Consider the following 72,089-nt stretch of genomic DNA (forward strand, 5'->3'; position numbering starts at 1 on the left):
GTATATATCATCTCACTCTCTTGGCCTGCATTGTTTCTGGAGAGAAATCTGCCAGTAGTGTTATGGAGTTCCTTTGCCTGTAATGAGTCACTTTTCTCTTGCTGGTTTGAAAATTCTCTAGTTGTCTTTGATTTTTGACATTTTGACTATAATGTCTTGTTCTAGACCTTTTTGGATTTATTCTGTTTGGGTTTCATGAATCTGGATGTGCATTTCCATGCCCAGATTTGGGAATTATTGAGTCATTATTTTTTTAATTACAGTTTTTACCACTTTCTCTTTCTCTTCTCCTCTGGGCGTTCCATAATGTATATATTTGTTTGCTGGAGTACCATGATTCCCTTAAGATTTCTTCACTTCTCTTCATTATTTTTCCATTTTGCTGTTCTGGCTGTGTAATTTCAAATTGCCCATCCTCGAGTTTTCAAATTCTGTCTTCTGCTTGATAAAAGTTTGCTGTCAAACCTCTCTTGTGATTTTTCAAATCTAGCTATTCTTTAATAAAATCCAATTTTCTAGTATTTTTAAAATTTAATTAAATTATATTTATTTTATTTTATGTTATTTTTGAGATGAGGTCTTGCTGTGTTTGTTGCCCAGAGTTAGAGTGCAGTGGTGTGATCATAGCTCACTACAGGTTCAAACTCCGGGGCCCAAGCAGTCCTCCTGCCTCGGTCTTCTGAGTAGGTGGGACTACAGGCATACACTATCATGCCTGTCTATCAAAAAAAATTTTTTTAGACAAGGGGTCTTGCTGTATTACCCAGGCTGGTCTTAAAATCTTGGCTTCACGCAGTCTTCCCACTTCAGCCTGTTGAGTAGCTGGGATTACAGGTGTGAGCCACTGTGCCTGGTTAAAAAAAAAAAAAAATTATGTCTCTTTCTCTTTGTTGATATTCTCAGTTTGTCCATGTTTTATTTTTTGATTTAGTTTAGTTGTCTATCAACATTCTCTTTTATCTCACTGAGCTGCTTTAGGATGATTAATCTGAATTATTTTCAAGTACTTCATAAATTTCCATTTATTTTGGGTCAGTTAGTAGAGATATATTTTCTTGCTTTTTTTCAATGTTTTCTTGATTCTTCATGTTTCTTATATGATTGTATTCATGCCTGCACATTTGATGAAACAACACTTTTTCCCTGTGTTGCAGAGCAGTGTAAGCTGTAGAGAGGCACCCTCCCTTCTTCTCTTGTTCCTGGCTGGTCCAGTCATCTAGCTGTCCCAGGAATCTAGATTCTACTGTTTTTAATGCTAAGTATGAGACAAGATAGAAATCAGGCCCTTGGAAATGCACTGAAAGTTTGGGGACAAGGCTCAGTTTGCTTTTCTCAGTCCCTCCTGAAGATAAAGCCTTAGTTCTCTGACTTTTACCCATCTTGCTGAGCAGTGCTGGTGTAAAAGGATACCTGCCTCCTCTCTTTTGCTCCTAGTTGTCTCAGGCTCACAGGCTGTACCAGTCTTTCAGTGCTTCAAATGTGAGATGACAGAAATTGGCCCTTGGGGGTGCACTGAAATGGCAGTAGGCCAGGCAGCTGGCGCACTCTTCATTGTGTCCTTCCCACTCATGGGAAAAGTCATGGGCTGAGGTGATTCTCTGGCTCTAAACTAAGCCAGTTTGGGAGAGGGACTGATGTGGGAAAACTAAGTTTGCTTTTTGGATTAGGCCCTTCTTGCATTGCTATAAAGAAATACCTGAAATTAGGTAATTAATAAAGAAAAGTGGATTAATTGGCTCATGGTTCTGCAGGCTATACTAGAAGCTGCTGGCATCTGCTTGGCTTCTAGGGAGGCCTCAGGGAGTTTACTAATGGTGAAGTTAAAGTGGGAGCTTGCATGTCACATGACAAAAGCCAGGAGCAAGAAATGGAGTGGAGGGTGGCAGGTGCCACACTTTACAGCAGCCAGTTCTTGGGGAAATACACTCACTATTTCAAGGACACCATAAAGCCATAAGACATCCAATCCTGTGACTCAAACACCCCTAACAGGCTCCATCCCTAACACTGGGGATTACATTTTAACATGAATTGCAGGCAGGGACAAATGTCCAAACTATATCACTCTTCTTCCTATGTTGGCTGCAAGTTTTCTCTGATTTCTTCTTGTGTAGAGTAACACAATTTTTTAACTGGATTACAAGTTTCTCACAAAGGTATTTCAGTCCAAATATTATTTTTGTGTTTCTGAGGGTAAACCAACACCAGAGTTCCTGCTCTGCCATCTTGATGTCATCTCCACACATCTACTTTTTTTCTCCCAGAATGTCTGTCTCCCCTGCCTGCAATATAGCAAACTTCTTCCTTTGGGGAATTGTTCATTTCTGTGTACTCCAATCGTGGGTTGTAATGAGAGCTGCTAATTACCTGTCACTCTCCTTCTGGCTTCAGGGAAGGGTGTATGACTTAGACCTGGCCAAATGGGTCATCTCATTTGGTCCAGTTATGGTTATGTGACTCAAGCGTGACAATGTGTTCATTTCTGGATTTCTAAATGGTAATTGTGAGAATTCTTTTCTTCTCAGATTGCTAAGGAATATGAATCCAAAGCTGATTGAAAGTTGTCAAGTTTAATTAATGAATATCCTACTATAGGGAGTATGGTTGGGCAGACATTGAAATAGATGTAATTTAGAGAAATGACAAGCTACCAACATTGAGAATTCTTAATCAGAAACATATTTCTCCATTTATTCAGAAGTTGTGTTAGTTTGTTCTCACACTGCTATAAAGAACTACCTGAGACTGGGTAATTTATAAAGAAAGGAAGTTTAATTGACTCACAGTTCCACAGGCTTAACAGGAAGCATGACTAGGAGGCCTCAATAAACTTAACAATCATGGCAGAAGGCAAAGGCGAAGCAAGCACTTTCTTCACTTGGTGGCAGGAGACAGAAAACAAAGGGGGAAGTGCCACACACTGTTAAACCATTGATCTTGTGAGAACTCACTCACTATCATGAGAACAGCAAGGGAGGAATCCACCCTATGATCCAGTCACCTCCGACCAAGCCCCTCCTCCAACATGAGATTTCGATGGGGACACAAATCCAAACCATATTATTTCACCCCGTCCTCTCCCAAATCTCATGTCATTCTCACGTTGCAAAAATACAATTATTCCTTCTTAAAAGTCTCCCAGCCTTAACTCATTTCAGCATTAACTCAAAAGTCCACAGTCCAAAGTCTCATCTGCAACAAGGTAAATTCTTTCCATTTATGAGCCTGTAAAATTAGAAACAAGTTAGTTACTTCCAAGATACAATGGATATACATGCTCCCATTCAAAATGGGAGAAATTGGCCAACACAAAGGGGCTACAGGCCCCGTGCAAGTGTGAAACCCAACAGGGCAGTCATTAAATCTTAAAACTCCAGAATAATCTCTTTTGACATGTCTCACATTCAGGGCATGCTAATGCAAGGGATGGGCTCCCAAGGCCTTGGGCAGGTCTTCCCTATGGCTCTGCAGGGTACAGCCCTCCTCCCAGCTGCTTTTGTGGGCTGGCATTGGGTGCCTGTGGCTTCTCCATGTGCACGGTTCAAGCTGTCCATGGATCTGCCATGCTGGGGTCTGGAGGATGGTGGCCCTCTTCTCACAGTTCCACTAGGCAGTGCCCCAGTGGGGACTCTGTATGGGGGCTCCAATCCCACATTTCCCCTTTGCATTGTCCTAGTAGAGATTCTCCATGAGGGCTCTGCCCCTGCTGCAGACTTCTGCCTGGACATCCAGGCATTTCCATACATCCTCTGAAATCTAGGCAGAGGTTTTCAACCTCAACTTTTGCCTTCTGCATCCTGCAGGCCCAACACTATGTGGAAGCCGCCAAAGCATGGGGCTTGCACTCTGAAGCCATGGCCCGAGCTGTACCTTGGCCCCTTTTAGCCATGGCTAGAGCTGGAATGGCTGGGATGCAGGATGCTGTGTCCCAAGGCTGCAGAGAGCAGTTGGGCCCTGGGCCTTGCCCACAAAACCATTTTTCTCTCCTAGGCCTCCAGACTTGTGATGGGAGTGACTGCCAGGGAGGTCTTTGAAATGTCCTGCAGACATTTTCCCCATTGTCTTGGCTATTAACATTCAGCTCCTCTTTACTTATGCAAATTTCTGCCACAGGCTTGAATTTCTCCCCAGGAATTGTTTTTATTTTCTACTGTATGATCAGGCTACAAATTCTCTAAACGTTTATGCTGTGCATCTCTTTCAAATATAAGTTCCAATTTCAGACCATCTCTTTCTTCATGAATATGTGCATACACTTTTAGAAACAGCCAGGTCAAATCTTGAATGCGTTGCTGCTTAGAAATTTATTCCACCAGATACCCCAAATCATCTCTCTCAAGTTCAAAGTTACATAGATCTCTAGGGCAGGGGCAAAATACCACCAGTATCTATGCTAAAGCATAGCGAGAGTGACCTGTACTCCAGTTCCCAATAAATTCCTCATCTCCCTCTGAGACCACCTCAGCCTGGACTTCATTGTTCATATCACTATAAGCATTTAAATTTTGATAAAAACCATTCAATAAGTTTCTAGGAAGTTCCAAACTTTCCCATATCTTCCTGTCTTCTTCTGAGCCCTCCACACTGTTCCAGCCTCTGACTGTTACCTAGTTCTAAAGTCACTTCCACATTCTCAGGTATCTTTATAGCAGAGCCCTGCTCCTGGTACCAATTTTCTGTATTAGTCCATTCTCACCCTGCTATAAAGAACTACCTGAGACTGGGTAATTTATAAGGAAAAGAGGTTTAACTGACTCACAGTTCTGCAGGCTTAACAAGAAGCACGACTGGGAGGCCTCAGGAAACTTACAATTGTGGTGGAAAGTGAAGGGGAAGCAAGCGCTTTCTTTACATGGTGGTAGGAGAGAGAGAAAGTGAAGGGGAAAGTGCCACACACAGTCTTAAACCATCAGATCTCATGAGAATCACTATCATGAGAACAGCAAGAGGGAAATCCACTCCATGATCCAATCATCTCCTACCAGGTCCTTCCTCCAATTCAACATGAGATTTGTGTGAGGACACAAATCTAAACCATGTAAGAAGTTTTCTGATTTTTGGAAAAATTTTATAATTTTTTTATGCATGAGTCACATTTCTTTTCAGGTTTACTCATAGGTATTTTATAATTTTAGTTGATATTGTAAATAAGATATTCCTCCCCACCCCCATTACATTTTCTAAGTGGTTTTTGGTATGTTCCCGGAAAGCTGCTGGTTTTGGATTGTTTATTAGCATCTTTATTCAGCCATGTGCCTGAAACATTATAAAATCTTTTTTGATTGAGCCTTTTTTGTATTATAGGGAGACTATCAGAAAGTTCATAGTGATAGTTTAATGTTTTTATTTCTATTTCCTTTCTTTTTGTTTTAGTAATACATTTTAAGATTGCCATTAAAATATTGACAAACAGTTATTCCAGGCAACATCTTTACCTCATTCATGAATGTCTTTTAATACTCCAAATTATTTTCTATGAATATTTTTTTATTCACAGCCAGCTAATAAGTTTTATATTGGATGAGTATTGAGTTGGATGAACACACATTTTGAGAATGCTTTAGATTTTCCTAAATTTTCTCCCCTTTATTCTTAATGTAGTGAATTAGGTTAATGGGTGACACAATAACATAATGATTATTATTAACACAAGAGAAATAATAGAATAACCTCCCTATCTTGGTCGTAGGCTAGTCATTTAAATACATTCCTTTATTCAAATGGATTTACTTTATGGATCATCCCTCCCTTGTTTTCTTCTTTCCTTTCTTTATCTTTACCTCTCTCCAGGTTTCCTTCCCTCCATCTACACAGGTCAAAGGAGCAGCAAGAATAAAGACCCTGAGGTGGATGTATGCCTTGGTCTGTTAGTGTATCAGCAAAGAGACCAGCTGAAATGAACAAAGGGAAGAATAAATAGGAGATGAATCAGGTAAAAAGAGAGAGAGCGATAGTGATGGCAGGAGGTATATTGGGTACAACCTTGTAAAGCCTTGTACAGACTTTTACTATGAATAAGATGGGAAACCACTGGAGCATTCTGAGCGAAGTAATTATGTGATATGACTTATATTAAAACAATTTCTCTGATATATGAGAATTGAGTGTCAAGTATAAGAATGGATGCAGGAGACATGTTAGGAGGCTAAGGCAATAATCAAGGTAGGAGACAATGGTGAATTTGACCAGGGTGGTAATGGTGGGGATGGTGAGAAGTGATCAGATTTTAAAGGTCAAAACAATAGAATTTGCTGACAGATCGGTTGTGGGGTATGATGAACAAAAAAAAAAGGAATTAAGGATGACTATAAGTTTTTGTTTTTCTAGGCAACTTGAAAGATAGAATTGGGATTAACTGAGATGGGGAAGGCTGTGTGTTAAGCAGTTTTAGGGAGGCGATGGTGGAAGGAGGGAGCTAAAGAATTCAGTTTGGACATACTTATTTTCAGATGGCAATTAGACATTTCAAGTGATGCTGCCATGTAGGCAGTTAGAAGCATGAACTTAGGTTTTACAGAAGTCCCTGGAGACTTCTGTAGGCTGGAGATACACATTTTGGCATCATAGATTATATATGGTCTTTAATACCATGAGATGGATGAGATCATCAATAGAATGAGTATAGGGAGAGTTAAAAAGATGTCCAAGGACTGAGCACTGGAACTCTAACAACACTTAGTGTTGGGGAAGATAGGGAAGATATAAAATAATAGCAATTGAATATGAGAAGTAGCAGCTACTGAAGTGATCCCATGGAAACCAAATGAAGAAAGAAATTCAAAGAGGAAGAAGTCATCAACTCTGTCAAATGCTGATGATAGTTTTTTTGTTTGTTTGGCAAATGTTTTTCCTTTTGCCTGAAATTTGTGTATTCTGCCTCCCCAATTTATTTATATATTTTATTTATTTTTACTTCATTTTCAGGTCTCCCCTCCAATAACTTGTACTTCCAAGAACACTGTGCACACCCATGTTATAGCATTTACCCCACTCCACTGTAGTTCTGTACTCTCTTATCTGTTTCTCCCAGCTGGACAATGAGCAACTCTGAGGGCAGGAATGTCTCTACAACTCTGAACACTGTACTTGGCACCACACACACACACACACACACACACACACACACACTCATACATGTATAACACAGAGACACACAGATATATATGTTTGAAAAGTAATTCACCAGCATCATTATCCAGACATCTAATTGGCAGTTAAAGACAGCTAGAATCTCTAAGGTTCCTTTCTTAGTAGCCAGGGTAGTAAATATCAAGTCTGATCTATTTATATTTTCTTACCAGATTCCTTTTTGAAACTACTTCACTGGGCTTTCTACAAAATCCTTGTATTTGACTACAAGACTTTCTATATCTCTTTATACTTTTTGTTCCTTTATAATTTTTGTTCCTTTATGGGATAAATTTATTATCCTTATTCTTTGCTTTGATTGCTTCTACCATTTCTCCTTCAGATTTTACAAAGGGAGCCTGTACCTATCAATATTCTGTCTCTGTGATTGTGCCACATACTTGTTACCTTATATCTGGTTAAAGGGTGTATCCATAGAGCTAATAAGATAAAAATAATGGAACACATTCCAGGATTTCCTACAGAGTGCAATCCTACCTTAAATGGAAAGAAATGAGTACTTTTTTAAGGACAAGATGTTTAATTTAAAAAATTCAGTGCCTGTTTGTCTTTCAATTAAATATAAGGAACCAAGAAAATCTGCCTTTGATCATATCTTTTTAATCAAGGGTGTCCAGTCTTTTGGCTTCCCTGGGTCACACTAGAAGAAAAATTGTCTTGGGCCACACATAAAATACACTAACAATAGCTGATGAGCTAAAAAACAATTGCAGAAAAACTCATATTTTAAGTAAGTTTATGAATTTGTGTTGGGCTGCATTCAAAGCCATTCTGACCCACATATAGCCCATAGGCCATGGGTTGGACAAGCTTGTCTTAATTAATGAACTGGAGGTCACTGGACTGATCATGTACTATCTTCTCTTTCCAAAAATGTATTCTCTGAATCAGTGAATACTTTGTAATACTTCTATTTCCTGTTTAAATCCTAATGATATTTTCTTGAGTAAAAATTTTGTTGAAAACAGTACTCTGATAATGAGATAATGAGGCATGAGATAATGAGGCAAGGCAAAAGAGTGTGAGTAGAATTACTGTGCAAAGAATTGTTAATAGTTGGGGAAGGAGACTACCCCCTGGAGCTGAGCCACTGTTTGAGCTTCCTCCATAGCCGGTAACCTCACAGTAGGGAGGGCCCACCTATATAAACTGTGGCAATCTTAGGACATTTCTCCAATTTGCAGTCATATATAGAATAATTGACCTAGCTCCTTCTCATATATATCTTTTCTAGGCCACACAAAGTACCATCTTTTACTTGCCCAATATCAACTGTATCCCTTCCAAAGTAATAGTTCCGCAACATCTGGGACCATTAACTGATTTTTAAATCATAGCATTAGGTTGTTTTACATTGGAAATTGTTTATATATTTTCACAGTGGACTCTCACACAAATTATTTGAAGAAGGGCATCTTTTGTATATTAAACCTTCCATGCCACAGGAACTGAAATGATCTCCTTGTATATTAATTTTTTATAACAGCTCAGAGAGGCACTCACTCCTTGCTGTCTGGCCAAAAATATATCTACATTTTTTATTGTGATTGTTGCATATTTTGTTATAGGAGTAGACACTGTAGACCACAAAGTGTCCTATCTGATACATAAGGATCCTCAGGGCACCACCTTGTACTTTCATAGCACCATTCAAGAAGGTCACACACACTGATGTGTGCTCTACACAGCTTTCCCAGAGAAACAAATTTACATTTCACACAACAAGGCCCAAAATCACCATCTGCCCAAGGTTTTAATTTACAATTAGAGTCATGGCAAGGATCCTTTCTGCGTTGAAGTTCTGACTCATAGATAGTCACACCCTTCTTCACCTTCCAGTATCTTGGTACCACATTGTTCCAGTGGATTAACATTTCAAGAAGACAGTGTGTTTATCAGACTCCTCTGTGGTTCATGAGGTTAACCACAATGCCTAAAATGCTGGTATTTGTATGATAGGCATTCATGATGCAATGCTTTTTTCCTGCATAAGCAGAATTCCTCAATGTGAGACATACCAAAATTATGGCCCAGTGAGTGAGCAGTGGCTACTGCAAAATGAAAGAAATCTCTCTTTATACAAACTGCTGACCCAAAATGAGGGGAGCATATTCCTGAATCCAAGCCAATCCAAAGATTAAAAATTATTGCCCACAGAGAGTCCAAGAATCACATGGCAAATGAGGATAAAGGTGAACACTGCTGTATTCACTGAAACTGTCAAGAAGTTGACTTATGTCTTGTTCAACATGGATAAGATTCTCATTTCCAAATCTCGGTCTCAAAGAAATCTGAAGGCCTAACTGTATTGAAGTAGAATCTACTAAATTGATCACATTTATCTTCTGTTGACTTTGAGTAGTTGAAACTGTAGTTACCCACCACTACAACTCCACAAAGGGCCAGCAGTGAGTCCACCAGCCAACAGAATGTTGTGGTGGTTTTGAATTCTCTACCTCAAACCGCAGCTTCTGATACACTATACAGTTGTCCCTTGGTGTACCACAGAGATTGGTTCCTGAACTCCCACGTATACCTAAATCCATGCATACTTAAGTCCTGTAGTTAGCCCTGCAGAACCTGTGTATATGAAAAGTCAGTTTTCCATATATGTGGGTTTCACATTCTGTGAATACTGTATTTTCTGCATCTGCATTTGCGGAGGGCCGACTGTATTTATTGAAAAAATCGCGCATGAGTGGGCCTGCACAGTTCAAACTCACATTGTTCAAAGCTCATCTGTATTTCCTCTTTTGTTAAGCCACATTTCAAGGTGACAATTGAATCCTATCTTATCTGGTGTTCGTATGTGGTAAAATGCCTTATGGGCTTGGTTTTGTAAGTTTGCTTGGTTATCTGTATCTGTACATCCCTCCAAAGTTTTCCAAAGGGGTACTGAGGACTCCCAGAGACTCGGGGCTGGGGGGCTCCATATAACCATGATAGTAGCAGTCATCTTGGACAAAGGGCTGATCCTCGTCCGTGCAGGTGAACACTAGGAGGTGCCTGGAAAGGAAGGGCCTCTTAGGCCCTAAATGAATGACGTAGTATGGCGCCGCAGGTGCAGGCCGTTAAGACAGCCCTCAGACTTGTTGAAGGCCCCACTTCACAGGGGGAAATTCTGGGGAATTACCACTTGGGCGGGGCAGAGCGCCAGTAGGGCCTGGTTTGTGAGCCGCTGGCAGGGGGCCAGGAGCATCACCCGAACAGCAGGAGAGCGTCCTGCTGCAGGCTTCCGGCTGCACCTGTTTCAGGCAGCTGCCTTCTGGAAAGACTTGGTTGGTGACCGCTAGGAAAGTGGGGTTGGAGACAGTCGGAAAATGCTCTTCGGAGGAGGGAGCCCTGCCTCCTGGGTTTGTTGGCCGCCACCCTATCCGGGGAGTGGTTTCTCGTCCTTGGTCCGTTAAAAGGAACTGTCGCAGGTAAGGCCGGGATTCTAGGGACAGGAAGCTGGCAGGAGAGAGGTTTAACGGAAAAAGTAGATGGTGAAAACAAGAGGGAATTGAACCAGAAACTAAGTGGTTTGGAAAGTAGAAGTAAGAGGGTGCAGAGGGACGAGTAGAGACAGCAGAAAAAGTTGCACTGGGGTGATGGAAATCAAAGTAAATTCAGAAGAGAGAAACTTAGGGAATCTTGGCCACACTCTAAGAGGCTATGGAAAATTAGAGCCAAGGCTGGTTCACCCCTTAATGTCTGTCGTGATAAAAAGAAGGTAAAACTAAATTTTAGGTTTGCTAAATCTAGCTGCTGGCTGTCCCTAAAAGGGATTTAATGCAAGAGTTTCCCAAAAAAGACTAAGAGGGTGTTGGTATATTTTTACCAAATTCCTGCAGTAAATAGTGTGCGTGTTATAGAAAATTCTCTAAACAGTGTGATTTTTCACCTTTTTTTTTTAAATTACAGTTAAAATTGTATGTATTTAAGGTATACAACTTGATGATTTGATATACACTTGCCTTGTGAAGTAATCACCACAATCAAGCTAATTAAGGTATCTACATCTCACACAGTTATCATTTTATTTCTTTTCTTTTTTTTGTGGTGAGAACACATAAGATCTATCCGCTTAGTACATTTCAAGTATAAAATACAGTACTGTTAACGATAGTCACATTGTTTGTTGTACATTGGATTTCCAGAACGTATTCACTTTCATCACTGAAACTGAGGCAGAAAAATAGAGTCTGAAGGCTGGGAACATAAGGGCAATTCACACATCAGCTATAACAGGAAAATATTCTCTCCATAGGGCGTATGTCGTAAATAACTTTGTAACTTTACTTCATCCACTCCATTTACATAGGGCATACCTGAAGCAACCAGTGCAATACTCTAGGGGGTAAACTCCTAAAAATTCTGTCACGGGGCCTTTGAGCCCCCACGCTCGGGCCCTCTGCCACACTGTAGAGTGTACTTTCATTTTCAATAAATCCCTTCATTCCTTCCTTGCTCTGTTTGTACATTTTGTCAAATTTGTTCAAGATGCCAAGAACCTGGACACCCTCAACTGTTAACAAAACTTTGTACTCCATGACAGACGTCTTCCCATTTCCTCCTACCCCTAGCTCCTAGCAGCCACTATTCTATTCTCTGCTTCTGTGAGTCTATTTTAGATTCCACTTATAAGAGATCAAGCAGTATTCGTTTTTCTGCATCTGGCTTTTTTCATTTAGCATGATGTCCTCCAGGTTTATCTATGTTGTTGTAAATGGTGGGATTTTCTTCTTTGTTAAGGCTGAATAATATTCCCGTGTGTGTGTGTGTGTGTGTATCACAATTGATCCATTCATCTGTCAACATTTAGATTGTTTCCATATCTTAGCTATTGTGAATAATGCTGCAGTGAACATGAGAGGGCATTTATCTCTTTGAGATCCTGATTTCAGTTCCTTTGGATATATATTTATAAGTGGAGTTGTTAATTGTTCTAGTTAGTAGATAGTTCTATTTTTAATTTTTAAGGAATCTCCATACTGTTTTCCATAATGGCTATGCCAATTTACATTCCCACCAACAGCGTACAAGGGCTCCATTTCTCCACATCCACACCAACACTTGTTATCTTTTATTTTCCTGATAGCAGCCATTCTAAAAGGTATTTTATTTTATTTGTGGCTATTGTAAATGGGATTACTTTTTTATTTCATTTTCAGATTTTTCACTGTTAGCATATAGAAATGCTACCAATTTTTGTACCCTGCAATTTTACTAAATTTATCAGTTCTAATAGTTTTTTGGTGGAGTCTTTAGGTTTTCCGAATATAAGACAATATCATCAGTGAACAATAATCATTTGACTTCTCCCTTTCCAATTCAGATGCCCTTTACTTCTTTCTCTTGTCTGATAGCTCTAGCTAGGACTTCCAATACAATGCTGAATAACAGTGCTGACAAGTGGGCATCCTTGTCGTTTTCCAGACCTTCAAGGAAAGGCTTTCAGTTTTTCCCCATTCATGATGCTAGCTATGGGTCTGTCATATATGGTTTTTATTATGTTGAGGTATGTTCCTTCTATACCAGTTTCTTTTTTTATACTGAAGGGATGTTGAATTTCACCGAAGCCTTTTCAACATCAGTTGAAATGATCACATGTTGTTTGCCCTTCATTCTGTTGATATGATGTACCACATTAATTGATTTGCATATGTTGAACCATCCTTACATCCCAGTGATAAATCCTGCTTGGTCATGATGAATGATCTTTTTAATATGCTTTTGAATTTGATTTGCTAATTTTTTTTTAGGATTTTTGCATTAATATTGATTAGTGTTATTGACCTGTGATTCTCTTTTTCTTGATGTGTCTTTGGTTTTGGTATCTGGGTAATACTGGCCTTGTAGAATGAGTTTAGGAGTATCCCTTTCACTACTTTTTGGAACTATTTGAGCAGGTTCGGTATTAGCTCTTTAAAGCTTGAGCAGAATTCAGCAATGAAGCCATCACATCCCGGATTTTTCTTTGCTGGGTGACTTTTCATTATGGCTTTTATCTCGTTATTTTTTATTGGTCTGTTCAGGCTTTGGGTTTCTTCATAGTTCAATCTTGTAGGTTGTATGTGTCTAGGAATTTATACATTTCTTTTAGATTTTCCAATTTATTGGCATATAGTTGCTCATAGTAGCGACTAATGATGCTTTGAATTTCTGTGACATCAGTTGTGATGTCACCTTTTTCATCTCTGGTTTTATTGATTTGGGTCTTCTGTCTTTTTTCCTTAGTCTTGCTGAAGGTTTGTCAATTTTGCTTAACTTTTCAAAAAAACAGTTTTTTGTTTTTTGGGTTTTTTTTTTTTTTTTGTATTTTCTTCATTTCAATGTCTTGAAATGTTGATCTTTTGTATTTTCTTCGTTTCAGTTGTATTTAACTTTGCTCTGATCTTTATTATTTTTTCTTTTACTCATTTGAGGTTTGGTTTGCTCTTGCTTTTCTAGTTCTTTAAGATGCATTGTTAGGTTGTTTATTTAAAGATTTTCCTTTTTTTGATGTAGGTGCTGTGAAAGGAAAGTATCTTAGACCCCCAAAATCACTAAGCTAAAGGGAAAATTCAAACCCAGATCTGCTCAGGGCAAACCTGCTTTCCATTCTATTCAAAGTCATCCCTCTGCTCACTAGATAGATGCATATTCTGATTGCCTCCTTTAGAAGGGCTTATCAGAAACTCAAAAGAAAGCAACCATTTGTCTCTCACCTATCTGTGACCTGGAAGTCCCCTCTTTGCTTTGAGTTGTCCCCGCCTTTCTGGATGGAATCAATGTACTTCTTACATATATTGATTGATGTCTCATGTCTCCCTAAAATGTATAAAACCAAGCTGTGCCCCGAACACCTTGGGCACATGTCATCAGGACTTCCTGACACTGTGTCATGGGTGCACATCCTCAAACTTGACAAAATAAACTTTCTAAATTAACTGAGACCTGTCTCAAATTTTGAGGGTTCACAGTGCTTATACCTGTAAGCTTCTTTCTTAGTATGGCTTTTGCTGTGTCTCATAGGTTTTTTTATGTTGTGTTTCCATTACCATTTGCTTCATGAAATGTTTCAATTTTCTTCTTAATTTCTTCATTGATCCACTGGTCATTCAGGAACTTATTGTCAAATTTCCACACGTTTCTACAGTTTCCAAAATTCCATTTATTATTGATTTCTAGTTGTGTTTCATTGTTGTCAGAGGAGATATTTGATGTTATTTCAGTTTTTTGAATGTTTTCAGACTTGTTTTGTGGTCTTGTCCTTGACAATGATCCATATGCTGAGGCAAAGAAGGTATATTCTGTAGCCATTAGATGAAATGTTCTGTAAATATCTTTTGGGTCCATTTGCTCCATAGTGCAGATTAAATCTGACATTTCTTTGTTTATTTTCTGCCTGGGAGATCTATCCAATGCTGAAAGTGGGGTGTTGAGGTCTCCAGCTATTATTGTATTGGAGTCTGTCTCTTGCTTTAGCTCTAATAATATTCGCTTTATATATCTGGATGCTGCAGTGTTAGGTGCATATATATTTACAATTGTCATATCCTCTTGATGAATTGACCCCTTTATCATTATATAATGACCTTCTTTGTCTCTTCTTTTTTTCTTGAAATCTATTTTGTCTGATATATGTATAGTGACTCTTGCTCTTTTTCGGTTTCCATTGGCATTGGATATCTTTTCCCATTCCTTTATTTTCAGTCTCTGTGTGTCTTTATAGGTGAAGTACATTTCTTGTAGGCAACAGATTATTGATGCTCCCTCTTTGGGCAGGTGTCAGGTGAGCACAGCCTGGTTCTGCTTTCTGCTGTGATGGCAAAGCACGGAGTTCAATGCAAAACCTCACAATCTCTGCACTGCCCCTCTCCCAAGTGCACAGATTCTCTGTGCCAGGTGGGATTGGGGAGAGGTCATGTCAGCAATTCAAGACCATCTTTCCTACCCTCTTCAGCAATAAGAAGTCAAAACTGGGCTCTGTGAATGCTAACCTGATTTTTGGTTCCTATGAAGGTGCTGCCTTTCTGTAGATAGTTGTCAAACTTGGTGTTTCTTCAGTGGGGATGATCGGTGGAGCTTTCTATTCAGCCATGTCGTTCTACCCAAAAATCTTTTCATTGTATTTTTAAAGGTATTTTTCTCATGTTGCTGAAATTTTCAAATTTATTGCCATAAAATTGTTCCTTAGTACCTTCTCATTGTTTTGAAAATGTGTATAGGAACTAATACCTACAGTTTGTGTTTTCCCTATTAATATTGATCAATATTGCTAGATATTCATAAATTTTATTATTCCTTTCAAGAACCAGCTTTTGTCTTTGATTTTTAAATTTAAAAAAAATTTTAAACATCTGTTAATGTTGAAAATTTATTTTTAATTGATACGTAATGATTATACATATTTATGGGATCTAGTGTGATGTTTGATATATGTTTATAGTGTGTAATAATGAAATTAGTATAATTAGCATATCTATCACCTTAGACATTTATCATTTCTTTGCGATGAGAATATTCAATATTTCTAGCTATTTTGAAATACACAATATATTATTGTTAACCCTACTATATAATGAATTATTTTGTACTTTCATTCTTTGTTTTTATTTTATTCTGTTAAAGGTTTAATTAGGTATTTGTCTTGTTATTTTAAAAAATCACTTTTTATATAAAATATTTTCAGTCTTTCTCCTTTCTCATACATGGGCTGAAAGCCAGAAATTTCCATGTAAGCATTGCTTTAGCTGCATCCTACAAGTTTAATATGCAGTATTTTCCTTACTAGTTGTAAATTTTCTATTATGCATTTTGAACATATTTGGACCATGGTCATTTAGAAGGATGTTCTTTAATTTTGAGGCATGTAATTATTTTCTAGCTGTAAGAGTTAAAAAAAAGGAAAGAAACATGAACAGTGGCTCAACAGTCAAAGACAAGTTTATTTTGGAGAATAAACCTGACAGGGGCTTCTGGCCAATTTTGGTCAGGAGTGCTCTCTCTTACAGACTAAGGGTTTTTATTGGTTTTAGGATGAGAGAGCTTATCACAGGCTTGGAATGTTTCTGTGTTTGGGAGAAGTTTATGGCAGGGTTGGAATGTCTATGGTTGGAAGGGAGGTTATTTGGGGCTGACATCTCTCTGGGTCGAGGGGAGGTTACCTCGGGGCTGGCATGTCTCTGGTTGGGGAGGGGTTTATCTTATGGTTGGAATGTTTCTGGTTGGAGATATGATTTGTGGTTTATGGTCATGCTGACCTTAGCCATTAGGCTGATGCCCTTTGGATTTAGGCAGTTTTTGATCAAGGTGAACCTTAAAATGGCAGTGCTTGTCCAAGATGGTGATGCTCCTGCTCTGTCAATTCAGACCCTATAGTTATAAAAAGGATGAGGGGTGACGTGTTCTTTCTGGCTACTTCCTGTGAACAAGGGGTTGGAGAGTTTTCTGATCTCAGAGTGACTGTAGGAGTAATGCCATCTCTAGATGTTTTTGAGGAGTTGTGTGTGAAATGGCCATGATTCTGTCAATTAAAAATCTTTGAAAAAGGTTTAGTAGGCAGGGTAAGAACATTAGTCCTAGGCATATTATTAGGAGAGGGCCCAGGAATGGGATGATCCATGCTATTATTTTGTTCCCAAACCAAGAATCTATTTGGCTGTTTTGGTATTCCTTTAGCTTTTTAGCCCTTTCTTTAAACTATATAGCAGTGTTTCTTACTAGGCCCTACTGGTTGAGATGGAAACATTCCTCACCCAATAAGAGGCAGAGATGCATGTTTGGAAAGGCCCATGTGTTATTTTCTATTAGTAATTGTTATTCCTGCTGTGAGGATAATAATTAAGCAAAATGCTACAGTAATTGAGATTCTGTCTGCTATTCTACCCTAAGGGTGCTACGGTATATAGTACTACTGTAAGTAGTAGAATGAGTAAAGCATTCCCCACAGGGTAGCATAGTAAATAATTTCTATTAAAAAGTTTTAATATTTGGCTTAAAAAGAGAGGTAGGAATGACAAGACGTATTTGGTGAGGAAGGGGGTATTGGAATGTAATTTAAACAGTAGAAAATAATAAAAATTGAAGAACATTAGGCAACACTAGAATTTAGCAACAGGTATGCAATAGTTTTTGAAACATAATTTTCTTTCTCCAGTTTCCCATTTTTATTAAAAGACAAATCATGGTAGTGCTGGTTTGCTTTATTATACTTGGTTTAATTGTTTGCATATAGTGCAGCAAGAATAATTATTTGTTACATAGGCCATTTTTTTTGAGATGGAGTATTGCTCTGTCCCTTAGGTTGGAGTGCAGTGGTATGATCTTGGCTCACTGCAACCTCCACCTCCTGGGTTCAAGCGATTCTCTTGCCTCAGCCTCCCGAGTAGCTGGGATTACAAGCATCTGCTATGATGTCTGGCTAAGTTTTATATTTTTAGTAGAGACAGGGTTTCACCATGTTGACCAGGCTGGTCTTGAACTCCTGACCTTAGGTGATCTGCCCGCCTTGGCCTCCCAAAGTGCTGGGATTACAAGCGTGAGCCACCATGCCTGGACATAGGCCTTTTAAATTAGCTTTGATGGAACTTTGTTCCATAGATGGAATCTGAGATAAGACCATTTTAAAGCCAAGCCCAGCCATGGATTTGTACCATCAAATACCTATGTATTTGTGAATTCCTCTCCTCTTGAGGTTCCATGATAACTTGGGGTTCCTGACCTGTCAGAAAGTGACATTCTTTACTTATCACAGGTCAGAAACCCTGTACAGGGACTGTGTACACAAAATATGAGGCCAGTTTTCAAAGGGCTTTATTAGCTTCATAAGTCAAGTTTGATTCCTTACAGGAAAGCACACCATTCCAGTCAAAGCCTTGGTAAAAATAACCAGTTTTTCCAATTGTATCCTCTTATAAAAGAAAACAGATTCTTATTGAACTTATGCAACTAACTGTATTGCCATAACTTGAGAATACTCACAGTTTCCAAATTCTGGAGAAAATCAGGTAGAGAGAAACAAGTATGCTCTAAATTTTGTTCATGGGAGTATACTAAATTTTTCAAAGCTGTCAGTAGCACAAAAGAAAAGTTTATTTGACTTTGAAAAACAAAACAAGGGATTAGCAATATTTTAAACAAATCATCAGAAAGATCACTCTAGTCTCCCCATTAGTTCAGTTCATGCAGTTAATTCCTGTCCTACTTTTTATCAAAATCTTTCATTCAAGGGCACCTGTTAGAGCTTTATAGCAGTTATAAAATGACCTTTAGAAGGTGGTTTTATATAAACAAGACAAGAATTGTTTATGCATGACAAAAAGTTTTAGGGTAGCCAAGGTTGAAGACACAATTGACAGGGATATCTGTTACCTTTGTGTCACACAATAATTTTAACATAACAATTATAATTATTACTGATAATGTACAGTAAGATATCAGAATTATAGGAGTCTCACATAACTTTGGAACACATACCAATAACATATTTATACAAATATAGCCCAAAGAAAACCAAACACCGTTTTATATTTGACAATGCTTCCGGTATGCTTTTATACCAAATAAGCCAAGTTTTACCTTTGTATTAGTATGCTATTAATGTTAAACTCAATTTTTAATAAAACCTTGTAGACACATGTACCTCATTTTAATGTTTGACCATAAGGTAAGATTTTTATAGACCTTTTTTTAACCCTTTATAATTTTTGTAAAAGAGCAGGTTAGTGTTTTAAGAAAACCCATTGTGCTTTTAATGCTCAATTTACAGAATTTTCTTCACAATTAACCTTTCAAAACTTGCTTAACCCTTCATTTTTTATTTTATTCAACTTAAAACAATTCTTTAACCTTTTAATCTAGGTAAAAATGTGTTCTAGGTCTTACCTAGCTGCAAACCATGGAAGTGTACAGCTAAGAGTATTAGTGGCATTTTATAAAGCATTCAGGAGGCCTAATCACTTTTAAATTGTACATTTCTTGCATAAATTCCCTTTTATAAAATTTTTCATGACCTTCACAGACTAATCTCTCACATGCCTTGACTTTCTGACTTGTTGTAAACATTCCTTTCTTTAAACAACCAGTTAATTTACTTTAGGACAGGAATTTACTATATGAGATTATATTTTGCCTAGGCGTGATGGCACACACCTGTAATCCCAGCACTTTGGGAGGCTGAGGTGGGTGGATCACGAGGTCAAGAGATCGAGACCATCCTGGCCAACATGACAAAACCCCATCTCTACTAAAAACACAAAAATTAGTTGGGCGTGGTGGCATGTACCTATAGTCCCAGCTACTTGGCAGGCTGAGGCAGGAGAATCACTTGAACCCAGGAGGCGGAGGTTGCAGTGTGCCGAGATCGTGCCACTGCACTCCAATCTGGTGACAGAGCAAGTATAAAAAAAAAAGAACAGGGCTAGGAAAACAGTTTCCAGGGCCTAATAAACAAGTATAGCTGGAAGACAAAGATGATTTTGAGAGGTACTTATTCACCTCTAATTCCAGGGGTTCTGTAAGGAAAACAGATTTTTCCTGAAACAGGATTTTTGGTACCTTTTCTGTTTTCCCAATGAGTTCCAGGGCACCAGAAGTCATTTTAGTGTTCCTCATACGTGCACCAAGAGTGGGAAGACAAAGTGGAAAAAAGTATTTCAGTTAACTGGGAAAATACCTTTTCCAAGAAAACAAGATTTATGAAGAGAAAAACATAAAGGCCTTTTGAGTATACTTAGCTTAGATATTAAGCTGAGTGCTCTTTTCATCAGAGTGAGAGTGGAGGTTAGAATTATATAAATATCATGCCAAGTTAAATTAAAGGATTGGGTTATGTGTCAGGAATTCCCTGTGATAATGAGGGGGATTTTCAGAGAGAGATCCCAGATGCTGTTTGATCTGTGACAAATCAGACATGGAAAAAGACATATGAACACGAGCAGTGCCTTCAATCCCAGCCACTTCTTAGAAAGGGAGAATAGTACAGGTGGTTTTTGAATGGGTAGCAGGTGGAGAAGGAGAAGTGGGATTTGGGGCTGAAGGCTTGGTTGGGGTCAGGGCAGGACACCAGGGCAGAGAGTTCAGATGGGCGAGGAGCACCATGATGCAGGGGGATGAGAATACAGAGGGGGTTCATCTGCAGAGTCAAAAGGGGTTTTGGAGGAAGGAGTTTTGAAGGAAGAAGTTTGGGAGGAAGGAGAGACCCAGGGAGGGTTTTCATTAAGAAAATGGATTTCATGAGGAGTACAAGCTTGACACAGGGAGAGTTGGGATCTAAGGTAGAAGAAAGCCTGAATATAGAGAACCTCTTGCCATTTACTGTTCCTGGTTATAAAGTTATCAAAGTCCTTGAGAATTTGAAAGTCAAAGGTGCCATTTTTGGGCCATCAACTGTCATTATCTAATTTGTATTGGGTCCAGGCCGTGTTGCAATAAAAAACTAAACACATACATCAAGTTTGGCGAGGTTGTGAAGGAGACAGCCCAGAGGAGAGGACGTAGGAATGTGGGCTTGTTTGGCACACATGTGGACTGGCAAGAAGAAGCCAAAGGTGTCTGTTTTTGTTCCAGTTGTCTCCAGACAAAAGACAGAAACCTGGAATTCTCTTTCTAAAGAGGATGTCAAGCTAAGAAGAAACTGGGCGTACTCAAGATTTCTTCTAGCTTAGTCCCACTGGTCCTTCAAGGACTGGGACAGCAGACTTGACTTTCCCCAGGTACTGTAAGAATGCCAGGGGAGGGCAGATCTTACCAGTTGGCTGAATTAGTGTCTGATATTGGATGTTCCAGTTCGAATCAGCAAGGGCCTCTTGGACTGGAGCCATACAAGGAAGAGAGTGAAGGGAAGATGAGAGAGGAGGAGAGGAGAAAGCGAAATACCCATTATGGGTGGTCAGAGGTGGATTCCTGAGACCTAAAGGTTTTGAGGGCTCACTGGAGAGTAGCCCCAACCTGAACCCTCACAGTCCCCTTCAGGTTAGTTGTCCTCCTCATGCAAATTGCTCGAAAAGTGAAGTAAGAGACAAGACGAGGTAGGTGGCAAGAGACTCTCAGGATCCAGCGGGATGAGCAGCTGCTATCCACTGCTTCTTGGGTTGCAAGACAGCCTGTATTGCCAACACCCATCCTGGATTTGGGCACCAAATGTAAGAAGTAAAGAAAGAGGAAAGAAACATGAAAAGTGACTCCACAGTCAAAGACAGGTTTATTTTGGAGAATAAACCTGAGAGGGGCTTCTGGTCGATTTTGGTCAGGAATGCTCGCTCCTATGGACTAAGAGATTTTATTGGTTTTAGGGTGAGAGAGTTTATCACAGGCTTGGAATATTTCTGTGTTAGGGAGAAATTTATGGCAGGGTTGGAATGTCTGTGGTTGGAGGGGAGGTTATATTGGAACTGACATCTCTCTGGTTGGAGGGGAGGTTATCTCGGGGCTGGCATGTCTCTGGTTGGGGAGGGGTTTATATTATGGTTGGAATGTTTCTAGCTGGAGATGTGATTTGTGGTTTATGGTCATGCTGACCTTAGCCATTAGGCTGATGCCCTTTGGATTTAGGCAGTTTTTGATCAAGGTGAACCTTAAAATGGTGATGCTTGTACAAGACGGTGATGCTCCTGCTCTGTCAATAGCTCTTTGTATTTATATAGTTTTCTTTTTAAATTCCATAGTCATTAAGGGACATACACTGTGCAATTCTTTTTTTTTTTTTTTTTTTTTTTTTCTTTTTTTTTTTGAGACGAAGTTTTGCTCTGTTGCCCAGGCTGGAATGCAATGGTGTGATCTAGGCTCACTGCAACCTCTGCCTCCCAGATTCAAGCAATTCTCCTGCCTCAGCCTCCTGAGTAGCTGAGATTACAGGTGCCCACCACCATGCCTGGCTAATTTTTTGTATTTTTAATAGAGTCAAGGTTTCACCATGTTGGTCAGGCTGGTCTCGAACTCCTGACCTTGGGTGCTCAAAGTGCCTCAGCCTCTCAAAGTGCTATGATTACAGGTGTGAGCCACCATGCCTGGCCCCAATTCTTATTTTTAGGGTGTGCTGATACTTCTATCATGCCCATGGATATTATGTATTTCGGTATATGTCCCATGCACATTTGAACTTCATAACTGTGCTGCAATTGTTGGATGTTTTTACATGTGTACATTAGATTAATTTGATTAACATTTCTTAAGTTTTGTATTTCCTTACTAATTATTTTTTAAATTGTTCTATCAGTTACTGAATGAAGCATGTTATACCAACAAGTAGACTTTGAAGTTTTCTATTTATCCTTTTATATCTCTTACAATTTCCTTTTTATATTTTGAAGCTATTTAGTTAAATACAAATTCCTGTTGAATTTCATTCTATGAAGTCTATCCTCTTTATTGTTGTTCCTGCTTCATCATTTCTGTTATTAATATGGTTTCTTTGGCTTTCTTTTGCTAATATGAATTAGTAAAATGTTGCAAATATTTTGGAGTGGAAGTTATTTCCTTCCAATTCTGATTTGGAACTTTTTGCTCTTGAGCATGTTGAGAACTGATTCTTGTTTGCTTCTAGAGCCAATAAGGGGTGGTAGGAGTATGTCTTGAGGAGTCTAGGCATCCCTTTTCAGGATAAGTTCCCCAGCTGAGCTCATTATAAGGTCTCAAGCTTGAAGTGCATAGACTTCTCAGACAGGAGAGCTGTGGGTTCTTTCTCTATTAAAGGAGACTCAGGGATATTTTGGAATGTTTAGATATTCAAAGTCATCCAAATTCACCGGAATTCTCCATTTCAAATCTCAAGGTTTTCCCCCTTCCCAATCAGTTTCTTCCCTTTCCCTTGGCATATCTATGTATTCAACTTATATTGTGACTCTGCAAGCATTCCAATTAAATTTTGTTTTTAGTGAGCTTGGTTGTATGGCTGAAACAAAGGAGAGATTCTTTTAGGTCCACCATTATAAGCTCTGTTTGAACTGTGAATTTCAAGCCTTTGGCCTCATCATGTAAATTTACCAGTATAGTTAAATACAGCTATTTCACCTCTCAGTCTTTGAGGTGCTCATAGTAATGATCACAACAGTCACTTCATCCCCTTACACACTTGTGTCAATAGGGCAGTTCACTGCAATCAACATTGAGTAGTAACTAATTGTGATGTCATTACATGCCATTCTCCATTGGATGGGAGTTCAGCAGTGTGTTTAAGACTAGGGTCATGCCCACATCAATCTCAGATTCCCATTTTATCTTTTTTTTTTTTGATATCACTATTAGTATCAAGTCTTGTGTCTGTCAATATCCTGTCCAGAAAAGAAAAACACACAAAGGAAAATTAATATAGGGAAATTTTTAAAAGTTATTAGAGGACTGAAAAGATAAAAATGGAACACTGAAAGACACAGAGGTAAGATTTGCTAGAAGGAGCTACATTATTATTAACTATATACATATTATTGTACAGCAGATCTCTAGAACTTTTTCATCTTGCATGAGTGAAATTATATATTCATTGAATAGGAACTCCTCATTTCCCTAATCCGTCAGCACCTGGCAACTAACATTCTATTTTTTTCTTCTAAGAGTTTTACTACTTTAGATACCTCATAAGTGGAATCGTTCTATATTTGTCCTGTGACTGGCTTATTTCACTTAGTATAAAATTCTCAATGCTCATCCATGGTGTAGCAGCATATGACAGGATTTCCTTCTTTTTAATGACTGAATAATATGTACTTATATATCACCACTCTGGGCCATGCATCTGTTGGGTAACATTTAGATTTTTTTCCCACCTTTTGGCTATTGTAAATAATGCTGCAGTGAACATGGGAATGCAAAGATATCTTCAAGAACCTGATTTCGATAATTTGGATAAATACCTAGAAGTGGGATTACTGGATCATATGATAGTTCTATTTTTAATTTTCTGAGGAACCTCTATATTGTTTTCCATAGCAGCTATACCATTTTACTTTCCTACCTCCAACATTGGAAGTCACATTTTTTTAAGCATGAGAATTTTATGTGATACATAGGAAGGCTTCTATAAGTATGAAATAAAATGTAAAAGAATTTAGGATAAGATTAATACATTTAAGTGTTTTGGTTTGTTTGTTTATTGTTTTGAGACAGGGTCTCACTCTCTCACCCAGACTAGAGTGTAGTGGCCCGATCTTGGCTCACTGCAACCTCCGCCTCCCAGGCTCAAGTGATTCTTCTGCCTCAGCCTCCTGAGAAGCTGGGACTACAGGTGCCCACCACCACGCCTGGCTAATTTTTTTATTTTTAGCAGAGATGGGGTTTCACCGTCTTGGCCAGACTGGTCTCGAACTCCTGACCTCAGGTGATCCACCCGCCTTGGCATCCCAAAGTTCTGGGATTACAGGCATGAGCCACTGTGCCCAGCCCGAATGTTATTTTTTCTAAGAGGGTTTTTTTTTTTTTTTTTTTTTTTTAATTTTAAGTTCTGAGATACATGTGCAGAATGAGCAGGTTTGTTACATAGGTTTACATGTGTGCCATGGTGGTTTGCTGCACCTATCAACCCATCATCTAGGTTTGAAGACTCACATGCATTAGGTATTTTTCCTAATGCTCTCCCTCCCCTTGCCCCCCATCCCCCAACAAGCCCTGTGTGTGATGTTCTTCTCCCTGTGTCCATTTGTTCTCATTGTTCAGCTCCCACTTATGATTGAGAACATGCATTGTTTGGTCTTCTGTTCCTGTGTTAGTTTGCTGAGAATAGTGGCTTCCAGCTTCATCCATGTCCCTGCAAAGCACATAAACTCATTCTTTTTTATGGCTGCATAGTATTCCATGGTATATACGTGCCACATTTTCTTTATCCAGTCTATTGTTGACGGGCATTTGGGTTGGTTCCAAGTCTTTGCTATTGAAAATAGTGTGGCAGTAAACATACGTGTGCATGTGTCTTTATGGTAGAATGGTTTATAATCGTTTGAGTATATACTCAGTAATGGGATTGCTGGGTTAAATGGTATTTCTGGTTCTAGATCCTTGAGGAATTGCAACTCTGTCTTTCACAATGGTTGAACTAATTTACACTCTAACAGTGTAAAAGCATTCCTATTTCTGCACATCCTCTCTAGCATCTGTTATTTCCTGACTTTTTAATAATTGCCATTCTAACTGGCATGAGATGGTATAAGAAGTCACATTTTAACATGAAATTTGGAGCATACAGAACATCCAAGCTAGAGGTGAGATCTCTTTGTGGTTTTGATTTGTATTTTCTCATGATTAGTGATGTTGAGCATCTTTTCATATGTTATAACATTATTCATAAATGGTGTTGGCCATATATATTTTTTTTTGCATAAATGCCTATTCAGATCATTTGCCCACTTTTTATTTTGAAAAAACTTAGTTTCTTGCTTTTGAGTTTTATGGATATCTTATATATTTTGGACAGTAATCCCTTATCAGGTATCACATAGATGTTTGGCAAATACTTCTTCCATCATGTAGGCCACTGTGAATTTAGGGCCTTGGGCCTTGTTATGTAAAATGCCAATACATTTAAGTATAGCTATCTCACCCCTCTGTCCTTGATGTACTTATAATTACAGCAGTCACTTGGTCACCCTACACACTTGCATCAATAGGGAACTTAATCACAGGTAACATTGGGTGGTAATTTAAATAATTATGATGCCACTACATGCCTGTCTATTTCCAATCTGTTGATTGTCTCCTTTGCTGTTAAGAAGCTTTTTAGTTTGAGGTAGTCTCACTTATGTTTGCTTTCATTGCCTGTGCTTTTGGTGTCATACCCAAGAAATCATTGCAAAAACAAATGCTGTGAAGATTTCCTTGTGTGTGTTTTTTAAAGAAGTTTTATAGTCTCAGGTCTTATTTTTATGTTTTTATTCCATTTTGAATGATTTTTATGTTGTATAAGGGTTCAGTTTCATTCTTTTGCATGTGGATATCCAGTTTTTCCAGTACTGCTTATGGAAGAGACTATATTTCCCCCATTGTATAGTTCTGGCACCTTTATCAAAGGTCATTTATTCGTACATGTCTGGATTTACTTCTGGGCTTTATATTCTATCTCTGTTTTTCTGCCAGTACCATGCTGTTTTGATTACTGTATATTTATAATATATTTTGAAGTCAGATAGTATGAGGCTTCCAGCTTTATTCTTCTTTCTCAAGATTGTTTTGGCTATTTGGGGCCATTTATGCTTCTATATAAATTTTGAATTGTTTTTCTATTTCTGCTAATAATGCCATTGAGATTTTGTTAGGAATTCTATTGAATTTGTAGATTGCTTTGGATAGTATGGACATTTTAACAATATTAAGTTTTCTAATCTATGAATGAGATGTCTTTCCATTTATTTATGTCTTCTTTAATTTTTTTTCAGCAAGGTTTTGTGATTTCAAGTGTACATGTCTTTAATTTTTTAAAGTTAAGATTATTCCTAAGTATTTTATTCTTTCTGATGCTATTGTAAATAAATTATTTTCTTATTTTTCAGATGATTTATTGTTAGTGTATAATTATGCAAGTGATTTTTATGGTTGATTTTGTATCCTGCAACTTTGTTGAATTCATTTATTAGCTATAACAGGGGTTTTTTTTGTAGAATTTTTAGAGTCTTCTACAGATCAAGTCATCTGTGAACATAGATCATTTTACTTCTTCCTTTCTGATATGGACATTATAATTTCTTTTTCTTGTCTAATTTCTCTGGCTAGGACTTCCCATACTGTATTGAATAGAAGTGAATAAAATGGATATTCTTGCCTTGTTTCAGATCTTAGAGGAAAAGATTTCAGTTTTTCATCATTAAGTACAATGTTAGCTGTGTACTTTCCATACATGCCTGTATATTGTTGAGACAATTTTCTTGTATTCCTAGAATGTCAAGTATTTTTTTCAGAAAAGTGTGTTGAATTTTGTCAAATGCTTTTTCTGCATCTATTGAGATGATCATGTAATTTTTATCCTTCTGCCTGTGAATGTGATATATCACAATGATTGGTTTTTAAATGTTAAACTATCCTCGTATCATAGTAATTTCTTTTAGACCTTTTTATTTCTAAGTCATTAGTTATAATATCTCCTTTTTCATTTCTGATTTTTGTTTTGTTTTTCATTTTCTCTTAGCTGCTCTAGTTAAAGGTTTGTCATTTTGTTGATCTTTTCAAATACCAATTTGTATTGATTTTTTACTTGTTTATTCTCTGTTTTGTTTATTACTGCTCCAATGTTTATGTCTTTCCTCTGTTGACTTTGAGCCTAGTTTGTTCTTCTTTCCCTCTAATTCCTTAAGGTTTAAAGTCAGGTTGTTTATTTGAGATCTTTCTCTCTCTCTCTTTTTTTTAAATGTCAGTATTTATCTCTGTAAACTTCTCTTTTAGGACTGCTTTGCCTCATCCTATAAGTTTTGGTATGCTGTGTTTTCATTTTTGTGTCAAGATATTTGCTAATTTCCCTCTTAGTTTCTTCTTTGACCCAATGGTTGGTGTTTAATTTCCATCTGCCGTCATGAACCACATAAGAATGTTTTGGGCAATGATGGATCGCAGATATGACAGTGGTCTCATCTTACAATGGAGCTGAAAAATTCCTCCTGTCTAGTGACTTTGTAGCCATCTAATGTCATATCATAATGCATTACTCATGTGTTTGTGGTGACGCTGGTATAAACCTATGCGTTACCAATCATGTAAAAGTATAGTACATGCAATTATGTATAGTATATAAAGTTGAAAATGATGATAAATGATTTCCTATACTATACTTTTTATCATGATATTAGAGTATACTTCTACATATATATTTTTAAAGTTAACTAACTGTAAAACAGCCTCAGGCAGTTCATTCAGGAGGTATTCCAGAAGAAGGCATTGTGATCATAGGAGATGACAGCTCCATGTATGTTATTGCCCCTTCCAATGGGACAAGATATGGAGGGAGAAGACAGTGATTATTGATCATCTTGACCCTGTGAAGGCCTAGGCTAATGTCTGTGTTTGTGTCTTAGTTTTTAACAAAAAATTTTAAAAGTAAGAAAAAATAAATAATTTTTAAAATAGAAAAAGCTTATAGAATAAGGATATAAAAATTTTTGTATTTTTAGTAGAGATGGGGTTTCACCATCTTGGCCAGCCTGGTCTCGAACTCCTGACCTCGTGATCCACCCACCTCGGCCTCCCAAAGTGCTGGGATTACAGGCGTGAGCCACCACACCTGGCCTAGGATGTAAAATTTTTGTACAGCTGTACAATGTTTTTATGTTTTAAGCTAAGTGTTATTACAAAACAGTCAAAAAGTTAAAAAATTAAAAGTATATAAAGTAAAAAAGTTACAGTAAGCTAAGTTTAATTTATTATTAAAGAAATTTTTAAAAATAAATTTATTTTAGCCTAAGTGCACAGTGTTTATAAAGTTTACAGTAGTGTACAGTAATGTCCCAGGCCTTCACATTCACTCACTATTTACTTACTGACTTACCCAGAGAAACTCCCTGTTCTGCGAGCTCCATTCATGATGAGTGCCCTAAACAAGTGAACCATTTTTTATCTTTTATGCCATATGTTTACTGTTTCTATGTTTAAATGTGTTTATATACATGAATACTTACCATTGTATTCCAGTTGCCTACAGTATTCAGTATAGTAGCATGCTGTATAGGTTTGTAGTATAGGAACAATAGGCTATCCAATACAGCCCAGGTGTATAGTAGGCTATACCATTCTAGATTTGTAGAAGTACACTTTATGATGTTTGCACAATGACAAAATCACCTAACAACACATTTCTCAGAACTTGTCCCTATTGTTAAGTGATGAATGAGTGTATTTGTGAATTTTTCAGATTTAATTACATTATTGATAGCTAGTCTCATTCTGTTGTGCTCAGAAAGATGCTTGGGGTGATTTCAATGTTAAATTTGTTAAGACTTTTTTTTTTTCTTTCATTCTTTATTATACTTTAAGTTCTAGGACATTTGCACAATGTGCAGGTTTGTTACATATGTATACATGTGCCATGTTGGTGTACTGCACCCATTAACTCGTCATTTACCTTAGGTATATCTCCTAATGCTGTCCCTCACCACCCTGCCCCCACCCCGTGACAGGCCCTGTGGTGTGATGTTCCTCTTCCTGTGTCCAAGTGTTCTCATTGTTCAGTTCCCACCTATAAGTGTTTGGTTTCTCAGCAAACTAAGGCAAGGACTATCACAAGGACAAAAAGACTTGTTTTATGACCTAATATGTGAACTATCCTGGAGAATATTTTGTGTGCCCTTGAGAAGAATGTGTATTCTGATGTGTTGGGTAGAATGTTCTGTGTGTGTCTGTTAGGTCCATATGGTCTATAGTGTGGTTCAAGTCAGTTTCTTAAATTGATTTTCTGTCTGGATGTTCTATCCATTATTGAAAATAGGGTATTGAACTATCTTACTGTTATTGTGTTGCTATCTATTTCTCCCTTAAATTATGTCAATGTTTGCTTCATATATTTGGGTTCTCCAATGTTGGGCGCATATATTTCTAATTGTTATATCTTCCTGATAAATTGAACCCTTTTATCATTATATAGTCTCATCCTTTGTCTCTTGTAACAGTTTGTTTTGCTTTTAGATGCATATAAAATTATTTTTACCACAAACAAGATGTAGTCAAACCTACTTTAGGAAGCTTCAGTCATTCTCTAACACAGATGTTCCAGGCGACTGCCCATTCTGTCAGACTCAAGGAGGCTCTCTCTTTTCATGTGGCCATCTATCAGCCTGTTTATAGTTTTCTCTTTTCTGTAGCATCATCTACTGTATCCTTGTCAAAACCTTTCCAGGTTTGGGTTTGTGTATTTTCCCAAACCTCTAATTTCTTGGACAATTTCTTTCATCATTGTCAGTCAAATCTGACATGGTCAGGTTATGTCCACTAAGCTCTGGAATGAGGAAACCTTTTTTTTTTTTTTTTTTAAACACATCTTAAGAGAGGATTCTCCAATTCTGCCTGGACATATGGAACAGTTCAACCCCCATACATTAGGGGAAACCTATGTATCCAGTGATTAATATAATCATGAAAAGAAATAAAGTATCCTGTTATTAATACAATCATGATAAGAAAATGAAAAGGACTTTCTTAGAAGATGGACCTAATTGATCCTTATCTATTCACTTTCTGATCCATTTCCTCACAACCATATCTAAAAAAGAAGATAGTAGATGGCAAAGATATACAATTATCTCCCAATTGTTGTTCCAACCCGCCTCACCACTGTGAGTGCATCATCATTCAGTTGCTTTTAATATTGTATTGAACTTCACATTCACTTTTGTTTTATGCAGGTTTAACATAATTATGTTAAGGATACTAAGCTTTCTTTAGCCAAAAATATGAACACTTTACATCATTAACAATATTTCTGCTATATTTTTCTACAAAATTGTAATTTAACTGGTGATGTGTTAGAACCACACACAAACAAGCAGACCGCATACATAAATATTTCAAACACAGGATATGATGCTTATTCAGAAGTTTATAGAATATTAATGATGCAACGCAGAAGCTGAATTTAATCTGAACATTGAAGGATACTATAATGTGGTTCAAGAATGAGGAAAGGTTTAGATTATTTAGATAAGGGTAGAGCATGAACAAAATTCCTAAAGCAGAAGTGAGCATATGCTGTGTGTGGAGCTCATAGGATGGGGTTGAAGAGGCTGACCTGACACTTGCATATTGGGGAGGGATGGAAAAAGAAAACTGGATAGAAGTGGTGGAGGCAGAGTCAATTGACTTTAAGAGCCATGTGGTGTGATCTGTAACTGAGAGGACATTGTTGCTAAGCAGTGAGATCAATAACCTAATCCTCTGTGAGATCTACAGAGATTTGTTTACTTTCACCATGTGAGATGTCAGTTACATTTGTTTTTTGAGAGGGGCAGTAGAGACCACTGATGACCGTGGCTATTGAAAGAACTATGGGCATAATTGTTCAGTTTGCTGGTAAGTGATTCTTGTCCGTTAAAGAGAGAAAGTTCTAGTGGCAAGCTGGTAGCCATGGGAGTATGTGAGAATAAAGGAAGATAAATATTTTAAGGTTAGTAGAGATTTGAGCATGTTCATGTACTGGAGGTAAAGAGAAAGTAATGAAGCAAAAGTTGAGGATAAATCTGACAGTCAATCTTCAAGTAGGTAGGGCTATAGGATTCATAGCACAGATAGAGGGGCTATGAGCTGGAACTGGAGGAAGATATATCTTTCACTGAAATTGAATCCAAGATCCCAGGGAGAGATAAAAATGACTGTAGTTTCAGATAGGATTTTATTTTCAGCAAAGAAAGAGGGGCAGAGTTTTTCTCTAAAGCTTTCATTTTCATTGCTTGGCTACTGCTCTTCCAATGGGTTTTGACTGTGACCACAATAAGAAATTTAGCTTAGTTTACACTGAGACTCAGTGAGCATGGGAGTATGCAGATACAAACACAGACACAGAAAATTAAATATAAACTTTCATTACAGTGTGTGAAGGTCTTGGTAAGCATCTGTGTAAAACCCTCTGATACTTTCTACACAATTGTGTTTCCTTTGGTTGTGGCCCACTAAATTGATTTACAGTTTGTGACCTGAGTCTGAGAAACACAAAATTAGGCTGTCACTGTGAGTGAGGGGAGAGATCATAAGACAGGTGTTGATGAGTTTTAAATTGTTACTGGAATTAGAAGAAAGAGTTAATTACTGATGCAGAGGAAGATTCTCACAGTGGTTGAAATCCTAGTAATATTAGAGAAAGGCCTTCAGAATACACCTGTTCACAAAATTAATGGGAAGGCAATGTTCCTTTAAGACTTGTCTTTGGAGTAATGCATTGATGACAAGGACTGGCCTGTCACAGATTCTTTGGAATAAACTTTTGTATTATAACCTCATCATATTTCTGACTATACATAATACAGGTTTTATCTTCTCTACAAGGCTTTTTCTTTCATGATCCTCTCTCAATTCACCCATTTCCATCTTAATATTCCAAACTCTATGACACATACCAAGAATATTATGAGGAGAGCTATGGAGAGGAAATCTAAATTGGGATTTCACCTGTATCAGATATACTTGCCCTAAGAGGTCTCATCCAGTGATCCTGATTTCCCCTTGTGGCATCTGGTGGCCATCTATTAGTTCTGGACACCTACATGGAGGGATGCAGGTTTTCTTGACATCATAATGCTAAGGATGTTGCACATGCTCATTTGTGCTCTTAGAATATTGAGGCTGCCAGTATATGTTAACAACGTGTCTCCAAATTTGTTTTAATGTTTTGATTTCAAATGTTGAGTAAATGATTAACAACATTTTTAAGTGAAAGTCAGGAACTGAGCAAAGTTAGCTTTTACTTGAGCCAAACTTTGTTTTCAACAGTGATGAGGTTTTTAAGTCTACTTAAATTGTGGTCTTCTAAACATTATAATGAACGGACTCTAGGCTTAAGCTCCTCTGTGTAGGCTTTCTTTGGAACATTGAGATTGAAATCAACCCAGATAACTCGTCAGCCATGTGAAAAATAGAATCAAATCTGTATTGACATGACCAGGAGGAGCCTCTTATGATAGAGATCATGATGCTAGTTGGCTGTGTGCCCTGCCCCAAAACAGCTGCCCTACTCCCTGTTACCCCATCACATGCCTTCCTTCCTTGGAATGCCCAGGGCTTTTCTGCAGATAAGAATATATTATAAAATTAAAAAGTCTTGATTGGAGGAGGTCTCTCAATACTAATAAGCCCTTTTAGTGGGGCTTTTTTGACTACCAATTTAGAGCAGAATTAGGTATACATAAAACGTCTGGGATAGGAGAGGGGAGATGGAGCAAACTACACGAATAAAGGAACACAAAATGGTGGATTTTGAATGTGTTGTCTATATGCTTATTGAATGTGAGGTTGCCAGTAGGTTTTTGGTTGGAAGAAAGATTTGTGTCAGAATCCAATGTCTTTAAAATGAACAATTTTGCCTGATGTGACAGCTCATGCCTGTAATCCCAGTAATTTGGAAGGCTGAGACAAGAAGATCACTTGAGACCAGGAGTTTGAGACCCTCTTGGGTAACATAGTGAGACTCCATCTCTACCCCCCAAAAAAAATCAAAAAGAAAAATTAGCTGGGTGTTGCAGTGCATGCCTGCAGTTCTAGCTACTTGGAGGCTAAGGTGGGAGGATCTCTTGAGTCCAGGAATTTGAGGCTGCAATGTGCTATGATTGTGTCACTGCACTACAGCCTGGGCAACAGAGCAGAACCCCATCTGTAAAATAAAGAATAAAAGAAATACATACATTAAAATAAAATGGAAAATGTCCATCATGAAAATTTGAAAATAACTCACCTATGTGCAATCTCCCCCATCTGGAAATCTTCTTGGCCATATGTATTAAGAGAATCCTATGCATTTTATTGCTTCAAATATGGTTCAAATGCAGGAATCACTTTGCCTTTTTTCTCTCTCTTTTTCTCCCTTTCTATCCCACCCACCCCATCCTGGCTCTTTCAGTTTTTATTTTCAGCACTGCAACTCTGATGGTCCAGCTCCACCAGGACACAGATCCCCAGATCCCTAAAGGTCAGCCATGCACCCTGAACAGCTCAGAGGGAGAAGCCAGACCAGCAGTGCCTCACACCTTGTCCTCTTCTGCTCTAGACAGATGGCTCCATAATGACAGCTTCATAATGGCAGTGGATGAGCCCCTGGTGCACATCAGGGTCGCTCTTCTGCTGCTCTGGTTTGGGGTGTTTTTGTCTGTTTTTGGCCACTTTCAGGCCAGGCCCTCCCAGCGTTTCACTTCTCCAGAAGTGGTGATCCCTTTGAAGGTGATCAGCAGGGGCAGAGGTGCAAAGGCTCCTGGATGGCTCTCCTATAGCCTGCGGTTTGGGGGACAGAGATACATTGTCCACATGAGGGTAAAGAAGCTGTTGTTTGCCGCACACCTCCCTGTGTTCACCTACACGGAGCAGCATGCCCTGCTCCAGGATCAGCCCTTCATCCAGGATGACTGCTACTACCATGGTTATGTGGAGGAGGTCCCTGAGTCCTTGGTTGCCCTTAGTACCTGTTCTGGGGGCTTTCTTGGAATGCTACAGATAAATGACCTTGTTTATGAAATCAAGCCAATTAGTGTTTCTGCCACATTTGAACACCTAATACATAAGATAGACAGTGATGATGCACAGTTTCCACCTATGAGATGTGGGTTAACAGAAGAGAAAATAACACGCCAGTTGGAATTGCAATTGTCATATAATTTCACTCTGAAGCAAAGTTCTTTTGTGGGCTGGTGGACCCATCGGCGGTTTGTTGAGCTGGTGGTGGTCGTGGATAATGTTAGATATCATTTCTCTCAAAGTAATGCATCAACAGTGCAGCATGAAGTATTTAACGTTGTCAATATAGTAGATTCTTTCTATCATCCTTTGGAGGTTGATGTAATTTTGACTGGAATTGATATATGGACTGCATCAAATCCACTTCCTACCAATGGAGACCTAGATAATGTTTTAGAGGAATTTTCTGTTTGGAAGAATTATAACCTTAATAATCGATTACAACATGATGTTGCACATCTTTTCATAAAAGACACACAAGGCAAGACACTTGGTGTTGCCTATGTTAAAGGAATATGCCAGAATCCTTTTAATAGTGGAGTTGATGTTTTTGAAGATGACAGGTTGGTCATTTTTGCAGTTACTTTGGGTCATGAGCTTGGTCATAATTTGGGTATGCAACATGACACCCGGTGGTGTGTGTGTGAGCTACGGTGGTGCATAATGCATGCCTATAGAAAGTTGACAACTAAATTTAGCAACTGCAGTTATGCCCAATATTGGGACAATACTATCAGTAGTGGATTATGTATTCAACCTCCTCCATATCCAGGGAATATATTTAGACTGAAGTACTGTGGGAATCTAGTTGTTGAAGAAGGGGAGGAATGTGACTGTGGAACCATACAGCAGTGTACAAAAGATCCCTGTTGTCTGTTAAACTGTACTCTACGTCCTGGGGCTGCTTGTGCTTTTGGAATGTGTTGCAAAGACTGCAAATTTCTGCCATCGGGAACTTTATGTAGACAAAAAGTTGGTGAATGTGACCTTCCAGAGTGGTGCAATGGGACATCCCATCAATGCCCAGATGATGTGTATGTGCAGGACGGGATCTCCTGTAATGTGAATGCCTTCTGCTATAAAAAGACATGTAATAACCATGATACACAGTGTAAAGAGATTTTTGGCCAAGATGCAAGGAGTGCATCTCAGAGTTGCTACGAAGAAATCAACACCCAAGGAAACCGTTTTGGTCACTGTGGTATTGTAGGTACAACATATGTAAAATGTTGGTCCCCTGATATCCTGTGTGGGAGGGTTCAATGTGAAAATGTAAGAGTAATTCCCAATCTGCTAGAGCATTCCACAGTGCAGCAGTTTCACCTCAATGACACCACTTGCTGGGGCACTGATTATCACTTAGGGATGGCTATACCTGATATTGGTGAGGTGAAAGATGGCACAGTATGTGGTCCAAAAAAGATCTGCATCCGTAAGAAGTGTGCCAGTATGGTTCGTCTGTCACAAGTCTGTCAGCCTAAGACCTGCAACATGAGGGGAGTCTGCAACAACAAACAACACTGTCACTGCAACCGTGAATGGGCACCCCCCTACTGCAAGGACAAAGGCTATGGAGGTAGTGCTGATAGTGGCCCACCTCCTAAGAACAACGTGGAAGGATTAAATGTGATGGGAAAGTTGGGTTACCTGTCACTATTGTGCCTTCTTCCTTTGGTTGCTTTTTTATTTTGCTTACGTGTGCTTTTAAAGAGATGCACAAAAAGTAAAGAAGATGAAGAAGGATAAGAGAAATGGGAAAAAGAAGGAGACTAAGCTTCATTCTTCATTTTTAATATCGAGTTTTTCTTAATAGAAAAATATGAATGCATGTCTCACTGTTTAAATAAAACTTTATGGACATTTCATGTCAGGATCACAAGCATTAGCTATCACAGCAAAGGATTCCTAGCATATTCTTACTCTACAGTGTCTTAAGCAATATTAAAGGTTCCTTTTCCCAGAAGTTGTGTCTTTATGTTTCCTGAGCAAAGGCACAGAAAAGATAGTTTCAAGCTCTTGTCCCTCAGTTTTAACCCTCCTCTCTCTCTCTTTTTTTTTTTTTTTTTTTTTTTTGCTGTACTATATAATGTTCAGGATGTGCCTGTACACACCTCATTTCTGTTTGCATTTCTACTGCCCCAAAGGGGGCAGTAGAAGTAGCCTGGAGTGATGACCATGTGATGTAAGCACATGAATGATGACACTCATGTGCTTACCATGAGTGTCACCATTATTTTGGCTGGACCCGTTCACCCTGGTAATCATATTTGGTTTCAGATTCCAGTTCTGTTGTCACTTTTAGAACCACCCTCATTTTTTCTTAGAAATATCAGCAGCAGTTGAACACTGACCTCCTCAGGGGTCCAAGTTGCAGCCCTGGAGTGAGCAGGGTTGTGGTCCTCTGAGTTCTTGAAGCAGGAGCAGCTGTTCACTATGCCGTCTTTAGAGGTCTGGGTCCTTGCTCTGCGGGGAATGTTCTTTAATCATCTCTGCTCTAGTAAACCCAACTTCTTTCTTATGTTCTCCTAGGAGTGTTAGGTGCCTTCTGTAGCTTCTTTGTTGTTGTAGGTTGAGTTCTCTGGAAGCAGACACTGAATTGGAGTTTCAAGTACAAGATTTTGTTAGGGACCAACAGCTGTGAAAAAAGGCAAGGAAGTTGGTTGTGCAGATGAGAAATACAAGTACAGACGTACCTGGGACATAATACAGGTTCAGTTCTAGACCACTGCAATAATAGGAATATCACAATAAAGTGAGTCACACAAAATTTTTGGTTCCCCAGTACATAAAAAAGTTATATTTACACTATACTGTAATCTATTAAATATGTAGCATTATGTCTAAAAATGCAATACCTTAATTAAAAATGTTTTAAGAAATAGTAACAATCCTCTGAGCCTTTAATGAGCCATATGTTTTTGCTGGTGGAGGTTCTTGCCTCATTGTTGACAGATGCTGACTCTTTGGGGTAGGGGTTGCTAAAGGTTGGGGTGACTGTGGCAATTTCTTAAAATAGGACAACAATTAAGTTTGCTGCATCGATTGACTCTTCCTTTCACAAATATTTATCTAGCATGTGATGCTGTTTGATAGGATTTTACCCACAGCAGAACTTCTTTCAAAATTTGAGTCAGTCCTCTCAAATTCTGCCACTGCTTTATCAACTAAGTTTACGCAATATATTAAGTCCTTTGTTGTCATTTCAACATTGTTGACAGCATCTTCATCAGGAATCAATTCCATTTCAAAAAAACCATTTTCTTTGCTCATCTATAAGAAGCAACTCTTCATCCATTCAAGATTTATCATGACATTATGGCAATTCCATCATATCCTCAAGCTCCACTTTTAATTCTAGTTCTCTTTCTATTTCCATAACATCTACAGCTCTTTCCACCGCTGAAGTCATCTGTGAAGGTTGAACTCAATGTCTTCCAAACTCCTTTTAATGTTAATATTTTGACCTCCTCATGTAAATCAGGAATATTCTTAATGACATCTGGAATGGTGAATCGTTTCCAGAAAGGTTTCAATTGATTTGCCCAGATCCATCAGTGGAATTACTATCAATGGCAGCTATAGCCTTATGAAATATATTTCTTAAATACAAAGACTTGAAAGTCAAAATTACTCCATCCATGGGCTGCAGAATGGATCAACATCCATCCATGTTAACAGGCATGAAAACAACATTAATCCCCTTGGACATCTCCATCAGAGCTCTTGGGTAGTCAGGTGTATTGTCAGTGAACAGTAATATTTGAAAAGATATCATTTTTTTCTGAGCAGTAAGTCTCAACAATGGGCTTAAAATATTCAGTAAACCATGCTCTGAATAGATATGCTGTCATCAAGGGCTTTGCTGTTTCATTGACAGAGCACAGGCAGAGTAGACTTAGCATCATCCTTAAGGGCCTTCAGATTTTTGGATTGGCAAAGGAGCATTGGTTTCAATTTAAATTCACCACCTGCATTAGTCCCTAACAAAACCATCAGCCTGTCCTTTGACACTTTGAAGCCAGGCATTGACTTCTCCTCTCTAGCTGTGAAAGTCCTAGTCTTCTTCCAATAGAAGGCTGTTTCATCTACATTGAAAATCTGTTGCTTGGTGTAGCCACCTTCATCAGTGATCTTAGCTAGATCTTCTGGATCACTTACTTCAGCTTTTACATCAGCACTTGCTGCTTCGTCTTGCACCTTTATATTATGGAGATAGCTTTTTCCTTAACCCTCATCAACCAACCTGTGCTAGCTTCAAATTTTCTCTCTGCAGATTCCTTACCTCTCTCTGCTGTCATAGAATTGATGAAAATTAGGACCTTGCTCTGGATTAGGCTTTGAGTTAAGGGAATGTTGTGGCTGGTTTAATCTTCTATCCAGACCACTCAAACATTCTGTATATCAGCAGTAAAGCTGTTTTGCTTGCTTATCATTTGTGTGTTCACTGGAGTAACACTTTTAATTTTCTTCAAGAATATGTCCTTTGCATTCACAACTTTGGCTGTTTGGTACAAGAGGCCTAGCTTGGCTTTTGACATGCCTTTCTCATTAAGCTTAATCATTTTTAGCTTTTGATTTAAAGTGAGAAATGCAAGACTCTTCCTTTCACTTGAACACTTTAGCTATGGTAGGGTTATAAATTAATGGGCCCAATTTCCATCTTATATCTTAGGGAATAGGGAGGCCCAAGGAGAGGGAAAGAGATGGGGAAATGGTCAGTTGGTGGAGCAGTTGGAATACACATAATTTTTTTTTGCTTAAGTTTGTCTTCTTATGTGGTTGGAATTTGTGGCACCCAAAACAATTATTATGGTAACATCAAAGTTGACTGATCACAGTTCACCATAACAGATATAATAATAAAGACTGAAATATTGTGAGAATTATCAAAATGTGACACAGAGACACAAAGCAAGCACTTGCTGTTGAAAAAATGGTGCCAAACAGATTTGCTCAACAGAAGATTGCTACAAACCTTCAATTTGTAAAGTGAAAGCAAAAGAGTATCTGTCAAGCACAATACATTGAAGTGTGATAAAATAAGGTATACTTGTATATTGCAGCTTCAGCCAATCTGGCAGTGAGCTCTGGACTGAATATTGCTTGACAAATTTGTCTGAGTAGGGCCAAAATGGTCTGGTCTTCATCCCTTCAGTTTGTTCATTCCCTTGGATATGGGAGAAGGGCATGAGCTTGGTAGGATGCCTCTTTGTAACTGAGGCTGACCCCAAAGAGCTAACATCTGGGTGCTGTCTTCTGATCATAATTATGGAGATGGTCAGCAAGTCCTCTCTTGAAGGAGGATCCAAGAGGCATATTTGTGTATTCTACAGTCCAATATTTGCACTGCTCTGACCCACTTTTTTGATATATATTGTGGGAACAACACCTCCAGGATTATGGTGGACATCCCTTTCTGTGGGGGAACCTTAGAAGAGGGAAGTTAATGGGATAAATCATAGTCCCTCTGCAGCATTTGGGATTGAGGCTGAAATGGATACTTACTGTCTCACTCCTCCACTGTCCATTCTAGTTTCGTTGACTGTATGTTATGACCCAGGTATTTATCTCCAAAAGACCTGAGCACTGGGTCATCATGCCCTTCTCAGGCTATGATTGCTGAACCTGTCCATTTATACTGACAATCAGACTGGGGAGTACCAATAGGCACCTAAGGAGATCACCTGGGTTCTACGCATACACCCTTATGTTTCCATCTTGTAACAAGCCCTGCCTTCTCCTGATGATTAGGGTCAATCACTTCTGTCAAGAATGTGATCATCTTCTTAATTGGTGCAAGGACACAGTGAGTTCTAGTGGTAGCTTAAGCTTATAATTTATTGGGACTCTAGCTTTGCCCTGGTGAAAATATGACCCACTGGGGACCAGGACCTTTGGGCTGCAGAGTCCGGAGTTGCAGTAGGCAAGAAGCACAAACCACTCCAATGAGTCACTGTAAGTGACAGTAAGTGGGGCTACTCCTGTTTCCAGGCCTTGGTTCCCAGACCCTTGTAAAGATCGGTAATTCAGTGCACACAATTCATTCTGGGGAATGGTAGTATATTGCCTCTGAACAAGCACTTCAGCTTTAGCTCAGTTGTACCATCAGTAGATATTTCCAATGCTTTATTATGCTGGCAACTCCTAGATTATGTTGTCTGATATACAGCCAGTATATACCATGTTCTTTGGCCCCCTTGCAAAACTTCTTCACTGTAAAGTGGTACCTTGGTCTGATATGATATTATATGGAAACACCAGACCAGTGAGTCAAATACTCCCAATGTCTTTGGATATTCGTGCTCACTGAGGCTCACTGCCCTACCTCAGTGAGATAAGGCAAATTAGTATCAAGAATATATGTCTTTTACTATAAGAATGAACCACTGGCCCTTCCAGGATGATAATGACCAATTGTAGTCAATTTCCCTCTATGTGTTCTTCTAGATATTATGGCAGATTAGGGGATCAGCTTGGTCTTTATTGTTAGTTGGCTGATGGCATGCCTCTACTTCAGAATCCCAGAGGCATACACTGTGATTCTTTCTCTGGGGCTTACCACAAACTCCACCCAACATCCTTTTCTGTCACAGATACTTTCAACATCATAGGGTCTACTAGAGGGTATGACCCCAGTGGAAGGCTGTTTGCATCACAACCTGGACCTGGTGCAGAGCTCTTTCCTTCTACGGTTTCCACTCAAAGATGACATCATTATATGTTACCAAATATAAGGACAAGAGTTGTGGTCCTAGGTATCAAATTTGCTGCCTCTAGGAACCAAAGCAATCCCCAGGCATTGTGTTTCCTTCATGATAGGAGATGGAGAAAGGAATAATTTGGCCTTACTTTGGAAGGGATAACCCAGCATATTCCTGGCTCTTAGAAAACTAAAAATTTTACTGACACAGCATGTCTTTGATTACAATTTATTATTCTTCACAGAGCTTATCTTCCATTCTCTGAGCTCATGTGTTTTACCAAGGCCTTCAATGTCATTACCACCTCTTGTACACCTGGCTTGATCAACATAATGTCAACAATGTACTCGATCAATGTGATGTTCTGTGGGATATCCAGACAGTCCTCTTACTATACTATGTTATGACAGAGGGTGGAAGAATTATCATAGCTCGGTTTCCACAAGACCAGTAATCCACTGAAAGTCAGAGTGTTGCTAAGACTTTATTACCTGGTCCTCATATATGCCTTCATTCTAACAGGAAGGTCTTCCAAAATGTTTTGAGTACTTGGCCATTAATGTTAACTCAGTCCCTGTGTTCAGTAGTCCTCGAAATGTATAGATATTCCCCTTCCTTATGCACAGCTATGTATGTGGCCATAGTTCCCTTTGGTAAAGGTCTGGAGGAATCATTATTATTTATATATTTGCCATGGTTTTATAGCATCCTGGGCCCAAGGCTCTGTCCATGTCATCAGGGATTGAGTTCCAGGTTTGAAAGAAGTTGAAGTTCACAAACTGGGAAAGTGATTAACTTTTGGGGAGTCAACTGCTTTTTGCTTCCCAGTCATCTATCTTTGGCTTCTTCTATTGGCATAAAGTAAGTATCCTTGTTGGCTTCCTATCTATTTTGCCCTTAAAGATTCTAGAATCCTTCTACTACCATCTCCTTAGGTCTTGGCTGCCATTCTGACCTTGCCAGTCTTTATGACAATTGCAACTTCTTATTTTTATTCCTTGGGATGGTTATGTATTGCCCCCTGACCTCTAGGTGTCAGAGTCATATTATCACCAATGCTATCAGTGAGCAAAGTTCTGTAACACCCTCTCCTACTCTGAGCCTGGCTTGCAAAGACTCAATACTGGACCTTTTGGTAATGCCAGTGCTCCTCTCATTAGCACATGCTTTATGCCTTTGGTAAATGGTATATTTTCTGGACATTCCTATGGAACATTATCATCTGAAGGCCATGTATAATTCCATTTCAGCATGCCCATTTCCATGAACCTTTTAATCCCATAATCATGCATTATGGCAATTCTGGCATTTCAACTTCACTCTATGAGCATTACTTTTTCCATGCTTCTAGAAGCCATCCCAGGAACAAATTTGCACCATGCCCTAGGGTCCTTGCCAAGGTGTAAAATCCTCTATCTTGGGAGAGTGAACTTTTTCCCTTTCCAACTTAATGTTTGCCATTTGATTATGCATCTCAGAATGTAGTGCCTTTTCTCTGAGCATGCTGAGCACTTTTCCAGTTGATTATGCTGTGACTCAATCCTAGCTTTATGTCTAGTGGCCAAAAAAGGAGGTGGGGGAAGACTCTGCAAAAGACATCTATTGCCTCATGGTGGAGTGGCCTCTGCATTCTCTTTCACTATACAGGGGTGAATCACTCCTGTGGATGAATATATGGAGCGTGAGTGTTCAAGGGATCTAGTCAGATGTTCCCATCCTGTGTGTCAGTCTCAGGTTTTCTCCACCAAGGTCCTGATTACAGCGCTCCCTTGGTTGGGAATTTAACTTTTTTTTTTTTTTTTTAGGTTCAGCCACTTGGATTTCTTTATCCTCCCCTGGAAGGAAATGAGGGTCACTTTGTATGCAGTCAGAGAAGATACTGACATTCATGCCTGGATTGTAATTGCCATCAGCTGTTCACTATCTTGCTGCAGTATCAAAGGCACTTAGCAATCACTCTTCAATGCTTTTATTCTTCTAGCTCCGATTTCCTCCTTACCTCTTGTGGTAGGCAGAATTCTAAGATGTCCCCCTTGCATCCCATCCCCCTGGTATCTGCCTTAATGTATTCTTCTCCCCTCAAGCTTGAGTGAGACATGTAACTTGCTTCTAACCAGGCTATAGCAAATGTGGGAATTTTGCAGATGTCATTAAGGCCCTTAACTAATTGACTTTAAGTTAATCAAAAGGGAGATTTTTCTGGGTAGGACCAGGTGATCCCTTTTAAGAAGGGTCTGGAAGTAAGACTTAAGCTGCAGACACTTCTGTTGCTGACTTTGAAGAAGCCAGTGGCCATGAGTTCTACAACTGCCAGAAAATGAAATCCGCAACAACCTGAGTGAGCTTGGAAGCAGATCTTTCCCCAGTTCAGCCTTTGATGAGAATGCAGCTCAGCTAGTGCCTTGATTATAGCCCTGTGGGACCCTGAGCCAAAGACCTAGCTAAGCCTGCCCCAACTCCTCACAAATGAAACTGTGAGATAATAAATGTATTTTGCTTAAGACACTAAGCTTGTGGTAATTTGTTATATAGTTTAGAAAATGAATACAACTCAAACCCTTGCTCTGGTTCATCTGTTAGTGATTTCTTCCTCAGTGGCACATATCCCTAGTCATTACTTATAAGAGTTTTAACCATTGGAATACCCACCTTGTGCCAGGGGCTGTTTGTGCTCCACCAGAAGTAGAGTCCCTGTTACCAGTTCTTGGGGGCAGACTAACTCGCTGCAGCTGTGTCAAACGGTGAAGTAGCTGAAAGCTCAAGGTTGGCTGCTGACCCCGGGGACAACTTGTCCTTCCGTGAGAGGGAATCTGGGCTTCTCATCTTCTATTACATTTTTGTTATTTTAGTGTTTTCTTTCCACATTTCATCCTCTAATACTTGTTTAGCCACTTTTGTATTTAACCATTCTGTATATTGAATTATTGCTTTTAAAGTAACTGATATGCTTCGGTTTTCCTATCTAGGTAATGACTCATACAGCATTTTGAATATATTCTTTCAGTTTTTAGCAGGCATGATGTCCTTTTGTCACTCTCTGGCTTCATGGTGCGCTTGTGTAATCCTTGAAGTCTACAGATATGCATGGAGAATTGGCTTCTGGGAAACCTATCATTAGGTAACTGGGATTCACCCATTCAATTCTCCTCAAAGTTGATATGTAACTCAAGCTGATAGAAGTACATAGGTCTTTAGTTCCTCAGAGGTCCTAATCCTAATGTGACTAGGGTACTGGTGTCATAACCTTGATGGGGACTCAAGCACAGAGAGCAAGGCAGAACCCCACTAATCAACATTAGGGAACAAGCTAGCCTCTAATCTCAGGAGAAAGCAGAGAAAATAAAACTTACATGTAAGTGCAAGGAATAGCTGGCTAGGAGGAAGGAGAATTTTATATCGAGTCCAGGATGTTAGTCTAAAGCTGGTTAGTCAACATCAGTCTCCATTCTAGAAAGAGGTGCCAGCGTTGGACCTTCCTGCTTGGGTTACAGCTGGAGCTACAGGAGGAATGCAGAGACCGGGGAGACGGGGACTGACAGAATAGGGAAACCACTCACTTTGGACATGGGTATAGGTGGCTAAGTGACCAAAACTAAACAAAACCAAAAACCAAAAAACCTTCCTTTCTACCTCTCAAGAGCCTTGGCTCTTAGATTCTCACATGAATTTCTTTTTAAAAAGTTTTTATTTTATTTTAGATTCAGGAGGTTCATGTGTATGTTTGTTACATGGGTGTATCTCATACTGATGGGGATTGGGCTACTAGTGTACCCATTAGTGAACATTATACCTGATAGGTAACTTTTCAACTCATCCCACTTCCATCCTCCTCTGTTTTGGAGACCCTGGTGAGTATTGTTTCCATCTTTATGTCCATGTGTACCCATTGTTTAGCTCCCACTCATAAGTAAGAAGCAATATTTGATTTTTTGTTTCAGTTAATTCACTTCCTCCTACCTTTCACCCTCTGCTTTCTTTCTCCTTGTCCTATTTTTCCTTTTTCTCCTCTGGCTTCCCTTTCTTCTTCCTTCTGTTCTTTACCTTCCTTACCCTGCTCCTCTCTGTCTTCCCTATTTTTTTTTTTTTTATTATTATTATACCAGAAGTAAAGACATGAACATTCATTTTGTGAGACATTAAAATTTTGTAGATAGAATTGTAATCCCATTTTACTGTCCGCCTGTCAAGAGGAAACTTTATCAGCTTATTTGGCAAGATTCCAGACTCTTTTCTTTATACATACATTACAAAATAATACATAATTTTCATGGACATGTAGATGTCCATAATTTGTATTATTTTTGTTATTGTTATAGATTTTCATAGTACCTAGACTGTTCTATTTTTTATACTATCTATGCTTTTTCACCAAATTTAAAAATATCCTCTACTTTGCTTATGGTGACAGAATTTAAAATTTGTTAAGTAGTCGTATTTATTTTCTCTAACACTGAACTTTTTAAAAAAGATTCTTAGACAAGAATTTTTTTGTTTTGTTTTGTTTTTGAGATGGAGTCTCACTCTGTTGCCAGAATGGAGTGCAGTGGCGCAATGTCAGCTCACTGCAACCTCCGCCTCCTGGATTCAAGCAATTCCTCTGCCTCAGCCTCCTTTGCTGGGACTACATGCACGCACCACCATGCCCAGCTAATTTTTTGTATTTTAGTAGAGACAGGGTTTCACCATGTTGGCCAGGATGGTCTCAATCTCCTGACCTCGTGATCTGCCCCCTTCAGCCTCCCAAAGTGCTGGGATTATAGGCGTGAGCCACCATGCCCAGCAAGAAATATTTTTCTACCCTCAGATCATAAAGACATTCTCTTATTTTTCTAGTAGTTTAAGAGGAGTTTTTTTTTTTTTTTTCATATTTAGGTCTTTATTCTTTTTGAAATATGTTGTGTCTCTGTGATGTACAGATAGAATTTTATTTTTCCATATGGAAAGCCAATTTTGCCAAACCCCGATTTTATATGTGTGTGTATATATATACATGACTCTTTCTAGGGTTTTAAGTCTTTTTTTTTCCTTTTTTTTGAGATGGAGTCTCACTCTGTTGCCCACGCTGGAGTGCAATGGTGAGATCTTAGCTCACCACAGCCTCTACCTTCTGGGCTCAAATGATCCTCCCACCTCAGCCTCCTGAGTAACTTGGACAGCAAGCATGTGCCACCACGCCTGGCCAATTTTTTGTATTTTTAGTAGAGATGGAGTTTCATCATGTTGCCCAGGCTGGTCTTGAACTTTTGGAATCATCAATCCGCCTGCCTCAGCCTCCCAAACTGCTGGAATTACAGGCATGAGCCACCACACCTGGCCTACGTTTTAAATCTTAAGGTATGTTTGTCTGTTTCTATACCAATTCCACATTGTTTTAATTCTTATAAATTAAAAATAAATCTTAATATGTAGTTGGTATAGATGCCTATCCCCTTGTCTTGATTTTCTTTTCAATTTGTTTGGTTTTTACTTAATGTTTTACTCTTTCAAATATATAATTTTAATATTTTTAAATTTTCTTCAGGTTTTTTTGGGCATGATTTAAAAAATTGCATATATTTAGGCTATACAATGTATTTTTCTTTTGAGACAGAGTCTTGCTCTGTTGCCCAGGCTGGAGTGCAGTGGTGTGATTTTGGCTCACTGCAGCCTCCACCTCCCATGCTCAAGCGATCCTCCTACCTGAGCCTCCCAAATAGCTGGGACAACAGGCATGCACCACCACACCTGGGTAATTTTTTTTTTTTTTTTTTTTTTAACTTTTGTAGAGATGGGGTTTTGCACTGTTGCCCAGGCTGGTCTGGAACTCCTGGGCTCAAGTGATACACCTGCCTCAGCCTCACAAAGTGCTGGGATTACAAGCGTGAGCCACCACACTCGGCCTGATGTTTTGATATATGTATACATTATGAAATGATTAGCACAATCAACTTAATTAACACATCCATCACCTCAGGTAGTTTGAGTAAATTTGTCTATCCTATGAAATATTACCTTGGGATTTTGACTAGAATTCAACTTGTTTTAATCACCAATATGATACATATCTCAATTTCCTCAGTTCTTTTTTATGCTTCAATAGTGTTTTAAAACACATCTCTAAAGACATGCACATACTTTTAAAAAACATTTATTCCTCAATAAGTTAAGACATTATATTTTGCTAATGTGTATATTTTTTTTGACTGCATTTTATAATTATTTCTTGTGTATAATAATGGTATTTATGTTTGCATGTTGGTCTTGTATTTAGGAAATTTGTTTAGCTCTCATTGGTTTAAATGGTTAGTTTCAAGCTTTTTCTGTTTGATTTCCTGTATGGGCAATCATATTATCTGCAAATAATGATATGTTTTCCTTCCACTGCAAACATTATACCCCATTTTGTGTTCTTGGCATGTTTGTCAAAGGTCAGTTGACCATAAATTTGTGTTTATTTCTAAGCTCTCTATTATGTTCCTTTGGTCTATGTGTCTGTTTTTAATGCAATTACCATACTGTTTTGATTACTATACCTTTGTAGTATATTTTGAAATCAGGTAGTATGATGCCTTCTTCAGCATTGTTCTTTATGCTCCAAATTTCTTTGGCTATTCTGTTTGTGTGTGTGTGTGTGTGTGTGTGGTTCCATACAAATATTAGGGCTGTTTTTCTATTTCTATGAAAAATGTCATCAGGATTTTTTTTCCTGTACTTTAAATTCTGGAATACATGTGCAGAACATGCAGGTTTGTTACATAGATATGCATGTGCCATGGTGGTTTGCTGCACTCACCAACCCATCATCTATATTAAGTATTTCTCCTAATGCTATCCCTCCCCTAGCGCCCCCACCCACCAACAGGCCCTGGTGTGTGATGTTCCCCTCCCTGTGTCCATGTGTTCTCATTGTTCAACTCCCACTTATGAGTGAGAACATGAGGTCTTTCGTTTTCTGTTCCTGTGTTAGTTTGCTGAGAATGATGATTTCCAGCTTTCGTTTTCTGTTCCTGTGTTAGTTTGCTGAGAATGATGATTTCCAGCTTCATCCATGTCCCTGCAAGGGACAGCTGAGAATGATGATTTCCAGCTTCATCCTTGTCCCTGCAAAGGACATGAACTCATCCTTTTTTATGGCTGCATAGATTCCATGGTGTATATGTGGCACAATTTCTTTATCCAGTCTATCATTGATAGGCAAAAAATGCCATTAGGATTTTGAGAGGGATTGCATTGAATCTATAGATTGCTTTGAGTAGTATGGACATTTTAACAATATTCATTCAATTCATGAACACAGAATATCTTTCCTTTTGTTTGTGTCTTCTTCAACTTTTTCATCAATGTTTTATAGTTTTCAAGGTACAGATTTTTTTCACCTCCTTGGTTAAATTTATTCCTAAATATTTTATTTCTTTATAGCAGTTGTAAGCGGGATTGTTTTCTTGATTTATTTTTCAGATAGTTTGCTGTTGATATAAGAAATGCTACTGATTTCTGTATGTAGATTTGTATCCTGCAATTTTATTATATTCTGTATTAGCTTTTGATCGTCTTTGGGGTTTTCTGTACATGAGATCATGTCATCTACAAACAGAGATAATTTAACTTCTTCCTTTCTAATTTAGATGATTGTTTTTCTTTTGTCTGATTGCTCTGGCTAAAAGTTCCAGTACTATATTGTACTGAATTAGTGAGGGTGGGCATCCTTGCCTTGTACTGCATCTTAAAGAAAAAGCTTTTAGTTTTATCTTACTGATTATGATGTTAGCTGTGGGCTAGTTATATATGGCCTTTATTGTGTTGGGGAAATTTTCTTCTATATGTAAGTTATTGGAATTTTTAATTATGAAAGGATGTTGAGTTTTGTCTATGCCTTTTCTGCATTCATTAGAGAATCATAGTTTTTACCCTTCATTCTGTTAATGTGGTGTATTGCATTTACTGATTAGTGTATTTTGACTATCCTTGCATCCCAGAGATAAATCCCACTTGATCATGGTGAACAATCCTTTTAATGTGCTATTAAATTTGGTTAGCTAGTATTTTGTTGAGCATTTTTGCACCCATGTTCATCAGATATATAGGTCTGTAATTTTCTTTTCTTGTAGTGTACTTAACTGGCTTTGGTATCAGGGTAATGCTGACCACAGAAAATTAATTTGAAACTATTTCCTCCTCTTCAATTTTTTTTGAAGAGTTTGAGTAGCGTTGGTGCTAGGTCTTTTCACATGTTTGGCAGAATTCATCAGGGAAGCCATCAAGTTCTAAGGCTTTGATGGGAGATTTTTTTTATTACTTCTCAATCTCCTTACTTATTGGTTTGTGCAGATGATCTATTTTTTTCATAATTCTGCCTTGGTAGGTTGTAATGTTTTAGGAATTTATCCATTTCTTCTAGGTTATCTAATATTTTGGCTTATAATTGTTCATAGTAGTCTCTTATGATCCTTTGTATTTCTGTAGTGCCAGTTGTAATGTCTCCGTTTTCATTTTTGATTTTATTTATTTAAGTTTTCTCTATTTTTTTTTTAGTTAGTCCATCTTAAGGTTTGTCCATTTTGTTTATCTCTTCAAAACCCAACTCTCAGTTTTGTTGGTCTTTTCTATTTTCTATTTAATATATTCCAGTCTCTATTTAATTTATTCCTCTCGGATGTTTATTATTTCCTTTCTTCTGCTTGCTTTGGGCTTAGTTCTTGTTTTTCTAATTCTGTCAAGTGTAAAGTTAGATTGCTTATTCAAAATCCTCCCCTTTTTTGATAAAGGCATTTACTGCTATAAACTTCTCTCTTAGAACTGCTTTTGCTGCATTCCATAAGTTCTGGTATGGTGTGTGTCCATTTTTGTTTGTCCCAAGATATCATTTAATTTCTCTTTTAATTTCTTGTTTGAAGAGCCATCAGTTGTTCAGTAACATGTTTAATTTTCATGTATTATGTAAATGTAAAAAATTCCTCCTGTTATTGATTTCTGGTTTTATTTTTTATTTTTTTAAAGACTTTTAAAAATTTCATAATGTTTTTAACATTAATATGGCTTGTCTTTTGGATACATTTATTTTTTTCTTATTTATTTATGTATTGTAATTTAAGTTCTGGGATACAATTGCAGAACATGCAGATTTGTTACATAGGTATACATGTGCCATGGTGGTTTACTGCACCTATCAACTTGTCATCTAGGTTTTAAGCCCCTCATGCATTAGGTATTTGTTCTAATGCTCTCCCTCCACTTTCCTCCCACCCCCGACAGGCCCTCATGTGTGATGTTCCCTTCCCTCTATCCATGTGTTCTCACTGTTCAACTCAGACTTATGAGAGAGAACAGGCGGTGTTTGGTTTTCTGTTCCTGTGTTAGTTTGCTGCGAATGATGGTTTCCAGCTTTGGCCATGTTCCTGCAAAGGACATGAACTCATTCTTTTTTATGGCTGCATAGTATTCCATGGTGTATATGTGCCACATTTTCCTTATCTAGTCTATCATTGATGGGGATTCATGTTGGTTCCAAGTCTTTGCTATTGTGAACAGTGCTGTAATAAACATACATGTACATGTGTCTTTATAGTAGAATGATTTATAATCCTTTGGGTATATACCCAGTAATGGGATTGCTGGGTCAAATGGTATTTCTGGTTCTAGATTCTTGAGGAATCGCCACACTGGCTTCCACAATGGTTGAACTAATTTACACTTCCACCAACAGCATAAAAGCATTCCAGTTTCTCCACATCCTCACCAACATCTGTTGTTTCCAGACTTTTTAATGATCACCATTCTAACTGGTGTGAGATGGTGTCTCATTGTGGTTTTGATTTGCATTTCACTAATGATCAGTGATGATAAGCTTTTTTTCATATGTTTGTTGGCCACACAAATGTCTTCTTTTGAGAAATGTCTGTTCGTATCCTTCATCCACTTTTTGATGGGGTTGTTTGTTTTTTCTTGTAAATTTGTTTAAGTTCCTTGTAGATTCTGGATATTAGACCTTTGTCAGGTGGATAGACTGCAAAAATTTTTTCCCATTCTGTAGGTTGTCTGTTCACTCTAATAATAGTTTCTTTTGCTGTGAAGAAACTCTTTAATTAGATCCCATTTTTCAATTTTGGCTTCTGTTGCCATTGCTTTTGGTGTTTTAGTCATGAAGTCTTTCCCCATGCCTATGTCCTGAATGGTATTGCCTAGGTTTTCTTCTAGGATTTACATGTTTTAGGTTTTATATTTAATTTACATTTAATCTTTAATCTTGAGTTAATTTTTGTATGGGGGTAAGGAAGGGATCCAGTTTCAGTTTTCTGCCTGTGGCTAGCCAGTTTGCCCAGCACCATTTATTAAATAGGGAATTCTTTCCCTATTGTTTGTTTTTGTCAGGTTTGTCAAAGATCAGATGGTTGTAGATGTGTGGTATTATTTCTGAGGCCTCTGTTCTGTTCCATTGGTCTGTATGGTTACTGTAGCCTTGTAGTATAGTTTGAAGTCAGGTAGCATGATGCCTCCAGCTTTGTTCTTTTTGCTTAGGATTGTCTTGGCTATACACGCTCATTTTTTATTCCATATGAAATTTAAGGTAGTTATTTCTAGTTCTGTGAAGAAAGTCAATGATAGCTTGATGGGAATAGCATTGAATCTATAAATTACTTTGGGCAGTATGGCCATTTTCACGATATTGATTCTTCCTCTTCATGAACATGGAATGTTTTTCCATTTGTTTGTGTTCTCTCTTATTTCCTTGAGCAGTGGTTTATAGTTCTCCTTAAAGTGGTCCTTCATGTCCCTTGTAACTTGTATTCCTAGGTATTTTATTTTCTTTGTAGAAATTGTGAATGGGTGTTCACTCATGATTTGGCTCTCTGTTTGTCTATTATTGGTATATGGGAATGTTTGTGATTTTTGCACGTTGATTTTGTATCCTGAGACTTTGCTGAAGTTGCTTATCAATGTAAGGAGATTTTGGGCTGAGATGATGAGGTTTTCTAAATATACATCATTTCATCTGCAGAGAGAAGTAATTCGACTTCCTCGCTTCCTATTTGAATACGCTTTTAAAGATTTATCTGACCTGATTGCCCTGGCCAGAACTTCCAACACTATGTTGAATAAGCGTGGTTAGAAAGGGCATCCTCGTCTTGTGTCGGTTTTCAAAGGGAGTACTTTCAGCTTTTGCCCATTCGGTATGATATTGACTATGCGTTTGTTAGAAATAGCTCATATTATTTTGAGATATGTCCCATCAATACCTAGTTTTTTGAGTGTTTTTAGCATGAAGAAGTGTTAAATTTTATCAAAGTATTTTCTTCATTTATTGAGATAATCATGTGGTTTTTGTCATTGTTCTGTTTCTGTGATGGATTACGTTTATTGATTTGCATATGCTGAACCAGCCTTGCATCCCAGTGATGAAGCTGACTTGATTGTGGTGGATAAGTTTTCTGATGTGCTGCTGGATTCTGTTTGCCAGTATTTTATTGAGGATTTTCACATCGATGTTTATCAGGGATGTTGGCCTGAATTTTTCTTTTTTTTCTTTTTTTTTTTTTGTTGTGTCTCTGCCAGGTTTTTGTATCAGGACGATGCTGGCCTCCTAAAATGAGTTAGGGAGGAGTCCCTCTTTTTCTATTGTTTGGAATAGTTTCAGGAGGAATGGTACCAGCTCCTCTTTTTACCTCTGGTAGAATTTGTCTGTGAATCCTTCTGGTCCTGGGCTTGTTTTTGTTGGTAAGCTATTAATTACTGCCTCAATTTCAGAACTTGTTATTGGTCTATGCAGGGATTCAACTTCTTCCTGGTTTAGTCTTGGGAGGGTGTGTGTGTCCAGGAATTTATCTGTTTCTTCTAGATTTTCTAGTTTATTTGTGTAGAAGTGTTTGTAGTATTCTCTGATGGTGGTCTGTATTTCTGTGGGATCAGTGGTGATATCCCACTGATGGGGATCCTTTTGTAGGTGACCTGCCCTTTCTCTCTAGCTGCCTTTAACATTCTTTCTTTCATTTCAACCTTGGAAAATCGATGATTATGTGTCTTGGTAATGATCTTCTTGTGTAGAATCTTGCAGGAGTTCTCTGTGTTTCCCAATTTTACTGTTGGCCTCCCTAGCAAGATTGGGACAATTTTCATGGATGATATCCTGAAATATATGTTCCAAGTTGTTTGGTTTCTTCTCCTCCCTTTCAGGGATGCCAGTGATTCATGGATTTGGCCTCTTTATGTAATCCCATACTTCCCAAATAATTTGTTCACTTTTAAAATTCTTTTTTCTTTATTTTTGTCTGACTGTCTTGTTTCAGAGAATCAGTCTTCAAGTTCTGAAGTTCTGTTTTTTGTTTGTTTGTTTGTTTTGTTTTGAGACAGTTTGGCTCTTGTCGCCCAGGCTGGAGTGCAATGGTGCAATCTTGGCTCACTGCAACCTCTGCCTCCCAGGTTCAAGCAATTCTCCTTCTTCAGCCTCCCAAGTAGCTGGCATTACAGGCATCTGCCACCATGCCCAGCTAATTTTTGTATTTTTAGTAGAGAGGGAGCTTCACCATTTTGGCCAGGCTGGTCTCAAACTCCTGACCTCCGATGATCTGCCTGTCTTGGCCTGCCAACATGCTGGAATTATAGGCGTGAGCCACCATGCCTGGCCTGAAACTCCTTCTACAGCCTGGTTTATTCTGCTCTTAATACTTGTGATTGCATTGTGAAATTCTTGTGTTACTCAACTCTGCCAGACCTGTTAGGTTCTTTTTTATACTTATTTCATTCTTCATCTTGTATATCACTTTATTGTGATTTCCATTTTCCTTGGATTGGGTTTTGCCATCCTCCTGAGTCTTGGTGATCTTTGTTTCCATCCATATTCTGAATTCTATTTCTGTCATTCCAGCCAGTTCAGCCTGATTAAGAGCTCTTGTTGGAGAACTGCTGCAGTCATTTGGAGGAAATATGACAGGTACTGAGGTTCTTACCTTGGTTCTTTCTCATCTGTGTGTGTGAGTGTTCCTTTAACTGCAGTGCAGATTGAGCACAGTCAATAGATTTCTTTTCTGGATGTCTTCACTGGACCAAGACTTTGTGTAGGGTCTTTATTTGAAGCTGACTTCTTGTCTCTGATTTCAGAGTGGGGTATGTTAATGAGGTATTTTTGGTGTTGAAGCCTTGGGGTGTGATCCAGCAGGCGACACTTAGGCTTATTGGTCAGTTGGTAGACTCTTGCCCCCTTGTGTGGCTCCCCTATGTTTTCCTGCAGTTGCAGTCAAGTTCCCTCTCAGTGCTCTGAAAATGTGGGTTCCTCTCCTCCTTAAGTACAGGCTATAGTTCACGATTTGGCACTCCTGGGCTGCCCACTGCAGCTCTTGGGTGATTTCAGTGTTTATGTTCTTTTCTCAGCTTTGAGGCACAGAGGAACAGATCTTAGTAGTGGTTGTAGCCAAGGGTCGTTTGCTTGACTCCTTGGGGCTCGAACCTAGAGAGATGCAGGTCAGCAATTGCTCAGTGCAGTCAACCCAAGATGGAGAGTTTGTGCTGTGGGCCCAAGCCAGGGGTTCCCTGTCTGGTGACAAGCCATGGGGGCTATATGGGACCCATGGGAGATGGACTGACCTCCTCCCCTTGGGTCAACTGCAGCTCATTGGAGGTATGAATAAGGCACTTAGGGTCTCTACTTCTTCATTAATCTGAGGGTGGCAAGGGCAGTTCCCTTGGGAGCTTTGTCAAGGGAGATATGGACCTGTTGCTGGTCCAAAGACATATATAGGAAGTGGCTAGAGACCCTGGTTGGGAGGTCCTGCCCAGTAAGGAGGAATGGGATCAGGACCTATTTTAAAAAGCAGTCTGTGTCCAAGTGATCTCATTGTTCAGTTCCCACCTATGGGTGAGAACATGCGGTATTTGGTTTTCTGTTCTTGCAATAGTTTGCTGAGAATGATGGTTTCCAGCTGCATCCATGTCCCTACAAAGGACACAAACTCATCCTTTTTTATGGCTGCATAGTATTCCATGGTGTATATGTGCCACATTTTCTTAATCCCGTCTGTCACTGATGGACATTTGGGTTGATTCCAAGTCATTGCTATTGTGAATAGTGCTGCAATAAACATACGTGTTCATATGTCTTTATAGCAGCATGACTTATAATCCTTTGGGTATATCCCCAGTAATGGGATGGCTGGGTCATATGGTATTTCTAGTTCTAGATCCTTGAGGAATCGCCATACTGTTTTCCACAATGGTTGAACTAGTTTACAGTCCCACCAACAGTATAAAAGTGTTCCTATTTCTCCACACACACCGGGTCCTATTGTGGGGAGGGGGGAGGGGGGAGGGATAGCATTAGGAGATATACCTAATGTAAATGATGAGTTAATGGGTGCAGCACACCAACATGGCACATGTATATATATGTAACAAACCTGCACATTGTGCATATGTACCCTAGAACTTAAAGTATAATAATAATAATAAAAAAGCATGCCTTAAAAAAATTTAAAAAATAAAAAAATGAAAAGCAGTCTGGCCACGTTTTTGTAGAGCAGCTTTGCTGTGCGGCACTGGGGGTCCACTTCAGTGCCCAGTCACCCCAGAGACTCCAAAACCCAAAGGCTGGAACAGCTAAGTCACCCAAACAGCAAAGATGGTGACCTGCTCCTCCCTCTGGGAGTGCCATACCAGGAATAATTCGTATCTCTGTTGGTTGGAGTGCTTAGGTGGGGTGGCTTGAGGCCCTAGTTGGGAGATCCTGCCCAGTAAGGAGGAACAGGATTGGGCACCTGCTTAAAGCAGCAGTCTGGCTACATTTTGGTAGAGTGGCTGTACTGTTCCGGAGGATCCCTTCTGCCCCAGGTCAGCTCAGACTCTCCAAAGCCTAAAGGCTGGGATGACTAAGGTGTCTGAACAGCAATGATGGCCGCCCACCCCAACCCCAGGGAGCTCCTTCTTAGGGAGGTGCAATGCCACTACTGGTAGCTGGCTGAAATTCCAAGTCAGTGGGTCTTATCTTGTGAGGTGCTGTGGAAGTGGGGTCTGTGGGCTGTTGCTGCTCAGCCCCCTGGATTCATCCTCTTTCCTAGGGTTATGCATAGGAGTCTAACCTCCCACTTTGTTGGAGCTGCAGCTACATTTGCTAGAAAGCCCCAGCATCTAAGGTTGCAGGGTCTCCATGCATGCCTGAGCAGCTGCTATGCCAAGACTCTGCCTAGTTCTGTCTGTCAAACCGAAGACTGAAGGCCCTGGTGGAGTGTGTTCACAAGGAGACCTCTTGACTAGCAAGTTGCAAAGATCTGTGGGAGAAGCATGGTTTCCCAGGGCTGCTCGTTCACTCACTGCTTCCCTGGGCAGGGGGGAATCCCATGGCTCCATGTTGCTCCTAGGTGGGCTGTTGTCCTGTCTTGCTTTTCTTTGTTCTCTGTGGGTCAGGCTGTTTCCTTGATTAACCCCAGTGCGAGTACCTGGATGTTTCATTTGAAGGTATTATATTTATTCACCCCATCTTTTCTTCTCCATGAGAGCCATGCACACTATCTACTTCTATTTGGCCATCTTGGCCACTCCTGTTTTTTTTTCTTTTTACTATGCTATAAGAAGTAGTTCTTACAGAAATTAAAAATTATTTATTATGTTGTTTTTCACTATGGGCCACTTAGAAACTATATAGCATGTTTTTCCAAACTGTGTGTTGAAATTCTTTAGTTTTTTAAAATTTTTAAATAATGATTTTATTTAATATAAAAAATATAGAGCATGTCACAAATTTGTGTGTTATCCTTGTGCAAGGGGCCATGATAATATTCTCTGTATTATTACAATTTTAGTATATGCTTCTGAAATGAGCACTGCCAGTTTTTTTAGTTTTTTTTTTTTTTTTAAGTTTTGTGGGTTCATAGCAGGTATATACATTTGTGGTGTACATAAGATGTTTTGATACAGGCATGCAATGTTAAATAATCGCATCATGGATAATGGGATATCCATTCCCTCAAGCATTTTTCCTTTGTGTTACAAACAATCCAATTACACTTTTTAAGTGATTTTAAAATGTACAATTAATTTATTATCGACTATAGGTACCCTGTTGTGATATCAAATAGTAGGTCTTATTTATTCTTTCTATTTTTTAAAACCTATTAGCCATCCCAAACTCCCCTCTGCTACCATGTCACCTTCCCAGCCTCTGGTAACCATTCTACTACTGCTCTATGTCCACAAGTTCAATTGTTTTGATTTTTACATTCCACAGATAAGTGAGAACATGCAATGTTTGTGCCTGGCTTATTTCACTTAACATAATGACATCCAGTTCTATCCATGTTGCTGCAAATGAAAATGACAGGATCTCATATTTTTAATGGCTGAGTAGTACTCCATTATGTATATGTACCACGTTTTCTCTATCCATTCATCTGTTAATTGACACTAAGGTTGCTTCCAAATCTTAGCTATTGTAAGTAGTGCTGGAACAAACATAGGAGTGCAGGTATCTCTTTGATATATTGTTTACTTTCTTTTGAGTATATACCCAGGAGTGGGATGGCTGGATCATATGGTAGCTCTATGTTCATTTCTGTGAGGAACCTCCAAACTGTTCTCCATAGTGATTGTACCAATTTACATTCCCACCAACAGTGTACGAGGTTTCCCTTTTCTCCATATCTTCACCAGCATTTGTCATTGCCTGTCTTTAAGATAAAGCCCATTTTAACTAGGGTAAAAAGATGTCTCATTATAGTTTTGATTTGCTGATGGTCAATGATGTTGAGCATATTTTCATACACTTGTTTGCCATTAGTATGTCTTTTTTTGAGAAAGGTCTATTCAAATCTTTTGCCCATTTTTTAAATTGGATTATTATATTTTTTTTCCTTTAGAGTTGTTTGAGCTCCTTATATATTCTGGTCTTTAATCCCTTGTCAGATAGGTGTTTGGAAAATATTTTCTTCCATTCTGTGGGTTGTCTCTTCATCTTGTTGATAGTTTGCTTTGCTTTGCAGAAACTTTTTAACTTGATGTGATCTCATTTGTCCATTTTTGCTTTGATTGCCTGTGCTTGTGCAGTATGCCTCAAGAATTTTTTGCCCAGAGCGTTGTCCTGGAGAATTTACCCAATATTTTCTTGTAGTAATTTCATAGTTTGTGGTCTTAGATATAAGTCTTTAACCCATTTTGATTTTATTTTGAATATGTTGGGACATAGGGGCCTAGTTTCATTCTTCTGCATATGGATATCCAGTTTTCCTAGCACCACTTAGTGAAGATACTGTCTTTTCCCCAGTGTATGTTCCTGGCACCTTTGTAAAAAATGACTTCACTGTAGGTGTGTTGATTTGTTTGTGGCTTCTTTATTCTGTTCCATTGTCCTTTGTGTCTGTTTTTACACCAGTGCCATGTCATTTTGGTTACTATAGCTTTGTAGTATAATTTGAAGTCAGGTAATGTGATTCCTCCAGTTTTGTTATTTTTGCTTAGGATAGTGTTGGCTATTCTGTGGTTCCGTATAAATTTTAGGATTTTTTTTTCTATTTCTTAATTTTTTTTTTTTTTTTTTTTTTTGAGACAGGGTCTTGCTCTGTCACCCAAGCTGGAGTTCAGTAGTGCGATCCTGGCTCACTGTAACCACTGCCTCCCAGGTTCAAGCCATCCTCTCACCTCAGCTTCCTGAGTAGCTGGGACTACAGACCCATGCCACCACATCTAGCTAATTATTGTATTTTTTTGTAAAGACAGGGTTTTGCCATGTTGCCCAGGCTGGTTTCAAACTTCTGAGCTCAAGCAATTCACCCACTTCAGCTTCCCAAAGTGCTGGCATTACAGGCATGAACCCCTGCACCCTGCCTTTTTTTTCATGAAGAATCTTCACAGATGATAAAAATATAAATTCCATATAAATTTTATGATTTTTTTTTAATTTCTGTGAAGAATCTTATAGGTGTTTTGATAGGGATTGCACTGAGTCTGGAGATTCCTTTGAGTAGTATGCACATTTTAACTATGTTTATTCTTTCAATTCATAAACATGGAATATCTTCTATTTTTTTGTGTCCTTATCAATTTATTTCATCAGTGCTTTATAGTTTTCATTATAGACATCTTTCATTTCTTTGGTTAAAATAATTCCTAGGTAGTTAAATTTTTGTTGCTACTGCAAATGGAATTACTTTGTAAATTTCTTTTTCAGATTGTTCACTGTTGGCCTATAGAAATGCTACAGATTTTTGGATGTTGATTTTTGTATTCTGCAATTTTACTGAATTTGTTTATCAGTTCCAACAGTTTTATTGTGGAGTCTTTAGGTATTTCCAAATATAAAATTATATCGTCTGTAAAAGAGGACCATTTGACTTCTTCCTTTCCAATTTGGATGCCCTTTCTTTCCTTCTCTTGTCTGATTGCTCTAGCTAGGACTTCCAGTACTATGTTGAACAACAATGGTGAAAGTGGGCATCCTTGTCGTGTTCTAGACCTTAGAGGAAAGGCTTTCTCACTTTTCCCGTTCAGTATGATACTAGCCGTTGAGTCTGTCATATATGGCTTTTATTTGTTGTGTTCCTTCTATACATAATTTTTTGAGTTTTTATTATGAAGGGATTTTGAATTTCATCAAATGCTTTTTTAGCATCAATTGAAATGATCTTATGGTTTTCTTCCTTCATTCTGCTGATCTGATGTATCACACTGATTGTTTTGCATGTATTGGACTGTCCTTGCATCCCAGACATAAATCCCCCTTGGCCATGATGAATTATTTTTCTAATGTACTGTTGAATTAGGTTTGCTGGTATTTTGTTGAGCATTTTTGCATCAATATTTTTCAGAGATATATGCCAGTAGTGTTTTTTTGTTTTGTTTTGTTTTGTTTTTTGATGTGTCTTTAGCTGTTTTTGGTATCAGGGTAATACTGGCATTATAGAAAGAGTCTAGAAGTATTCCCTTCTCTACTTTTCAGAATAGTTTGAGTAGGATTGGTATTAATTCTTCTTTAATACTTGGTAGAATTCAGCAGTGACACCATTTGAGTGCCAGGCTTTTCTTTATTGGGAGACTTTTTATTACAGCTTCAATCTCTTTACTTGTTTTTGTGCTGGACAGGTTTTGGATTTCTTCATGGTTCAGTTTTTTTTTGAGACAGAGTCTCACTCTGTTGCCCAGGCAAGAGTGCAGTGGTGTGGTCTCAGCTCACTGCAACCTCTGCCTCCTAGGCTCAAACGATTATTGTGCCTCAGCCACCCAAGTAGTTGGGATTACAGGCACGTGCCATCATGCCTGGCTAATTTTTTGTACTTTTAGTAGAGACAGGGTTTCACCATGTTGGCCAGGTTGGTCTTGAACTCCTGGCCTCAAGTAATCCACCCACCTTGGCCTCTCAAAGTACTGGGATTACAAGTGTGAGCCACCATGCCTGGCCCATGGTTCAATCTTGTTCTCATAATAGTGAGTGAGTTCTCACAAGTCTTGATGGTTCTATAAGTAGAAGCTTCCCCTTCTCTTGCACCTCTCACCTGCCCCCATGTAAGCCGTGCTTGCTTCCCCTTCCCTTTCTGCCATGATTGTAAGTTTCCTAAGGCCTCCTAGCCATGCTTCCTATTAATCCTGCAGAACTGTGACTGAATTAAACCTCTTTCCTTTATAAATTACCCAGACTCAGGTAGTATCTTTAAAGCAATGGGAGAATGATCTAATACAGTAAATGGGTCCTGGTAGAATAGGGTACTGCTATAAAGATAACCTGAAAGTGTGGAAGCAACTTTGGAACTGGGTAATAGGCAGAAGTTGGAATAATTTGGAGAGCTCAGAAGAAGACAGGAAGATGTGGGAAAGTTTGGAGCTTCCTAGAGACTTACTGAATGGTTTTGACCAAAATGCTGATAGTGACATGGACAATGAAGTCCGCGTTGAGCTGGTCTCAGATGGAGATGAGGAACTTATGCTTAAAAGGAAGTCAGAACATAAAAGTTTGGAAAATTTGCAGTCTGATTATGTGGTATACAAGTAAAATCCATTTTCTGGGAAAGAAGTCAAGCTGGCTGCAGAAATTTGCATAAGTAACGAGGAGCCGAATGTTAATAGCCAAGACAATGGGGAAAATGTCTCCAAGGTATGTCAGAGACCTACTGGGAAGCTTCTCCTGTCACAGGCCTGGAGGACTAAGAGGGAAAAATGGTTCTGTGGGCCAGGCCAGGGACCTGCTGCTTTGTGCAGCCTTGGGACTTGGTACTCTGTGTCCCAGTCACTCCAGCCTTAGTGGTGGCTAAAAGGGGCCAAGGTATGGCTTAGCATTGCTTCAGAGGGTGCAAGCCCCAAGCCTTGGCAGTTTCCACATGGTGTTGGGCCTGTGGATGCACAGAAGGCAAGAGTTGAGATTTGGGAACCTCCACTTATATTTTAGAGGATGTATGGAAATGCTTGGAAGTCCAGGCAGAAGTCTGCTGCAGGGGCAGAGCCCTCATGGAGAACCTCTGCTAGGTCAGTGCAGAAGAGAAATGTGGGGTTGGAGCCCCCATGCAGAGTCCCCACTGGGGCACTTCCTAGTGCAGCTGTGAGAAGAGGGCCACCATCCTGCAGACCCCAGACCCACTGACAGCTTGCACTGTGTACCTGAAAAAACCACAGACACTCTGGGTTTTGAACTTGCATGGGTTTTGTGGCTCCTTTATTTTGGCCAATTTCTCTCATTTGGAATGGGAACATTTAACCAATGATACCCCCATTGTATCTTGGAAGTAACTAACTTGTTTTTGGTTTCACAAGATGAGACTTTGGATTTGGACTTTGAGTTAATGCTGGAATGAATTAAGACTTCAGAGGATTGTTGGGAAGGCATGATTGGTTTTGGAATGTTAGGACATGAGATTTGGGAGGGGGCAGGGGCAGAATGATATGGTTTGGCTCTGTGTCCCCACCCAAATCTTATCTTGAATTGTAATCCAAATTGTAATCCCCACGTGTTGAGGAAAGGACCTGGTGGGAGGTGATTAGATCATGGGGGTGGTTCCCCCATGCTTTTCTCATGACAGTGAGTTCTCATGAGATCTGATGGTTTTATAAGTAGATGTTCCCACTGCTCTCACGCTTCTTGCCTGCTACCATGTAAGATGGTAGCTTTCCCTTAGTCCTCTACCATGATTGTAAGTTTCCTAAGGCCTCTTAACCATGCTTTCTGCTAAGCCTGCAGAACTGTGAGTCAATTAAACCTCTTTCCTTTATAAATTACCTAGTCTCAGGTTGTATCTTTATAGCAGTGAGAATGGACTAATACAGATATGGACAGTGAAGTCTGGACTGAGGAGGTCTCAAATGGAGATGAGGAACTCATTGGGAACTGGAATAAAGGTCACTCTTGTTCTGCTTTAGCAAAAAGACTAGTGGCATTGTGCCCCTGTTCTAGAGAGCTGTGGAACTTTGAACTTGACAGAGATGATTTAAGTTATCTGGCAAAAGAAAAATTTTTGAGATAGGATCTCACTCTGTCACCCAGGCTGGAGTGCAGTTGTATGATCTCAGTCACTGCAACCTCTGCTTCCCAGGCTCAAGCAATTTTCCAGCCTCAGCCTCCCAAGTAGCTGGACCTACAGGTTCACACCATCACATAGAGCTAATTTTTGTATTTTTTATAGAGAAAGATTTGGCTGTGTTGCCCAGGCTGGTCTCAAACTCCTGAGCTCAAAGCGACCTACCCAACTTAGCCTCCCAAAGTGCTGAGATTATAGGCATGAGCCAATGTGTCCGGCCAGGTGGAAGAAATTTCCAAGTAACAAAGCATTCAAGCTGTGGCCTGGCTGCTTCTAAAAGCCTGTGCTCATTTGCATAAACACTGAAATGAATTGAAACTTGAACTTATATTTAAAAGGAAGCAGAGCATGAACGTGTGGAAAATTTGCAGCCTGGCTATGTGGTAGAAAAGAAAAACTCATTTTCAGGGGATGAATTTAAGCCCAAGCTGGCTGCAGAAATTTGTATAAGTAAAGAGGAGCCAAAGGTTCATAGCCAAGACAATGGGGAAAATGCCTCCAGGGAATTTCAGAGACCTTCACAGCAGCCCCTCCCATCACAGGCCCAGAAGCCTAGGAGGGAAAAATGGTTTCATGGTCTGGGCCTGGGTCCTCAGGCCTCGCTGCCCCGTGCAACCTAAGGACACTGCTCCCTGCATTCCAGCCACTCCAGCTCCAGTTGTGGCTAAAAGAGCCCCAGATACGTCTCAGATCACTGCTCCAGAGGGTGCAAGGTGGAAGCTGCCAAGACTTCTTTGTGGTGTTAAGCCTGTAGGTGCACAAAGGGCAAGAGTTGAGGCTTGGGAGTGAAGTGACACAAGCACCCCTGTGGCCACCACCACTATGACTTTGTTGGGTCAGAACTGCAGCCAGAACAGCACTGGGTCTCACCCAAGGCCTGCTGTAATGAATCCCTTGCTACTGTCTGTGTTTATACAAGGTCCTGGGGCTCTACAATTAGCAGGTGGAAAAGCCACCCAGGCCTGTGTTTTTTTTTACTTCAGGAAAGCAAGTTCCTCAAAACCCCAGGTGGGTCCAGAGATGCTCTCTGGGAGTTGAGGACTAGAGTCAAAAGCTTTAGCAGCCTACCTGGTATTCTATTTTACTGCAGCTGAGCTGGCACTCAAATCACAAGATGCAATCATTTTCACTATTCCCTCCCCTTTTCAAAGGCAGAGGAGCCTCACTCCATAGCCACCACCACCACACGCCACAAGGAGTACTGCCAGACTACTGGTAATGGTCCCTAAAGGCTCAAGGTCTCTTAAGTCAGCTGTGGTGAATACTGCCTGGCCTGGGACTTACCCTTCAGTGGGCACCCCTCCAGCCCAGGGCAGGTCCAGAAATGCCATCCAAGAGTCCAGTCCTGGAATCAAGGACCCCAAGAGCCCACTTGGTGCTCTACTTCTCTGTGGCCATGCTGACACATAAGGTAGAAGACAAAGTCTTCTTTACTTTTCCCTCTGCTTTTTTCAAGCAGAAGGAGTTTATCCCAATAGCCACTACAACTGGTAATGTGCTGTCTCACCTGAAGCCTGCAAGTCTCAGAGGCTTACCCAAGGTCCTTGACATAGTACCTGGGTATTGCTGCTGGTTATTCAGGGCTTAAGGGCTCTTTAGTTAGCAGGTGATGAATGCTTCCATGTCTGGGCCCTTTTCTTCAAGGCAGCAGGTTTTCTTCTGGCCCAGCATGTGTCTAGAATGTTGTCCAAGAGCTAGGACCTGAACAGGGTCCTCATGGCTCTGGCCAGTACCCTATCCTGCTGTAGCTGAGCTGATATCCAAGTTACAAAACAAGTCCTCCCCACTCTTCCCACTCCTCTCCTCAAGTAGAAGGAAGGACAACCAGGTCTCTTGCAAGCTGTGAAGTCTGGTTTTAGAGGAGGAGTGATGCTAGCACTCCGTTAGCCACCCTGGCTGATGTCTCAGTTGGTCAGGTGCCCCCCCGCCCCCCCAACCCAGTCCACTGTCTCTGGGCCTAGTTCAGCACTAGGACTTGTCTTAGAGTTGCAGTCCTTATAGCCTATACTGCCTTTCAAGTTTACTTAGAGACATACAGCACTGTAGCCCTCAGTGGTGAGGTTTGCAGGTACTCAAGTACAGACTGCTGGGACTAGCAATTCCCCTCTGGCAAAGGCTTATTTAAATGCTCCGTGTGGGCAAGTGTCAGCTGAGTTCAGTCTGATTTTCCTTTCTGCTCTAACAGGACAGCCCTGAGTTTAATCCCTCCAATTGCTGTGCTTTCTCTCTCCCAGCATCCAGAGATGCTCTCTGCACCCCACTACAGTTGCCTGGGGCAGGAGTGGTGGTGTCAGGAATTCAAGACTGTTCTTTTCTGTTTCTTCGGTCCCTCTTTCAGGGATACAAAGTGATATGAAGATAAAACCAGGTACTAGGAGTGATCTCGTGAATTTTGGTTCTTTGGTAGATAGTTGTTAAATTGGTGTTCTTGTAGGGGTGACAATTGGTAGAGCCTTCTGTTCCACCATATTGCTCCACCTCTGCTCCTGCTTTCACACTGGGTTATTTTTAAATTTTTTAAATTAATATACTTCATTTTTGGAGCATTGTTAGGCTTACAGAAAAACTGAATAGAAAGTACAGGAAGCTTCCATTTACTTCCTGTCTCCCCTACCCACATTCTCCCCTATTAACATCTTGCATTGGTAGGTACTGTTGATGCGATTGATGAATCAATATCAATACATTGTTACTAACTCAATTCATAGTTTACATTGAGGTTTACCCTTTGTGTTGTACATATCTATGGATTTGTAAAACACATGTCATGTACCCACCATTGCAGCATAATACAGAATAGTTTCACTCCATAAAAATCCCCTGTGTGCCAGCTATTCATTCCATCTCTTTAACACTCCCCCCCACCCCCAACTCTGGAAGCCACTGATAGTTTTGATCTCCATAGTATCGCCTTTTACAACATTGGAAACATAAAAGTATGTTGGCTTTACAAACTGGTTTCCTTTATTGAGTATTATGCATTTAATTCTTCCATGCCTCTTTCTGGCTTGAATTTATGACAGAATAATATTCCATTGTATGTATGTATGTATGTACTGCAGTTTGTTTACTCATTCACCTATTGAAGGATATCTTTGTTGCTTTCAATTTTTATCAATTTATGAGTAAATTGGCTATAGCTATATGTACACAGATTAAGGTTTTCAATACATTTGTGTAAATACCTAGGAGTGTGATAACTGGATTATATGGTAAGACAATGTTTAGCTTTGTAAGAAGCTGCCAAAATGCCTTCCAAATTGGCTGTATCGTTTTGCATTCCCACTAGCAATGAAGGAGAGAGTTTCTGTTGCTCCACAACCCTACTATCATTTCGTGTTGTTGGTGTTTTAGATTGTAGCCATTCTAATAGATTATGTGTGGTGGTATCTCGTTGTGGTTTTAATTTGCAATTCCCTAATGACATGTGATGTTGAGCATCTATAAATATGCTTATTTGTTATCTGTATATCTTCTTTGGTGAAGTATATGTTCAGATTTTTTGCTTATTACTTAATGGGTTTTTTTCTTACTGTTGAGTTTTAAGAATTCTATTATTTTGGATACAAATGTGTCATCAGATATGTGCTTTGCAAATATTTTCTTCCAGTTCGTGGCTTGTCTTTCCATTCTCTTAACAGTGCCTTTTACAGAACTGAAGTTTTTCATTTAAAAAAAATCCAGCTGATCATTTTGTTCATTCAAGAAACATTCATGCTTTTTGTGTGGTATATAAAACTCAATGCCAAACCCAAGTCATGTACGTTTTCTCCTATATTAGTTTCCAGACGTTTTAAAGTTCTTTTAAACAGTTATTTATTTATTTAATTGAACTGTTGTAATTGTTTATATGTATGGGGTACAATTTAAAGTTTTGATACATATCTATGTTGTATAATGATCCAATCTGGGTAGTCAATGTACGTATCACCTCATGCATTTACATTCCTTGAGGTGAGAACCTTCAAAAGCCTCTCTTTTGAAGAGCTACTTTGTAATATACAATATTTTAATGTCAACCATAGTCCCTATACTGTGCAATAGAACACCAGAATTTACTCCTTCTAATTGTAACTTCATACCCATTTACCAACTTCTCCTATCCTCCTCTTTTCCTGCATCTGAAGTCTTTGGTAACCACTGTTCTATTCTTTGCTTCTGTGATATCAACTTAAAAAAATAGATTCCATGTATGAGTGAGATCATGCAGTGCTTGTCTTTTCTGTGTCTGGCTTATTTCATGTATCATGATCTCCTCCAGGTTCATTCATGTTGTCTCAAATCATAGGATTTCATTCCTTTTTATGGCTGAATAGTGTCCCATTGTGTATATGTACCACATTTTCATTATCCATTCATCCACGGATGGACACTTACATATGTTTCATATCTTGGCTATTGTGAATAGTGCTGCAATAAACATGACAGTGCAGATATCTCTTCAACATACTGATTTCCTTTATTCTGGGTATCAACTCAGCAGTGGGACTGTGGGATCATATGGTAGTTCTATTTTTACTTTTTCTGAGGAACCTCCATACTATTTTCCATAATGGCTGTACTACTTTACATTCCCACCAACAGCATATGAGTGTTCTTTCTGTCTATCTTCGCCAGCATTTAAAAAAAATCTTTTTGATAATAGCCATCCTAGCTGAAGTGAGGTGGTATCTGCTTTTGGTTTTGATTTGCATTTCTCTGATGATTAGTGATATTGAGCATTTTTTCGTATACATTTTTCATATACATTTTTTCATATACAAATTGACCATTTTTATATCTTCTTTCAAAAAATGTCTATTCAGGTCTTTTTGTCCATTATTAGGTTGAGGTATTTGGTTTTTAGCTGTTGAATTGTTTAAGTTCTTTATATATTCTATATATTAACCTCTTGTCAGATATATAGTCTTAAAATATTTTTTACATTCTGCAGGTTGTCTCCTCACTCTGTTAACAGTTTCTTTTGCAGTGCGAAAGTATTTTAGTTTGATATAATCCCATTTGTGTATCTTTGCTTTTTTTGCCTGTGCTTTTGAGGTCTTATTTTTCAAAATTCTTGAAAAATTCAGCCCAATATTGGGAAGCATTTTCTCTATGGTTTCTTCTACTAGTTTCATGGTTTTGGGTTTTATATTTAAGATTTTAATCATTTTAAGTTAATTTTTGTATGTGGTGAGAGTTAGGGATCTGGTCTCATTCTTCTGCATACGAATATCCAATTTTGCCAGCATAATTTATTAAAGAGAATGTCTTTTCTCCAATGTGTGTCCTTGGCACCTTTGTCAAGGATCAGGGTTGTGGATTTGTTTCTGGGTTTTACATTCTATTCCATCAGTCTGTGGATCAGTTTCTATGTCACTACCATGATGTTTCGGTTACAATAGTTTGTAATATATTTTCAAGCCGGGTAGTGTGAGACCTCCAGCTTCATACTCCAATGGAGTCTTTTACGATTTCACATAAATTTTGTGGTTTGTTTTTTCTTTATCTGTGAAGAATGTCATTGGTATTTTGATAGGGATTGTATTAAATCTCATTGCTTTGGGTAGTATGACCATTTAAAAAATATAAATTCTTCCAATCCATGAACACAGGATATCCTTCTACTTATTTGTATCCTCTTCAACTTCTTTCATGAAAGTTTTATAGTTTTCAGTGTAGAAATCTTTCACCTCCATAATTACATTTATTCCTAGGAGTTTGTTGTTGTTGTTGCTGCGATTGTAAATAAAATTGTTTTCTTGATTTCTTTTTAAGATAGTTCACTATTAGCATATTGAAATGGTAATAATTTTTATGTTGATTTTGTAGCCTGTAACTTTTTACTGAATTTGTTTATTATGTCTAGAGGTTTTTTGGTGGAGTCTTTAGGGTTTTCTATATATAAAATCAAGTAATCTGCAAACAGAACCAATATGACTTCCTCTTTTCCGATTTGGATGCCTTTTACTTCTTTCTCTTACCTAATTGATCTGGGTAGCACTTTCAGTACAATATTGAAAGTGGGCCTTCTTATTTGGTTCCCGAGCTTTTCCCTGTTCACTATGATGTTAGCTTGGAGTCTGTCATATATGGTCTTTATTGTGTTGAGGTGCATAATTCTATACCTAATTTGTTGAGAAATTTTGTCATTAAAGGATGTTGAATCTTGTCAAATTATTTTCTGCATCTATTAAAATAATCACATGGTTTCTCTCACTTTCTTATAATGTGGTGTAGTGCATTTGTTGATCTATGTATATTAAATCATCTTGCATCACTGGCATTAATCCCACTTGATCGTATTGAATAGTCTCTTTAATGTGCTGTTGGATTTGGATTGCTAGCACCTTAGTAAGAATTTTTGCATGTACATTCATCAAGGAGTTTTTGTTGACCTGTTGTTTTTGTTGTTGTCGCTGTGTTGTTGTTTGGTTTTGGAATCAGGGTAGTAGTGGCCTGGTAAACTAGTTTGGCAGTACTCACTCCTTTTCGGTTTTCTGTAATAGTTTGAGGAGAATAGGCATTAGCTCTTCAAATGTTTGTAGAATTCAGCACTGAAGCCATTAGTTCCTGAGCTTTTCTTTGATGAAAGACTTTTTATTACGATTCAGTTTCCTCGCTCATGTATTACTTGATTCAGTTTCCTCACTCATCATTGGTCTGTTTGAATTTTCTATTTCTTCATAATTTAATGTTTTGGTAGGTTATATCTGTCCAGGAATTGATTCCTTTCTTCTGTGTTATGAAATTTGTTGACATCATAGTCTCTTATGACCCTTTGTATTCCTGTAGTATCAGTTGTAACATCTCCTTTTCATCTGTATTTTATTTATTTCAGTCTTCTCTTTTTTTCTTAGTCTAGCTAAAGGCTTGTGGATTTTGTTTTTTAAACCAGCTCTTCATTTCATTGATCTTTATTTTATTGGTCTTTTCTTGTTTATTTCTTCTCTGAGCTTTGTTATTTCCTTCCTTCTGCCAATTTTGAGTTTGGTTTGTTCATGCTTATCTCTAGCCTAAGTCTTAAATATTATCTAAGAGCTTGTGAACAGAATATTGATGGATATATGGACAATAAAGGCCTTTCTGATGAGATCTCAGATGGAAATGAGGAATATCTTATTAGAAACTGAAGGAAAGGTCATCCTTGTTATAAAGTGGCAATAAACTTGGCTGAATTATCTTCATGACAAAGGACATTGTAGGAAAAATACTTAAAAAGCAATGAAGCAATGCACTGGCCAGGCATGGTGGCTCATGCCTATAATCCCAGCACTTTAGGAGGCTGAGGCAGAAGAATTGCTTGAGCCAGGAGTTCAAGACCAGCCTCAGCAATATAGTGAGACTTCATCTCTACAAAAACAATCAAATGATAGGTAGATAGATAGATAATAGATAGATAGACTACATATATATGGTACATATGTACACATGTATATATAGACAAAAATATTTTTTAATATTTTACTTAGATATTTCTGTTACATATATACATACACACATACACACACATTTATATAAACACACATATATATAACAACAAAATAAAATAAAAGCAATACATAAAATATATATAGACATCTGGCCATAGAAATATCTAAGCAAAATATTAATAAAATAATCTGTATGGCTTCTATCAACTGCTTAGAGTAAATGCTAGAAGAAAGAAAGAATTTAAAGACAGAGTTTATCACTAAAAGGGAAGCAGAACATAAATACTTAGAAAATTCTCAGCCTGGATTGTCTTCTCCATCTAAGACTCTCATAATGCTTATGTTGTTTAGTTTGATGGTGTTTCACTATTTCTTTATGTTCTGTATACTTTTCTTCATTCCTTCTTGTTTCTTTTACTCAGATCAGAAAAGTTCAATTGCTCTATCTTCAAGTATTTTCAAGAAAATAAGACTTTTTTCTCTTTGAGCAAATCTGCTATTGAGCAACCCTACTACATTTTTCATTGAGTTACTGTGCCTTTCCAATCCAGAATTTTCATTTATTCCCTTTTTGTAATTCTCTTTTTTAAAATGTTCATTTTGTTCCTATATTAGTTTTCTGATTCTTCTGGGTTTTTGTTTTTTTTGTTTTTTTTTTTGGTCCATATTTTCCCTTAGCTCTTTGACTATACTTCAAACAGTTGTTTTATGGACTTAGTCTAGTAAGTCTAATGTCTAGGTTCTATTGGGGATGATTTCAGTCAGTTTATTTTGTTCTTTTGAATAAGCCATGTCTTAACTGTTTCTTTTTTTTTTTTTTTTTTTTTTTTTTTTTTTTTTTTTTTTGAGGCGGAGTCTCACTCTGTCCCCCGGACTGGAGTGCAGTGGCCGGATCTCAGCTCACTGCAAGCTCCGCCTCCCGGGTTTACGCCATTCTCCTGCCTCAGCCTCCCAGGTAGCTGGGACTACAGGCGCCCGCCACCTCGCCCGGCTAGTTTTTGTATTTTTAGTAGAGACGGGGTTTCACCGTGTTAGCCAGGATGGTCTCGATCTCCTGACCTCGTGATCCGCCCGCCTCGGCCTCCCAAAGTGCTGGGATTACAGGCTTGAGCCACCGCGCCTGGCCTTAACTGTTTCTTTGTATACTTTCTTTTTGTTGTTCCTGACAATAGGGTATTTGATTATTATAATGTGGTAACTGAGAACATATTCTCATTCCTTCTGGTAATGCTTTTGAAAAGTGTAATTGTTGAAGGATATAAGGTATTTGTTTAGATATTTTTCCAAACAAATTTAGTCAAGACTATCTGGTTGTGTGTGCTCGGTAAAGATGCTGTTCCTTTAGCTTGCATTAACTAATGTTTTGGCAAAGGTTTCTTTAATTATTGGAGTATTTTGAAGATGGCATTTTCTTGATGTATGTTTGTTTGTTTGTTGTAAACCTTTGAATTTTTTTCCAAAAAAAATTACATAGTTGATTCAGATAGCTGAATTTCTAGGTTTTTTTCTTTTTAATGTTTCTATGGGGGAAGGAGAGCTTGCAGTTTTCTAGCTTGATACTTTACTGGTCTCACTCTCACTTAAAACTTTTTAAAACATCTATGATTTCAAAAATAATACATACTAATTCATGAAAAGCCAGATGAGACACACACAGAGAGAACTAAATTCAAGATTTTTAGAAGACTAAACACAACACACACACACACGATTACTCAAACTTAACTCATTTCTAGAATTTCTCTGTACCCCCAAACAGTCCTCTTCACATCATTGAAATAGTCTGCTAATTTATACAACATTGTGACTGGGGGGTTTCCTGGCTGTATCTTTTCCGTATCTGTGATATTATGAATACACACACACACACACATACACACACACACACACACAGGTTTTCATCCATAGTCCCTGGCTTACAATGCCCACAACCTTGTTATAGTTTTGTTATAATTAATGTTGGAGTGCTTTAGGCCTCAGAAACAGACCTGAAGAAATGGAATCCCTCTCTTTCTCTGACCCTTTCCTGTCCTTTTTCACCTACCCAAGGCAGGACTAATCTGATTATGGGGCAGAAGACCCTCATTCCAGAGGGTGTCCTGCCCAATATCCTAAAGAAAGAATGGTAAACACAGAGGCCAAGACTGAACAGACAAGCCTTGCTGGGTTTAGACCATGTGCTTTTTCCAATCACATTTCTACATGGTTCTCAATCATGCCTATGTAATGAAGCCTCCCCCAAAACTCAAAAGGGTAGGGTTCAGAGAGTTTCTGGATAGCTGAACATGTGGGGGCCC

General features: G+C 38.7%; 1 protein-coding gene and 1 non-coding gene across 2 annotated transcripts; one reads left to right on the forward strand and one right to left on the reverse strand.

Moving 5' to 3' along the window:
• Window positions 1-23,267: 23,267 nt before the first annotated feature.
• Window positions 23,268-36,187, forward strand: LOC111520265 (disintegrin and metalloproteinase domain-containing protein 20). Its single transcript, XM_023182891.1, has 2 exons — window positions 23,268-23,488; window positions 33,620-36,187. The coding sequence occupies exon 2, from the start codon at window positions 33,646-33,648 to the stop codon at window positions 35,971-35,973; it is 2,328 nt and encodes a 775-aa protein (XP_023038659.1). The 5' UTR covers window positions 23,268-23,488; window positions 33,620-33,645; the 3' UTR covers window positions 35,974-36,187.
• Window positions 36,188-56,605: 20,418 nt separating this feature from the next.
• Window positions 56,606-56,709, reverse strand: LOC111521700. Its single transcript, XR_002725036.1, has one exon. It is a non-coding gene; the product is annotated as a U6 spliceosomal RNA (small nuclear RNA).
• Window positions 56,710-72,089: the final 15,380 nt, after the last annotated feature.

Source organism: Piliocolobus tephrosceles, chromosome 6 (genome assembly GCF_002776525.5).
Source record: "Piliocolobus tephrosceles isolate RC106 chromosome 6, ASM277652v3, whole genome shotgun sequence".
In the NCBI taxonomy this organism is placed as follows: Eukaryota; Metazoa; Chordata; class Mammalia; order Primates; family Cercopithecidae; genus Piliocolobus; species Piliocolobus tephrosceles.

Bases quoted from the DNA above. Each gene is read 5' to 3' on its own strand.
- LOC111520265 (XM_023182891.1), top strand. From the start codon at position 33,646: ATGGTCCAGCTCCACCAGGACACAGATCCCCAGATCCCTAAAGGTCAG.